General features: G+C 37.3%; 1 protein-coding gene across 1 annotated transcript; it reads left to right on the forward strand.

Annotated features, from left to right (window-relative positions):
• Window positions 1-7,497: 7,497 nt before the first annotated feature.
• NR2E1 (nuclear receptor subfamily 2 group E member 1) lies at window positions 7,498-54,130 on the forward strand. The gene is made up of 9 exons (XM_053712102.1): window positions 7,498-7,579; window positions 9,359-9,504; window positions 21,522-21,609; window positions 22,050-22,285; window positions 27,914-28,060; window positions 33,287-33,383; window positions 33,760-33,909; window positions 41,081-41,186; window positions 53,968-54,130. Exons 1-9 carry the CDS (start codon window positions 7,498-7,500, stop codon window positions 54,128-54,130), a joined length of 1,215 nt encoding a protein of 404 aa, XP_053568077.1.
• Window positions 54,131-72,089: the final 17,959 nt, after the last annotated feature.

Genomic DNA, 72,089 nt, shown 5'->3' on the forward strand with positions numbered 1-72,089 from the left:
ATCTAAGTTATCCAATAATTGTTTCAAATGTTTATATAAACCATTTTAATTTCTGATATAATCTAGATGGCACTTTGTGATCACATCCTCTAGTGACTTTATAAACAGAAATTTACAAAAAGAGAAACACTCAACCAGGAGCAAATAATGACTCAATGACTCTGTAGCTTGTTATTTGAGTCACCACTTGGATGCAGCCAATTTTTGCCCAATTGTGCTTTTTACAAAGAAGAACTTTCCTAAAGTATATCAGTCCTGAAATTATAGGCAATCCTCCTCTGAATGAGGGACACGGTAACCCAAGATAATTTTTGCAGCCTTCTGTGAGCCTCATCAGTGAGCTGCAGCCATATCCCTTTAATAGGACAGTATACAGCAATTTTCATATAACTGCATGTAATAGACACTACTATAAAGAATAAGATGCACAGATACTGAAATAAAAATCCAGTATAAAACCTTTAAAAACTTACTTAAATTTGAGTAGATGCCATAGTCGTTGCACTGTGAATAGTCATCTAAGTTATCCAATAATAGTTTCTAATGTTACTTAGAAGCTACCAGCTTAGCTCTGTTGAAAAGGTTACTGGAACACCCACTGCAAGTGGAAAATAACAGCCCCCCCCCTTCCTCTGCATATGAAAAGACACTTTACACAAACAGGAGCAAGCTGAAGTAGGTATACGTCAGTATTCTCCTAAAACTTTGGGGCTTGGTTAGGAGTCTGAAAATCAGAGCAATGTTATTTAAAAATAAGCAACACTATCCATTTAAAAAAAAAAAAAACTTTATGGGCTATATAAATAGATAATCTACAAACATGTATGCAAAGAAAAAACGAGTGTATAATGTCCCTTTAAGCACATTGGCAGGGAATCCATGCCTGCTTTCCCCCATAACACTTAGGGAGGTAAATAATTGTCTTGGGTTGTCATTTCCCTTTTTCAGTGGCAGATTGCCTTTTAAAGCAGAGCTGGAATGTCATTATTTAGGCAGGATCAGACTATTTGACTTAAGGAGAGCTCTCCTCTAGGAAAAGCACAACTGGGCTAAAAGAGGATGTTCCTAGATGGTGACTTGCCAAAGAACAAGCTACTGAGCAATTGTTAATTTCTGGTTAAATGCTTCTTCTGCTCTAATATTTATTTACAGAGACTCACTGGGTAATAATTCTTCTAAAGAAAACTCACTTTCTCTTTTTAAGTCAGGTAACTATTTTCTCTTTTTGACCTTTAATAGATTAGTTCTAGGAGAGCTCCGTCTTCCTCTGACATATCTAATTAAATCTGAGAAATATTTATTATTCACCATGAAACTGATTCATGGGTGTTTGTTTTTTTGTTTTTTTAAAGTAATTTTTATTTGGTTTTAACATAACAAATAACATTTGGGGACTCGCAGGACCCCTATGCATAGTGACACATATCCAATATTCAGACACAAAGGTCCGATTACAAATCTTATCAAAATATTAATATATACAACATTCCTTCCACTCTAGAGGAAGGAAACGTTAAGTAGACAGTTAAACCATTTGAAATCTAATTTGTGATCGATACAGTACAGTGTATTCTCAGGGAGAGAGAAGAAGGGGTGAGAATGGGGACCTCGTCGGACCTCTGGAATGTAAAAAGTCCCGGGATCGTGGGTAGTCAATCGTCAGGCTAAGTATTGTACGGGGTCTCTTAGGTCGTGACCAATGGCTGCCACAAAGTGTCATGTTTATCCTTCCAGTCAGCCCAAGCCATTTCCAATATATCAACTTTATCTATATTGTAGTATATGTCTTTTTCCATATATATAAATAAGTCATAGTGTTTAGAATCTCGGTCCACTTTGGAGGGGTCTCTCTCTTCCAAGTCCTAGCAATGTTAGTTTTGATGGAGGACAGAAGGTATATGCATATCACCCTCTGATGTTTGGGGAGGGTGTGTAAATCTAAGTGAAGAAGTGCCGTGGCTGGGTTTTTAGGTATCATGATCTGGAGTGTACATAGGGTGCGAAAGCACAGATTCCATAAGGGTTTAATTTTTGGGCACTCCCACCACGTATGGAGCATGTCACCTGGCACGCCACATTGCCTCCAACATAGGGGAGAGGTCCCTGGAAACATTTTAGATAGTCGCGTGGGGACCAAATACCACTGGAATAACATTTTGTAGTAGGTTTCAAACATTGTTATACAGTGTAGTGTTTTTTTTTAGTCAGCGTGAGAGCTCTTTGCCAGGAGTTTACAGAAATATGGATGTGTAGGAGAGTGTTCCATCTAAGTAAGTGTGGTGCTGGATCTGGTGGTACGGTACCGTCAAGCAAGCTATAATGTATTGACAGCGGCTTAAGGAGTCTGTGACCCCTGAGCCAGATGGACTCCCATGGGGTTAGTGGTCGGGTAGAATTGGGAAGAAATCCCCAACTAGAGAGGAGATTTTTTATTCTGGTAAGTTCAAAATGGAGCAAGGTTGGAATATTTGTGCGCAATTCGATCTAGTCTAATGTAATATATCCGTCTCAGCTGGTCTCAGACCAAAGGTCCGATATCTGCTTAACTCCTATTCAGGCCCAAGTATTAGGGTGAGTTTCTGCAAGGCCTGTAAGAAGACCCGCAACAGATGTGACTGGGGACGGCGGGGAGGGTTGGGGTGCAATCAACCGGCGGTGCCGGATCTTATCCCAGACAGATAAACATTCTACTATTACAGGATTAGATATACCGAGAGTTCTGCGACTATGAGCTGGGGTCCAGATTAGATCCCTAAGGAAGATGTTGGATGGTAACGAGGCTTGTTCGATTTCTCTCCATCAGTCCTGTGCCTAGAGTACTCCCCATTTCGATACATGCATGAGCATTGCCCCCTCATAGTATTTGACAATGAAAGGGTAGGCCAAACCTCTGAGATGGATGGGGAATTGAAGGGTTCTATGAGCAACTCTGGGGGTCTTGCCCTGCCAAATAAAATTTGTACATTCACTTTGGAATTGCAGTAACAGGTGCATAGGGACCCTAATCTGGAGGCATCTAAAGAGCTTTGGGAGGAAGGACATTTTGAGGGAGGCCATTCGGCCCATCCAGGAAATGGACTTATGATCCCATTGATTTTTTAGAGTGCGCAAGTTTGCCAATAAAGGGAGGTAGTTATCTTTAATCATCTGCACTATGCTGTTGGAGATCTTTACTCCGAGATGGGTGACCTGTTCATTTGACCATTTAAAGCTAAATTTATCTTTCAGGTTAAGAATATAGTTTTGGGAATATCCCCACCAATATATCTCTGTTTTGGGAACATTGAGCTTGTAGAAGGAGAGGTCGCCAAAGGCTTCCAGAATCTCTAGGAGTCTAGGAATGGTGCGGGCAGGGTCTGCAGAGAATATGGTAACGTAATCTGCAAATAGTGTGGTTTTATGTTTTGACCCAGATAGCGTAATTCCCTCCAGAACCTCATCAGAGCTTATCTTCTCTGCCAGAGGTTCAACTGCTAAGGCAAACAATAATGGGGACAGAGGGCATCCCTGCCGGGTGCCATTAGAAATCGAAAATGGGGCGGTTTGGAATCCTAAACCTCTAACCGCAGCCATCGGCCTGGAGTATAGGGCTTGAATGGCAAGACAGGTGGCAGGAGGAAATTTAAAGGCTCTAAGCGTTTCCCAGAGATAAACTCATCTAACTCGGTCAAAGGCCTTCTCGGCATCCAATGAGATAACCGAGAAAGGCTTATTCAGTCTTGTGGATTCGCATATAACATTAATAAGACATCTAGTATTAACCTGGGCCCTCCCGATTGTATATGAATCCCACCTGATCTGGGTTGATTAAGCTAGGAAGAAGTTTGCAGATGCGGTTGGCCAACAATTTGGAATCAATTTTAATATCCACATTGATCAGAGAGATTGGCCTGTACTTGGAGCACAATGAGGGGTCTTTGTTTGGTTTAGGGATCGTGACAATGATAGCTTCCAGGAACTTGGTTTCAGGTGTTTAATTACATGTTTCAGTTCCAGTGGAGTGAACGGACTAATAAGAGAGTCTTGTTGTTCTGGTGTAAGTGTTGAGAGGTTTAGGGAACTAAGGAATTGTCTTATATGTTGTGTTGAGGCAGGATGATTAATTTTGTTTGTTTCAATGTTATATAATTTAGTGTAATAGTCTGCAAAGCATTCCCCTATCAACAAGGGTAATCTAACCATGTTGTTGTTATGCTGGATTTGATGGATTCAGGATATATTATTCCGATGGCGCAATATGTCAGCTAACAATCACCTAGATGACGAGTTTTGTGTTAGAGGCTATGCGGTGCTAACGAGCAGTTTATGCTCACCGCTCACTTACAGACAGCGCTGGTATTACGGGTTTTTACAAACCCGGCGTTAAAAGACAAAAAGCGAGCGTTGAGCAAAATTTTGCTCCACATCTCACTCCAATACCAGCGCTGCTTACGTTAGCGGTGAGCTTGTTGTGCGTGCTCATGCACTATTTCCCCATAGGGATCAACGGGGAGAGCCGGCTGAAAAAAAGTCTAACACCTGCAAAAAAGCAGCGTTTAGCTCCTAACGCAGCCCCATTGATTCCTATGGGGAAATAAAATTTATGTTTACACCTAACACCCTAACATGAATCCCAAGTCTAAACACCCCTAATCTTACACTTATTAACTCCTAATCTGCCGCCCCGACATCGCCGACACCTACATTATAACTATTAACCCCTAATCTGCCGCTCTGGACACCACCGCCACCTACATTATACTTATTAACCCCTAATCTGCTGCCCCCAACAACGCCGACACCTACATTATATTTATTAACCCCTAATCTGCCGCCCCCAACGTCCCCGCCACTATTCTAAATGTATTAACCCCTAAACCTAAGTATAACCCTAACCCCCCCTAATTTAAATATAATTTAAATAAATCTAAATAAAATTCATATCATTAACTAAATTATTCCTATTTAAAACTAAATACTTACCTATAAAATAAACCCTAAGCTAGCTACTACAATATAACTAATAGTTACATTGTAGCTAGCTTAGGGTTTATTTTTATTTTACAGGCAAGCTTGTATTTATTTTAACTAGGTACAATAGTTACTAAATAGTTATTAACGATTTAATAACTTCCTAGTTAAAATAAAGACAAATTGACCTATAAAATAAAACCTAGCCGAAGTTACACTAACACCTAACACTACACTATAATTAAATTAATTCCCTAAATTAAATACAATTAAATAAAATTAGCTAAAGTACAAAAAACCCTCCCACTAAATTACAGAAAATAATAAACAAATTACAAGATTTTTAAACTAATTAAACCTAATCTAATCCCCCTTACAAAATAAAAAAGCCCCCCTAAAATAAAAAAAAGTCCTACCCTACACTAAATTACAAATAGCCCTTAAAAGGGCCTTTTGTGGGGCATTGCCCCAAAGTAATCAGCTCTTTTACCTGTAAAAAAAATTACAAATCCCCGCCAACATTAAAACCCACCACCCACACAACCAACCCTACTCTAAAACCCACCCAATATCCCCTTAAAAAAAACTAACACTAAACCCTTGAAGATCACCTTACCGGGCAGAAGTCTTCATCCAGACGGCATCTTCTTTCTTCATCCATCCGACGCGGAGTGGGTCCATCTTCAAGACATCCAACGCGGAGCATCCTCTTCATCCGACGGCTAACACTGAATGAAGGTTCCTTTAAATGACGTCATCCAAGATGGCGTCCCTTCAATTCCGATTGGCTGATAGAATTCTATCAGCCAATCGGAATTAAGGTAGAAAAAATCCTATTGGCTGATGCAATCAGCCAATAGGATTGAATTTCAATCCTGTTGGCTGATCCAATCAGCCAATAGGGTTAAGCTGATTGGAACAGCCAATAGAATGCCAGCTCAATCCTTCAGCCAATAGGATTGCATCAGCCAATAGGATTTTTTTCTACCTTAATTTCCGATTGGCTGATAGAATTCTATCAGCCAATCGGAATTGAAGGGACGCCATCTTGGATGACGTTATTTAAAGGAACCTTCATTCAGTGTTAGCCGTCGGATGAAGAGGATGCTCCGCGTCGAATATCTTGAAGATGTACCCGCTCCGTGCCGGATGGATGAAGATAGAAGATGCCGTCTGGATGAAGACTTCTGCCCGTCTGGAGGACCACTTCGCCCGACTTGGATGAATACTTCTCCCGGCTTCGTTGAGGACTTCGGCTCGGTTGGATGAAGACTTCTCTCGGTAAGGTGATATTCAAGGGGTTAGTGTTTTTTTAAGGGGATATTGGGTGGGTTTTAGAGTAGGGTTGGTTGTGTGGGTGGTGGGTTTTAATGTTGGGGGGGATCTGTCTTAGCGTTTCACCTGTGATAGCGGCCCGGTTAGCAGTCTCCAAAGATCTAAGTTTACTGTGTGCCTGAGCAAGGGTAAGTCCCGCTAACTTTTTAAGGCGGGCTTGCTTGCGGATGATGTATCCTCTAATCACCACTTTAATGGGACCCCAAAATATGTCATCTGTGGTTTGTCCATTATCATTTTGTTGGATAAGTTCAGTTAAGTCTCTAAGCAATTCTTCCCTAAAAGGAATATCTGACAGAATGTGTTGAGGTAGGACCATGTGCTTTTAGTAGGTTGGTGATCAGTAGGTCTCAAGTCAGCAAGGACTAAGTCATGATCTGACCACGAACAAAGAGAAATATTAGAATGGGATACTGAGTCTAGGGTATCTACCGAACAGAATATGTGGTCTATTCTGGAGTAAGTTTTGTGCAGGTGAAAGTAATGAGTATAGTCTCTGTCTGCCGTATGTAGCGACCTCCATATGTCAAAGTAACCCAATTCTGACATAATAGTCTTAAATCATGTAGAGAGAAGGCTCAATTGAGGGTTTATTTTACCTGAGGTCATGGTTTTACTTTACGGTCTATCTTGGTGTCCCAAATCATATTAAAATCCCCCGCCAGGAGAACTGTACCTTGTCTATACTGGTCTACTATCCGTAGAATTTTTCTAAGATATGCAGGTTGACGAGAATTGGGCAGATACATTGAAACTAGGGTGTGTAGAACATGATCCAGCTTACAAACTAAGATGGTGTACCTAGCTTGGGGGTCTTTAATCACCTGTATTTGCTCAAATGCTATCCTATTGTGTATCAGTACTGCTGTTCCTCTGGCTTTCTTTATGAAGGGGGAGTATTCTATGGTCATGTAAGTGCGTGAATGGAATCTATGGGGAGTGTCTAATTGCCAGTGGGTCTCTTGAAGGAATACGAGGTCTGGGTTGTGGTAGAGAACGGGTTAGTAGGCTACGTTTGAAGGGAGAGTTGAGGCCTCTAGTATTATGAGTGAGGATTCTAAGGCGATTCATTCTCTTATCACTTTCTAAGATTTTAAGTCTAGGGTGTGGGGGTGTTTTACTTTGCTACAAAAGTCCAGCGGGCAAATATTTAGGTTTCATTTTATGTTTATTAACGGCACAAAAAATATCAGCTTGATTGGCGTTATTACCATGGATATAATGAATGCTATGCCTATAAAATGCCCTAATTCTGACTTAAAGGTAAAATCAAAGCGTCAATTTTATGTTTGTGGTACTGCAACCAAAGTTCAACTTTCCATAGGAGCTATCATTATAAAATATTATTTTCAGGTGCTTATATTTCATGGACTGTATATCAAAATAGCATAAACGTTGTCAAGCTGTCCGTGACAATCACTTAAAGGGACACTGAACCAAATTTTTTCTTTCGTGATTCAGATAGAGCATGAAATTTTAAGCAACATTCTAATTTACTCCTATTATCAAAATTTCTTCATTCTCTTGGCATCTTTATTTGAAATGCAAGAATGTAAGTTTAGATGCCGGCCCATTTTTGGTGAACAACCTGAGTTGTTCTTGCTGATTGGTGGATAAATTGATCCACCAATAAAAAGGTGCTGTCCAGAGTACTGAACAAAAAAACTTAGATGCCTTCTTTTTCAAATAAAGGTAGCAAGAGAACGAAGAAAAATTGATAATAGGAGTAAATTAGAAAGGTGCTTAAAATTGCATGCTCTATATGAATCACGAAATAAAAAATTTGGGTTCAGTGTCCCTTTAAGAAGATTTTTAGCTGAATAGGGGTCTGATTTTAATATGTGTCATTATAAGATTTCATTAGACAAAGCTATAGCCCTAAAAACAGAGGGACAAAAAACAAGAATAAGCCCAAAAAAACAAATATACTGTACATGAGCTTACCAACCAGATAATTCAAATTTTAGTGCTCATGCACAGTTTAAAACAAACATGTCTCTATAACCTTGTGCTTGATATTTATATTTGCCCAGCCAGTAATTATTATATTTAAAAATCACTGCAAGGGAATGAGTTTTTAATTAAACATCATTGTACTGTTCAAGTCATCTCTTTTATATAATGTTATTTTTGTTGTGATTTCCATAACATATTGCAGTAAGTTTGAATAAAAATGTTTTTGCTTTATTTTTGTCAGAGATGCTCTGGCATATGTATGTATTTTATGGTAATAATATTATGTCTATTCATCATAAAAAATGTATATTTAGAGTTCTTGAGAACTGTATTTGGTACACCTTCAGCACTGATTTTTTGAACACATCGATCATGAGCAATTTATTTTTACATTTATTTAAAAAAATACATATTACAACCCTAAATATGTGTTTCTTTTCCTTATACATATCTAAGGGGCAAGCAATAATTGTTTGCTACTTAACATTACTGTGAACTTTTAAATAATCAAAAACATTAGACTTTCTTCTGCCAGTATTAAAGGGATACTAAACCCAATTTTTTTTCTTTAATGATTCAGATAGAACGTGCAATTTTAAGCAACTTTCTAATTTACTCCTATTATCACATTTTCTTCATTCTCTTGCTATCTTTATATGAAAAAGCAGGAATCTAAGATAAGGAGCCTGCCCATTTTTTGTTCAGCACCCTGGATAGCGCTTTCTGATTGGAGGATACATTTAGCCACTAATCAGCAAGAGCAACCCAGGTGCTGAAACAGAAAATGGGACACTCCTTAGGTTAGATTCCTGCTTTTTCAAATAAAGATAGCAAGAGAATGAAGAAAATTTGATTATAGGAGTAAATTGGAAAGTTGCTTAAAATTGCATGCTCTGTCTGTATCAAGAAAGAAAAAATGTAGGTTTAGCATCCTTTTAAATATACAGAGAAAGTAAAATAGAATTTTTAGTCTTTTTTGCCCGGTAGTCAGTAAATACTAGTAGTAGAACCATATCAGAAATCACTAGGGCGATAAGAAGGCTGAGAATGAATACAATAGATGAATTTATGTACCATCCTCTGCTGTGCTTGAGTTGTTACTTTACACTCTCCGTAGGTCGGATCTTGGACATACCCTGTAAAGTATGTGGTGACCGCAGTTCAGGTAAACATTATGGAGTCTACGCCTGTGATGGGTGCTCAGGATTCTTCAAGAGAAGCATCAGAAGAAATAGAACGTACGTCTGTAAATCTGGAAATCAGGTCAGTGTTTATTAATTCAATATATGTTGATGTTTAAAAGCGCACAGAATGTACAATTTCGAAAATAACTTTCAGTTTTGTTCTGTTATTAAGTTTAGCCCTTTCTCTAAGTATCCTTTGTTGAAATGTAGCTTCTTTCCATGAGAGCATATTGTAGTAAGCTCAAGAGCGTGCATGTGTCTTGAGAACTACATGTAAGATATTGTTAAACATGCATGCTACTAAGCCTTAAGCCTACCTCAGTATGCTCTCATGGAAAGTAGCAACATTTTAACCAAGATGATGACTAAGAGAAATAGGTCAATTTAAGAATAGATGTAAAATTAACTTTTGTGCATGCGTGCTCATGTCCCATTAATAGAATGAATATGGAATTAATGATTTGTATTGTCAACTGTATTGACGTACATTAAACCTGCCATATAAATGAGTGGGAAGCACGTGATATGATATTATTATTTGTGCTAGCTTTGTGTTTCTTCATTAAAAATGCAGAATTTATTCGTTCTTCTCACTACTCAAAAAATATCAAATGTTCATGTTTCCCAACTCATCTTTAGTTACAAGCACAAACAAATTCTCTGGTGGAAAAGATGTGTGCTGAGTTCAAAAGCTGTGGGATGAAAACAAGGCTTATCTGCTTAGAAGTTGCTCTCTGTTAATCTCTAATGAAGCAACTTAAAGGTAAGGACTGAGGGCCCCCAAAATATAGATCTGAATACAAGACACTGAACAAGATTAGAAGTTTAGCTACCAAAAGCTTTTGTGTATACACTCTACTTAGGCAGCACACATCTTTGTTACAAGATAGTTGTTTGCATGTGCAATTACAGATGAGTTGAGAATCATTTTCTTTTTCTTTCTTTTTTGTGTGTGTAGTTTTATACATTATTTACTTTAACTGAGAAACTGGTAATTTGTGTCTCCTTGTGATTCGCTGTGACGTTTTGCTGCAAAAAATCGAACTTACAAAATAGTTAAATAATTCTCTGGAAATCGTTTATGTTATGTCAAAGAATTATAATAATAATGTTTAGATCAGTTAATGATATTGTTGCTTCTCATTTAAATTTGTACAACTCAAATGATTTTAATAAATGTTAGACTCTTACAGATGATTATATTCAAGGTTATCTGATCAATATTTTATCATTCAAATAATTCATATTTTTGAATGTGCAAAAGAAGTCGAATAAAATATATTTATTTATATCTGTACAATGTACAAAATCTTGTGAGGGAGACTCATTATTTTGCATTCAATCGCTCTCTTTTTTTAAATATTTTGAATATTTTATTTTCTACAGAATAGAAATGTTAAATCAGCTTAGCTGTTTGTGTGCATGTACATATGATATGATTAACTCTCTTTAGGCTGTGTAATCCATAGTGCATTGAATTACCTGAATTGACGCTCATATTCCTGATTATATAGAAATTTGAAAAACATAGAAGCAACAACCATGTCAAATCGGATAAAACACTAAATAAAATAAACTTGGGTTATAGATTCATTAAAGAAAAATGTAAGGTTGTAAGCCTGGCAGCTCTCAAAGAGGCATGCAGTACATTTCTCAATGATAAGAAGAGAAAAATGAAATACAATATAGTACTGTTAGAATGTTAGTTTAACTCATTTACACTTTGGGTCAATTTGCAAAAGGTCTGATTTCCGACCAGCTGAACATCGACTTATTTAAAGTTGGGTAAACTATATTAGTCAGCTAATTGCTTAAGGAAAGTCAGTGATAAAGTCATTTTTTGCAGCTGACTTGCACTGCTCAAGTTGGTTAAGGTCAAGTTTACTAGAAACACAGCCAACTTTCCAGCACAAGAAGAGCAGCTTTAGCTTTCTAGAAAACACCAACTTAAGACCAGTTTGTGAACCTCCAACATTGTACCTTAAAGGGACAGTCTACTGCTAAATTGTTATTGTTTAAAAAGATGCATAACTCCTTTACTACCCATTCCCCAACTTTGCACAACCAACATTGTTATACTAATATACTTTGTAAGATATTATCTGTCTTTTTAAACAATCACAATTTTGGAGTAGACTTTCCCTTTAAGTTGTTTTTATTTAAGTTGCATGCTCTTTATATTCTACAAGTCTCTTACTACGGCAAGTCATGTTTGTTTTGACAGTGATCACATCACAAGTGTCGATTCCTATAAGGGCATTTTGCCAAGAGACAGACCATTAAATAACTACATTCAAATACATTCCCACTTTAGTTTTGGGAAGCGCATTCTGGCAATTTTATACATGTGGTGGTTTTTAATCAGACATTTCTGACAAGGAATAAAATAAAGGTTCTAAATTCTAATACACACTACATAGCCAAAAGTATGTGGACACCCCTTCCTAGTTATTGAGTTCAGGAGTTTCAGCCACCACTATTTCTAAGAAGTGCATAAAATCCATCACATAGCCATGAAATATCAGTAGACATACACTGACAGTATATGCTGAAGAGCTTGGTGACTTTAAACATGATACCGTCATCAGATATCAGTTTGTGAAATCTCTGCCATGCTAGATGCGCCCCAATCATCTGTATGCGCTGTTATTGTGAACTGAAAGTGTTTAGGAGCTATAACAGCCCTGTGGTATAGCAGGCTAACTCACAAAGAGGGACTAAGTGCTGAAGTGTGTAGAGTGTAAAAATCGTCTATCATCTGCTGCATCACTCACTACAGAATTCCAAACTGTCTCTGGAATCAACATCAGCAGAAGAACTGGTTTTCCATGCCGAACAGCTGCACAAAAGCCTTACCTCAGAATGCACAATGCCAAAAATATTGGCGTGGCAAATATTATTGGCAAATATTACAGACAAAGGCTCAGATTACAAGTGGAGCGTTATTCCCCCCCCCCCCCCCCCCCCGTTCAAGCCAAAAAATTAGAGCAGCCGGGTTAGCGTGGGTTGTAAAATTAAAAGTAAAAAGTTAGCGCAAGAAAGAAACACTCAGGCACGCTAACTTTAGGACTTTGGATATCACAACCACTATGGGGTGCGCTACAAAAAGTCTTTTCAATTATCGCTTGCTAGCCCGATACTGAGCTCGATCAACTGTGCTAAAACCAAAGCTGCGTAAGAAACACTTTCTTCTATTTTTTAATTTAGTTATTTATTTTTATTTATCTTTTTATTAGTAATCCAACAAAAGGAAATCCAATCATATAATAGTCATACAAGAAAAATCATATAATAATCATATAATAATGAGGAAAAGAAGAAAGAGAAAAAAACAAGAAAAAAAACACCTCATATATATGAGACAGTCATGGCACAATAAATAATCAACACCAAATGATTTTCAGAGGGTCAGTATACATTGTGACAGTCCTAGCCTTCTATATTAATATATCACTCCCTTTGTTGGAATATTTGTATCGAGAAGAAACGATACAACCCCTCTCTACCTTAATGACCCCGAGATTCTCCATAACCTCTATATAACATGTCTTAAGCTATTAATATACAAGGGGGGATTCTGCTCTTATTATGGCATTCATTAGATATTCTGTAGCACAAAATGGGTATATTATTTTTTCTGTGTTTCAATTGGATATGATTTAATAAATGTAAACTATTTCATAAAAAAAAAATTCTACCTCTTTGCTATGTACATAATCTGTAGCACATTGTTCCAAGATCATTTGATTAAAAAACTTTGTTTTAAATTCTACCAATGAGTTTTGGGGGTTTTTTAGATCTAGTTTTTCAGAATCAAGTATCTGGCAACTATGATTATCATTTCAATAAACATTCTCTCTTTATATCTTTCACTTTTTGGAAGTAAGAGAAAATACAGACTCTCGTCAAATTTTACATCTTTCTTTATAATTTTAGACGTCCACAAACCTATTTTATTCCAGAATTGGTTGATATATGTACATTCCCAGATATAATGGACAATATCTGCCCATGGATCAGAACATTTAATACATTTGTTAGCCACTTTATTACCCCATAACTGCTGGCATTAGCTAGATCTGATGCAGTATATTTAATAGCTAGAGCGTAAGGAATACTTTCAATTCCTATGTTCTTCACATAGGAGAAAATGTTCTTTTTATTTTTAAATATATATTTCTAGATATGGCTTAATATTTTGTAAAATATATATCTATACCTATATATCTATATGAAAATATACAGATATATATATATATATATATATATATATATTATATACAGATAAATCTATTTAAGTAAAGAACGTAGAAATTTAAAGTATTTCTATTAAAAACATATTAACATATAACATATTTACACATATAAACACATAAATACACATGTATACACATATATACACATACTGTATATAGACATCTATACATACACATATACACACAGATACAACCACACACACACACACACACACACACACACATATATATATATATATATATATATATATATATATATATATACAGGTGGCCCTCGGTTTACGACGGTTCAATTTGCGCCGTTTCAGAATAACGCCCTTTTTTCCCAGTCATGTGACTGCTATTGAAAAGCATTGACTGCTATTGAAAGCATTGAGAAACATTAAAATAGCCAGTAGGTGGAGCTGTCCGCTTGTATTGCAGCAAAGACATGCAAGCCAAGCAAGCCAGACGTGATCAATGGATCAGCTTTCAAAGAAACAAGATCTAGCAGCCACTTCCCATAGCTGCAGACTCAATGCAGAGAACTGTTTGTAGAAAAAAGCAAGTAAAAAAACGTTTTTGTTCATTAAACTTAGTTTGATGATGATACAGTCTGTTGTGTGATTAAACACAGGCAGGCTGAAATTAATCAGTGTATAACCAGACCTGAGCAATGGAGCCGTTTTTAAAGTAACAAGATCTAGCAGCCACTTCCCTTAGCTGCAGACTCAGAGAACTGTTTGCAGAAAAAGGCAAGTAAAAAAATGTTTTTGTTCATTAAACTTAGTTTGATGATGATACAGTCTGTTGTGTAATTATTTTGTTTTTGTTAATTAAACTTAGATTGATGATGATACAGTCTGTGTGATCATTTTATTAGGTGTGGTTTAGCAAATGTTTTTGTTCATTACACTTAGATTATGATACAATCTATATTATTAGGTTTATAATGCTGTTTAGCATTTAAAGTCTTCATTTCAAAGCTTTAAAAATAATGTATTTGGTGTTACTTATGACAATTTTGAGAGGGGCCTGGATCTAGGGTTGCCACCCGCCCCGGTTTCACCGGGACAGTCCCGGTCTGAGGCTCTTTGTCCCGTGTCCCGGAACTAGCCTCAAATGCCCCGGGCTAAGCGCTCCCCTGGTGCAGCAAGCAGCAGTGAGCACAGACTTTTAAAAAATTAAGCTGCCCAGAGGAGCGCTTAGCCCGGATTTACAAAAAAACGGTTAGGTGGAGCCGTGTTGGAGTCTGCAGGAGAAACAGAGGGAGGGGGGAAGAAGGTTGAGGAGGGGAGTCAACTCGTCACATCCTGCGGCAGAGAGAGGCAGGATATCGCGTGCACCCGCCCCACCACCAGTTTCTAGAGTCCGGCAGCAGACTGTGCAGAGCTCCATGTCTCCTGTCTGTGAGGCTGGCTGGATGGCCGCAGGAGGCAGGAAGGAATAGGATGGGCTGAAGAAAATGCACCTGCATAAGGTGAAGTGCAAAACCAGAATCTGCTATGTAAAATTAGTAAATGTGAATTTAAAGGACACAATTTAAATGTATAATGTAGTTTTATAAAAGAAGTGGAAGTATATATACATATATATATATTGATTTCATAATGAATTGGAGGCCGTGAGAAGCCACGCCCCAAGCCACGCCCTGAGACATACCCTCTCCACGCCCACTTCAAAAATGTCCAGGAATTTTCTGGGCAAAGGTGGCAACCCTACCTGGAACCTAACTCCCTCACTTCCCATTCACTTACATTATAAACAGGGTTTCAATTTACACCGGTTTTGATTTACAACCATTCCTTCTGGAACCTAACCCCGGCATAAACTGAGGGCTACCTGTATATATATATAACATTTAGCAGTCTTTCCAGTGAAACACCTTGCCATATCCCTTTTTAACCCTTTTAAAACTTTTTTGCTACCGTGAATTTCATAGAAAAACTATAATTCCATTTAAACAGAAATAGATCATTTAAAAAAAGTTAACTTTTTTTCAAACTTTGGGTTTCTCACTGAAATTATTTACACACAACTACTACAGTCAGACCTCTTCAATGTTTTTCAATGTACTTTTAAAAATGTAATTGAAAAGTTTGTAAATATACCCCATTGTGTTTTGTAAGCCACAGAACAAGGAATACAAACTAAAATATGTGTTTATTGATATTCACGTTCCTAAGTAGACTGATAAACCTAAAACAGTTCTAACAGTATACAACTTCCATTTAAAGGAGTAATTTATGTTACACAATGAAATGAGAGTTGCATTCAATGTTTACTATAGAATTCATACTTAAAGGGACAGTATACACTCATTTTCATATAACTGCATGTAATAGACACTACTATAAAGAATAAGATGCACAGATACTGATATAAAAATCCAGTATAAAACTGTTTAAAAACTTACTTAGAAGCTGTCAGTTTGGCTCTGTTGAAAAGGTAGCTGGAAAGCCCACTGCAAGTGGCAAATAAGACACTCCCCCCCTCCCCCTTCTTTTGCATATTAAAAAACCCTTTACACAAACAGGAGCAAGCTGGAGAAGGTAGCTGACGGTATTCACATAAAACTTTGGGGCTTGGTTAGGAGTCTGAAAATCAGAGCAATGTTATTTAAAAATAAGCAAAACTATACATTTATTTTTTAAAAAAAACTTTATGGGCTTTATAAATAGATCATCTACAAAACATTTATGCAAAGAAAAAATGAGTGTATAATGTCCCTTTAATATATTACATATAACAATGCGGTTAGTAATATACATTCTACTACATTTTAAATTCATACTTGCTGTGTAAAAGAAGCATTGTACAGGGTTATTGTTGGTAGTATATGCATTCTTGCATGTCTCTGTGTACATAGCCCTTAAATTGCTGATCTTTCTCACAATTTAAACATTTTTGAGATTGTTTTATGTAAATAAGTGACTATAAGCAAAACCTCACTAACAGTATTGCTGTTTGATTTAAACAGTCTTCAAGCTAAGAGCTTTAATGAGTACTGGGAACCTCCAAGGTAAACCTCACAGTCCAATTAGTAAAACAAAACCTTACAGGGCATTTGACATTTATCCATTTGGTTTTTTAATGCTGTGAAAGTTGCCTCTGGCTAAATGTAGCCACAAATAAGCAAACGCTATCCAGGGTGCTGAACCAAAAATGGGCCGGCTCGTAAGCTTACATTCCTGCTTTTTTTAAATAAAGATACCAAGAGAACGAAGAAAAATTGATAATAGGAGTAAATTAGAAAGTTGCTTAAAATTGCCTGCTCTGTCTGAATCATGAAATAAATATTTGAGTTCAGCATCCCTTTAAACTTGTACAACAAATATAATCAAATAAAATATAACAGTTATTGGGCCAAATTACAAATAATATATATTTTATTCGGATCTAGAAAATAAACAATATACCACACTAAATGTGCCTAAGTAATGGGAAATGCTTCATGCTATTTGCTGTTCATCAATTTATCAATATTTACTCCAACACCAATAAAAGCAATATATTATACAACCTTTTGAGAAGTTGTTCACCAACAAACTGAAAGGAATATTATCTATCTCTCACAAAATAGTGCAGGGATCCCTATATTTAACTACCTCCTCTTATGTTAAGAAATGGGGACAGGAATTAGGCCTAGAATTATAGACAAAAGTATGGGGGGGGGGGATTTTTAGGGCTACAGCCAAAACTTCCATATCTACTTTAACTATGGAAACTAACGTCAATGTGTAGATGAGATGGTACTTGACCCCCAAACGTCTCTACACTATTTGCCCAGCGGTATCAGACAGATGCTGGAGGGCTTGCAGGCATAGTGGATCAATCTTCCATATTTGGTGGGACTGTTCAATCATTCAACCTTATTGGGAAAGTGTTATCCAGGAGATGAAACTTGTAATAGGATTTTCCTTGACCTGTTCACTTAAAGTTTTCTTATTAAATGGCCCCACACTTCTCCCTTGTAAATACAGGTTAACTTTATTTAAAATAATTAATAACTGTGCACGACGACTAATACCACAATTTTGAAAACAGTGAATATCACCCATGTACAACCAATGGCTTAATCTGGTAGAACAAACATGTCATTAGAATGTCTAATTTACAGCCAAATTGGCAGAAGTAATTTCTTCTCCCAAGTCATGTACTTCTGGGAGAGTAGATCACAATCTATTTAATTTTAATATTATTTATGAACATGGAAATTCATACTTCTATCAACCCACATAAATTACTCTATATTACTTAAACTACTCACCTCCCTATACTTCTCTATGTGGTTATAAATAGCAACATCTCTATTTTTGCAGATGATACAAAGTTGTGTAGGGTCATTAGGTCAGAGCAGGATGAACTTGTGTTACAAGGGGATCTGCAAAAATTAGGTAAATGGAAAATTAGATTTAAAGGGACAGTCAACACCCAAAATACACTTACTTTATTGTAATAGTTGCCACCCGATTAGTCTATACATCGTTATTCACAGGAGTAGTCCACACGGAATAGCTACTTTTTTTGCAAAAGTTTAGTGCTGTTTTGAAAAAAACATGGATCCCAAACTCCTCCTACATCTATGTCACTTTGATCCTGATTTTCTTTGAAAATCTCATGAGTGTCGGCCACGACGACTCTTGCTTGTTCACGGTCAATTGTGCATGCGCAGTTTGTTCAAATTGTCGCTCTTAGTCTTTTTGTGTACAGAACTATGGAAAGGTTCCCATTGTATGACACAAAGCGAAGAGAATGCTCATGTGTTAAGCTAAAAGCTCGTCCTCCTGATGTCATCAACTTTGCCGGGCTCGAGAGCATTTAAAAAAACGAAAGAAGCTGTGGGGAAGAAGACGATGAGAGGAGGAGTTTGGGATCCATGATTTTTTAAAAAAAAGTAGCTATTCCGTGTGGACTATTCCTGTGAATAACGATGTGTAGACTAATCGGGTGGCAACTATTACAATAAAGTAAGTGTATTTTGGGTGTTGACTGCCCCTTTAATACGGGGAAATGCAAGGTTCTACATTTTGGAAGTAAAAATAAGCAGGCAAAGTATTATTTAAATGTGACTAGTCTTAGCCAAACAGAGGAGGAAAGGGATTTGGGAGTAGTAATAGATAACACGCTAAAGATGGGTGCACAAAGTAGGGCAGTGGCTACAAAGGCTAATAAGATACTAGCATGTATTAAAAGAGTCATTGATGCAAGGGAGGAAAGCATAATTCTGTCACTATATAAATCCTTGGTAAGATCTCACCTTGTGTATGGGGTGCAGTTCTTGGGACTGATGTCAATAAAAGACATTGCAGACCTAGAAAAAGTCTAGAAAAGGGCCACACAGCTAATAAGGGAAATGGAGAATTTAAGCTATGAGGAGAGGTTACCCAAACTGGGTCTGTTTTCTCTACAAAAAAAAAAGAGCTTGAGAGGTGAAATGATTACTTTATATAAATATTTTCAAGGCCCATATACAGAGATGGCAGAAGCTCTGTTTACTCAAAGAAAATTGTTTGTGACAAGAGGTCACAATTTAAGGCTGGAGGAAAGGAGTTTTAATCTCACTGTAAGATCAATACAATTGTGGAACTCATTACCAAAGGATGTAGTGAATGCCTATACCTTAGATATATTTAAAAATGGTTTCGATACATTTCTGGCTTGAAACAGAATTCAGGGATATGATTGCTTGTGTTGAATGGGTCACCTTTTAATGGGATTACATTATGCTCAACTGGAGCTTTTTTGTAAGTATATTAGATTTGTATAGGTTGAACTTGATGAACTTCGGTCTTTTTTTCAACCTCATCTACAATGTTAGTATGTTACTATGTTACTATGTTCTTATGTTCATAAGAGCGATCTCCCCACTATGATTGCCATATCACACTGATCACCTATTTTGTATTTTAATTATAGGCATGTGATATCAGTTTTAAACTAACTTATAGCTCTATTAAAGTGATGGTAAATCCTAGCGTTGGTGAAATGCTAGAATTTACCATAGGGGGACTTTCATTCATGTAGTATAAAATACTTTATGCTAAAAGCTCCTATATTTGTTCCAAGTGATCGCCGCACTGAGCTACTATGGGAGCCAACCGGCAGAACACTATTTTGACTATTTGACTGAGAGGTGACAGTTCTACCTCATAGCCAATAGCTGTGCGGGAAATCCGGATTGGCGCAGCAGTTTGCACTTTCTGTGCAGAGTCCTCCTACTCACATACTTGAATAGTTTATTAAAAGTTTTGACAATAGCACAAATAGAGAAATGTACATTTTGCATATCTTAGGTAATGTACTGTTAGCAGTTTTAGTCTTTATGTGGGTTCTTTTGTGTTTAATTTTGTTTTTCTTTTTTCTAAATGTATAATGCAACAAATCAAATAAGCAAAACACTAAATAAATTAAGAAATATATGCTCCTTTTTCATTTATAAGGAGTTTGGATAAGGACATCCATTTTATTTCACCCCAAGAATAGAAAGGTATAAATGTGTGTTAAAGTTTAGCAAATAGTGACTCCAAAATTTATAGTGTTCTACTAAACTAGTAAGTTTCTTTCCTGGGACTAGTAGTATTTTACGATAATTTTCAACCACTGATTTTTAATATATATAGTCTGGGCACATTTCCTTTTTTTGCCCCTTGGAAACATTCCTGCGGATGCTCATGGTTACAAGAATAAGAAATCCAACTTGAGATACTGTACAGCTTTTGTAAAAAAACAAAATAGGCTAAAATCACTCAGGAAAATATTTGCCATAAAAAGTAAAAAAGAGTGAAGTATTTGTGCAACTAGAAAAGTGAATAAATTACTCCAGAGCTTAGCTGTTTAAAGACACATGATATAAATACTTCACTTACATTACTGTAAATCTGATATGTGTTTCTCATGTGTCAGATACAATGCATGAGGGACACAATACAAAGCAAAAACACTATGATATAATTGTTAACCCTTCACAGTGTGTAATATGTGTCATCAGCCTCTTTATTGTGTCCCCAAAGTTCAGCTTCCCTGATAAGTACAGATCTCCCCTTTCTTTTTATGTTTAAATAATTTTTATTATTTTTGAGATAAGTCATGAAACAGAAATAACAATAATAACCTTCCCTCCACCGACCCCTGTAAAAAGGTGTCCTGGAGAACAGGTTAACACTCATATACAAAGGTAGGTTGTATGGTTCTGAAAAAAGGATTCATATTCTAACATATTTTTGATTATAAATGTTCAGTTATTTGATATCCCTTTTATTGAAGTAGTAGCCAAGTCCAGTAGTCTTCAAAGTCCGACGACATTAGTTCTCTCCTTATCATTCTCTGTTGAGTGTTAAACTCAAAAATGTTACGCCTTGTAATCGATTCCCCTTTCTTTTTAAAGGGACTTGAAACCCAACATTTAAATTTCATGATTCCGATAGAGCCCACAATTTAAAACAGTTTGCCAGTTTAGTTTTATTATCAAATGTGCTTAATTCACTTGTTATCATTTGTTGAAGCAGCAGCAATGCACTACTGGGAGCTAGCTGATCACATTGGGTGAGCAAATGACAAGAGGCATATAAGTGCAGCCATTAATCAGCAACTAGCTCCCAACAGTGCATGGTTTCTCTTGAGCCTACCTAGATATGCTTTTAACAGAGGATACCAAGAGAATGAAACAAATTAGATAATTGAAGTAAATTGGAAAGCTGTTTTAAATTGCATGTCTTTATCATTTATTGTACCCCGAGAGATCTATGGAGAACATGTTTGCAACTACTAGTATTTGTAAGAAATGATGTGATTCTTAAACAATTGCAATTGAATATAAATCACTTATAATCTTAAGCTCTTTTTATTTGTACGATTTCAGGGTGGTTGTCCAGTTGACAAGACACACAGGAATCAATGCAGAGCATGTCGTCTGAAGAAATGTTTAGAAGTCAACATGAATAAAGATGGTAATTATCACGAGATTTTACTAAACTGCTGATTCCCATTAATAAGAAAACATGTTATTCTTTGACCTAAATATACAATCATCTATTGTTGCGCACATTAGAGAATGGAAAAAAAAATCCAATTATAATATTTTCTTAGCAATCAGTGAGATAGTCACTGGGTCTTTTTTTACATGAGCAAAATCAAAAGCATTATGCTCAAGAATAGAAGACTACATTAAGAAAAAATGATTGACGGGTCTCTGATAAAATATAGATTAATGTAGTTATTTAAAAAGCTAAAATCATAAGGAAGAAATGTTCTCTCAAGGACACAGTATGAGGGAACATTTTCATGATTTTAACCTTTTAATGAACTGAAGTATCTAAGAGCCTGCTCTCAGAATCAATTTGCCAAATGAGTTTGATTAGTTTTGAGATGATTACTGGGTTGATTTCAGCTGTTCAACATGAAAGAGGACCAAGAACGTCTACCATAAGGAAGCAAGTGGCTTTGTACTTCAGAGGGCACAAAGAAGCAAATGGCAGTAATCCTCACTTTCCATCAGCTGCTTTGCCAACACCCACCTTTTTCACTGCTGTAAGTCAGCTGGAACCACACAACCTGGAGCTGGCTGCGGTATCTACTACTCCTGAAAGACAGGCATTGGTTGGGTTGGCACAGCCTACCCCAAAGGTAAGCTTAACTGTTGTGAGAATAATTATTTTTGTTAGCATTGGGATGATGATGATGATATTGGGAATGATACAATCTAAGTGCTATTAAGTAATTTACTATATCATTTTTTTAAATCCATGGTCACCACTAAAAACATTCAGATCCCAATGAAATGCACATGAAACCTTTGTGTTAAACTCAGTTATTTTAATTAAAAAATGCAAAATTAAAGGAGCAAGATGGTAATTTGCAATGTCATTGCAATTTCAAGTGTTTACAAAAGATGGTTAGGCTGTATTTAAACTAAGCCTCTGTCTTTTTAAAATGCCTAAGATTCGCATTGGCAATGTGTCATGTCGTCTACGCAACATACTAAAATGTATCCTATTGATTTGTAATTATCTTTCAAGTATAGTCCTGGAGGTTCACATAGAAAACATTTTTTTGACAAGTAGGGATCAAGGGCCCTTTGTTGTACCAATATTCCAGTCATAGTCCAAGACACACTGGTAAAAAAGTGCTGAATGGGTTAGACAATTATACTTTCAAATTATTTTATTACTAAGAAATGCTTCCTTCCCCCTTAGTTCCTGACTCTTCTTGTGAGTGTGAGAGTAGGTTTCATGCACGTGCATATTTGACTGATGCATGTGCAGAGTGCAGGTGGAGCACTAGCACTGAAAAGCAAAATAGGAGAAGCAATTTTTTATATATAATTTAAAAAAAAAAAATTCTCAGAGATAATTTTGATTTACTGGAGCTAACAATTCTAACCAGTTTTATTGAAAATTTGCAGTTATCATTATTTTTATTATAATGTATTTGTAAAAATATTCTGTAGCACTAGAGTTAACATTGTATAACTAAATGAACGTAAAGAACATAAAACCCTATGGCCTAGATTACGAGTTGGGCGTTAGCCTTAAAAAGCAGCGTTAAGAGGTCCTAACGCTGCTTTTTAACGCCCGCTGGTATTACGAGTCTTGCAGGTACAGGTATACCGCTCACTTTTTTGGCCAGACTCGGAAATACTGCAAATCCACTTACGTCAATTGCGTATCCTATATTTTCATTGGGACTTGCATAGTGCCGGTATTACGAGTCTGACCAAAAGTGAGGGGTAAACCCTCTCCTGTCAAGCCTGGTACCGCATTTAAAAGTCAGTAGTTAAGAGTTTTACACTACAATGCGTAGCATTAAACTCCTAACTAAAGTGCTAAAAAGTACACTAACACCCATAAACTACCTATTAACCCCTAAACCGAGGCCCCCCACATTGCAAACACTAAAATAAATATTTTAACCCCTAATCTGCCGAACCGGATATCGCCGCCACTATAATAAATATATTAACCCCTAAACCGCCGCACTCCTGCATCGCAAACACTATTTAAATATTATTAACCCCCTAATATGCCGGCCCTAACATCGCCGTCACCTACCTACATTTATTAACCCCTAATCTGCTGCCCCCAATGTCGCCGCCACTATAATAAAGTTATTAACCCCTAAACCTAAGTCTAATCCTAACCCTAATTTAAATATAATTTAAATAAATCTAAATAAAATTACTATAATTAACTAAATTATTCCTATTTAAAAACTAAATACTTACCTATAAAATAAACCCTAAGCTAGCTACAATATAACTAACTAGTACTAAAGCCTGTGTACACAGGCCATTTTTTGCAGTACAGTGGTCCCACCCCTTGCTCTCTCCCCCCTCTCTTTTGCTCTGTCTTCCCCCCTCTCTTTTGCTTTCTCTTCCCCCCTCTCTTTTGCTTTCTCTCCCCCCTCTCCTTTGCTCTCTCTCTCTCCCCTCTTTTGCTCTCTCTCCCCTCTCTCTCCCCTCTTTTGCTCTCTCTCTCCCCTCTTTGGCTCTCTCCCTCCTTTCTTTTGCTCTCTCTCCCCCCTCTTTTGTTCTCTCCCCCCTCTTTGGCTCTCTCCCCTCCTCTTTGGCTCTCCCCCCCTCTTTGGCTCTCCCCCCCCCTCTTTGGCTCTCTCTCCTCTTTGGCTCTCTCTCTCCCCCCTCTTTGGCTCTCCCCCCCTTTGGCTCTCTCCCCCCTTTTGGCTCTCTTCCCCCCTTTGGCTCTCTCCCCCCCTTTGGCTCCCCCCCCCCCTTTGGCTCTCTCCCCCCCTCTTTGGCTTTCCCCCTTCCCTCTTTGGCTCTCTCCCCCCCCTCTTTGGCTCTCTCTCCCCCTCTTTGGTTCTCTCTCCCCCTTTTTGCTCTCTCTCCTCTTTGGCTCTTTCCTCTTTGGCTCTCTCTCTCCCCCCCCCCTTTGGCTCCCTCCCCCCCTCTTTTGCTCTCTCCCCCCTCTTTTGTTCTCTCCCCCCCTCTTTGGCTCCCCCCCCCTCTTTGGCTCTCCCCCCCTTTGGCTCTCCCCCCCCCCTCTTTGGCTCTCTCCCCCCCCCCCTCTTTGGCTCTCTCCCCCCCTCTTTGGCTCTCTCTCCCCCCTCTTTGGCTCTATGCCCTCTTTTGCTCTCTCTCCTCTTTGGCTCTCTTTCCTCTTTGGTTCTCTCTCTCCCCCCTCTTTGGCTCTGCCCCCCCTTTGGCTCTCCCCCCTTTGGCTCTCTCCCCCCCTCTTTGGCTCTCTCCCCCCTCTTTGGCTCCCCCTCCTCTTTGGCTCTCCCCCCCTCTTTGGCTCTCTCTCCCCTCTCTTTGGCTCTCTCTCCCTCCTCTTTGGCTCTCTCTCCTCTTTGGCTCTCTCTCCTCTTTGGCTCTCTTTCCTCTTTGTCTCTCTCTCTCCCCTCTTTGGCTCTCTCTCTCCCCCCTCTTTGGCTCTCTCCCCCCCCTCTTTGGCTCTCCCCCCCTCTTTGGCTCTCTCTCCCCCCTCTTTGGCTCTCCCCCCTCTTTTGCTCTCCTCTCTGGCTCTCTTTCTTCTTTGGCTCTCTTTCCTCTTTGGCTCTCTCTCCTCTTTGGCTCTCTTTCCTCTTTGGCTCTCTTTCCTCTTTGGCCCTTCTCCCCCCCTCTTTGGCCCTTCTCCCCCCCTCTCCTGCTCCCTCTCTGGCTCTGTCTTCATTGAAAGCCTTTACCTCTCTGGCCACGCCCCCATTGCGGCACCCCACCGGCCACGCCCCTCACAACGCCCGGCCACGCCCCTCACAACGCCGGCCACGCCCCCATCGCAACGCTCCCATCGGCCACGCTCCCTGACACTCCGCTTCAGCCTTGCTCTGTGCTGAGTGCTGAGTGTCAGGATCCAAACGGTCAGGTATGTTTGTCACGTGCAGTCTCTACTGCGCATGACTGCATCTGACAAACATACTTGGCCATTTATTATATAGGATAGTTACATTGTAGCTATCTTAGGGTTTATTTTTATTTTACAGGCAACTTTGTATTTATTTTAACTAGGTACAATAGTTATTAAATAGTTATGAACTATTTAATAACTACCTAGTTAAAATAAAGACAAATTTACCTGTAAAATAAAACTTAACCTAAGTTACAATTACACCTAACAATACACTACAATTAAATTAATTACCTAAATTAAATACAATTAATTACAATTAAATAAAATTATCTAAAGTACACAAAAACCCCACTAAATTACAGAAAATAATAAAGACATTACAAGAAAAAAAAGCCCTGTTCTACACTAAATTACAAATAGCCCTTAAAAGGGCCTTTTGCGGGGCATTGCCTCAAAGTAATCAGCTCTTTTACAATCCCCCCCCCCAAAATTAAAACCCACCACCCACACAACCAACCCTACTCTAAAACCCACCTAATACCCCCTTAAAAAAACCTAACACTAACCCCCCTGAAGATCACCTTACCGGGAGACGTCTTCACCCAACTGGGACGAAGTCCTCAACAAAGCCGGGAGAAGTCTTCATCCAACTGGGCAGAAGTGGTCCTCCAGACGGGCAGAAGTCTTCATCCAGATGGCATCTTCTATCTTCATCCAGACGGCATCTTCTATATTCATCTATCCGGCGCGGAGCGGGTCCATCTTCAAGACATCCGACGCGGAGCATCCTCTTCTTTCCACGGCCGACGACTGAATAAAGGTTCCTTTAAATGATGTCATCCAAGATGGCGTCCCTTCAATTCCGATTGGCTGATAGAATTCTATCAGCCAATTGGAATTAAGGTAGAAAAAATCCTATTGGCTGATGCAATCAGCCAATAGGATTGAAGTTCAATCCTACTGGCTGATCCAATCAGCCAATAGGATTGAGCTGGCATTCTATTGGCGGTTCCAATCAGACAGCCAATAGAATGCCAGTTAAATCCTGTAATACCAGCGCTGTCTGTAAGTGAGCGGTGAGCATAAACTGCTCGTTAGCACCGCACAGCCTCTAACGCAAAACTCATAATCTAGGCATATATTTTTTTTTAGCAGAAATTAACTGAAGTCTACAAATATTCAAAAAAGCAAATGTTGTACCCTTTGAAAGTACTGGAGGCAAATGTGTCTTTGGTACTTTCAATAGGAACAACACATTTTGAGAAACAAGTAATCTTTTTAGATTTAAAAATACGTTTACTTTAAACTTCTGCTTAAACATACTAGGACTTCTATGTCACTTTAAACTAAGTCTACACTACTCAATTTATCAGTCACCAACCACTTTATACTTTCTAAAACATTCTATTAATTTTTAAAACTATAATTTAAATATCTGCACATACCCATATCTTAATCCATCACATTACATTGTCCTAACCTTATAATGGATTAAAGGACCTTCCATTTAAGCACAGATGACTACACTACCCCACTTGTCATTCACCAACATTTGTTTACTTTCTTAAAGGAAGATTCTAGCCAAAATTGGAATCCACATTGGTGCATTTCAATTTTGAAAAGAAGCATTTTTGTAATAAACATGTATTAGCAAAAATGCTTCTAATAAAAGCTATTGATGTTTGAAAAGTGTATTTAAGTATGCACCGTGCACCAGCATTTTAAACACTTGCTCAGAGAGCCTAAGGTGCTTTTACCATCTGGTAATGACTCAATTTGTTAATTGCTGGCATGCTACAAGCCCCACTGGCACTCTGAGTAGCTACATTAATTTAAATGAGAATATCTAGCTATGCTTCACATGCACGTGCAGAGAAAAATGTTACCACTAAAACAGTGACAGCTTTTTACTAGAATCATTTTTGCTAATACATGTATATTGTAAATATGTTTCTATTCAAAGATGTAATTCATCAATGGACATTTAAATTTTGACTGGAATGTCCCTTTAAACCTACTACTAATTTTAGACATATTATTGCTATATCTGCCCTTACCCATATATTAACCTGACATTTTATGTTGCCCTATAGTTTACAAATATACAACCATGCCATGATTAAGGTAACACTACCGAAACGTTGCTATGTCTTTTGGCACTTTTTTGCTGAAATAAATATTTTCTGATTTATGCTACCTTCTCTGAACTTGTTGTATATTTGTGAATCATCAGGATCTTTGCAGTGACCCTCCAGAGGTAATGCATTAACTGGGGATTTGAGTGCCGGATTCTATTCCTGATTTTGTCCTATAGTTTACCACAGATTGAATGATCCTAAAGTAACTTCTGTCTTTTAATTTCAAACATGATGCATTTTTCATATCTTTTCAGTAAATTTAAATAAATCTTATTTTAAAAATGTAAATGTTTCTTCTTGTTTGATTTTAGTACCCACATGAAGTCAGTGGAACACCACTATATCTGTACGAAGTGGCCACAGAATCAGTTTGTGAATCCGCTGCACGTCTGCTCTTCATGAGCATTAAATGGGCAAAAAATGTTCCAGCATTCTCTACTCTGTCACTACAAGACCAGGTATGTGGTACACTCAGCACAGGGGCGTATTAAGGCATAGGCCAACAAGGCCAGTGCCTAGGGCAGCAGATTTTTAAGGGGCAGCAGAATTTTGAGTCCCTAGGGCCACTCTACTGAACTCAGGGCCGGGTGGCTAAATCAACCAATTACTAATGACTTAAATGGCTGGCCCGGCTATTGCTATCCTATGGGATTGTATGTGGGTGCGCATGACGTGGTCAGAGTGGAGGCGGAGCTCGCAGCCTGGCCTGGACTGAGAGGGAATGTGGTATTCTTCCTGGCTCCACAGTGTGATTGAGACTCACACAGACTACACAGTGCAGTGTGCACTACACCGTGACCACTGTGAAACAGCATATGCCTTCCTCCCTTCAATACATCTTCATTAGGCATTAAAATACTTAAACAGATTAGTCACTAAATACTTTTACATTTACTGTTTGTCTATCTGTCATACATGCAAAGAATAAGTATTTATTGCTGAATCTATACAACTATGTGACTTAAAACACAACTGAAAATATGTTGTATGCATTTAATACATTCAGAAACAATACAAGTATATACTTTATTATGATTGTATCATGTGACTTTATCCCCTAGGATACAATTCCTAAACCTATCATAACTACTGTTGTATTTTTTAAGTACTTTTAAAGGCCAGTTTGTATATTCATTACATATTTATCCAAGCAGATATTTTGCTTAAATAACTGTCAATCACCAAAGAAGATGTTTAAGGTTAAACAACTACCTACTGACAAACTATCATACAGTGAAGGATATTTTTTTATGATATAAACACTTTAATCATCTGACTTGCAAAATAATGTCAATATATATATATATGTGTGTGTGTGTGACCAGAGTGAATGCAAGCCCTGGTGAACATCTACGTAAAAAGACATTTTTTTAATTTTTTACACCCTGCCCCCAAAATATTATGTCTAAAAAAAGGCCTTAAACCTGGGGTGGTGGGGGGGGCAGCAGAATATTGAGTGCCTAGGGCAGCACAAAACCTAAATACGCCCCTGACTCAGCATAAAGCCACACTGTATAGCTTCATGAAGCGTCTTGTCTTGAAAATATTTTCTGTTAAATTAGAATGGTGTTTACAGTTTCAGTATTTTTTGGAAACTTCTGGGTTTATAGTGAAAGATTAAAAGCAAGATGGCAACCCAGTGGCTTAAAGGGATTTGAAACGCAAACTTTTTCTTTCATGTAATTTTTAACAACTTTCTTATTTACTTCTATTGTCAGTTTTTCTTCGTTCTCTTGGTATCTTTTGTAGAAAATCAGGCAGCAGTTTTGCAAGAACGTTATCAATTTTCAAGAGCAGTAGATGGCAGCACTATTTCCTGTTATGTAGTGCTCCAGATGCCTACCTGGGTATTTCTTTAACACAGAATATCATGGGAACAAAACAAATTTGCTAATAGAAGTAAATTGGAACTTTTTAAAAATGGTCTGCTCTGTCTGAATAACTTTTTTTGGGGGTTTCCTAGTTAAGATGACTGAGAAGTAAATAAAAAATGGTCTATCCCTTATGTACTTTTATGTAGCTTTATACACACACGAGAAATGTCCAGTTCCAAGAAGATAAAATGTACTCTGTGCCACGGATATATATGGCTTTTATTTCACACCATTATTGTCTTAAAGAAATTGTTGGTTGCAGGTTATTAATGAGCATAGCAGAGAGGATGCTGGAAAAATATTAATTATCATCAAATTTTTCTATAACCATGATCCCAAAGTTTACCAATTACGTTATGTTAGCCTGAAGATGACCAAACCTCTGTATAGAGAAACTTTAGTGCTGCCAATCAGTCCTGCCATCCAATACAGTGAATCTTAATGGGTACAGCACTATATCAGTCAAAAAACTTTAGATAAAGTTGGGGTGCACGTGGTAGGGGATACTGCTACCCCTCAATACCATAGGAAATGCATGATTTTTACCATGTCTTAATAAAATAAGATTGTATATAGGGGTGCTGTGGCCATCCAATATAGCCAATAAAATTTATTTTTAAACTAGAGCTAACTTTATGTGTTTTTGTCTATAGCTTTATAAAATATGTAATAGTGAGAAGCTTGTTATTTAGGATATTAGATTTCTGTAATTCTTTAAACCTTATTAAATTTAAAAAAAAAATGGAACCTGGCACGGTTCCAAAGCCTGCATATTATATTTCCTTGAAAAATTAAATAGATTAACCAATCGGTGTTGGTTATTGAGGTTATTTAAGTATTTATTTGTGTTAAAATGACTAATTAGCAATGTATTTGTTTTTATTTACAATGTACTATATACTACTCTGTATAATTAATACATAAGAAAAAAAAAATATGTTATGTTATAATTCACATTTTTAAATTGTGCATGTTTGGTTTTGGCATAATTTTAATTCTAGGTTAATGGTCAGGGAATTTATAGTAAATGTGAGTACACTCCCAGCTGCCTGTCTATATGGAGAGCAACTGAACAGTTACTGCTCATTAACATTTAACTTCTATGATGAGTGAAATGTGGGGGGGGGGGGCATAGAACAACATGTAGTAGTACCATGAATATGTTTATAGCGCTGTGGAATCTGTTGGCACTCTACAAATAACTGATAATAACTCTGAATTACAATTCTAGAAACACTAAATATATACAGTAAAAAAAAAATGTAGCCACACTTAAAGCCTACATAGGAAACAAATTAACATATTTTTGTTACCATACATTAAGATGCATATTACATCCTTTCATGAAAATGGAAAACTGTGACATGTTAAAGGAACATTAAAGTTACTTGTAAGCAAAATTTGCATTGATTTATAGTCCTGGGATACAAATTTTGAAAAGTCTCTTGAGTATGTTTATGTCATCTACCTTGGTGTGGTCAATTAAGGACTAATATATATGAGGTCTTGAATATATTAAGCAGTCACTGTGTAGCATGTAATAGGGTCAGGGCTGTGAATTTATGGAATGCATGACAGCCTCTCTGGGGTCATGGAAAACCTAAAGGGACAATAAACATCTTGAATTTGTTTTATATACAATGTTTAGTTTTAAATAATAAAACAACCTTGCAATATACTTCGATTGTTTATTTTACCCCTTTTTTGTAATTTAGCTCTGAAAATTGATCAATTTATTTTTCTCAAAACATGAAAAGCACCCTGCTGACTAGACACGGCTAAATATGCTAAATATCTGTCCCTAATAGCCTTTAAAACTGCAAAACAGAGTACTTTATATTAACCTTATGACAATGACTAGCCTTGTTGTCTGCAGAATAAAGCCCAAATTGGCTTCTCCAAATAAGGCAAATGGTGGGTGGAGTTTGGCTGTTGAAAAATAAATACAGATTTTAATTTGTTTTAAAAATGACTTGGCTGATATGTTATTCTCTAGCAACACACCATAAATGTCTTGTAATTATAAGGTGTTTACTGTCCCTTTAAATTTCCAGAATTTAATTATAGGAGATAGCAACGTTCCCCCCCATGCACAACACACACACACACACACACACACACACACACATATATATATATATATATATATACACACACACAGAATTCTCTTGTGCATTGGTAACATTGTATATGAGGTATTTCTGGGAAAAAGCAAGCAGGGAATTTTGCTTAGATGTGCTAATTTCCTATGCAAATATTTACATTGATTTAATTTTGAGACATGGAGGATTTTAATTTCAGTTTTTTATCTCCCCCCCATAATTTTAATGAATTTTGGTTTAACCTTGAAAATAGCTTTACCAATGCAGCAACCAGAAATCTATCTCCTACTGATGAGTTCCAAAAAAGAACGAAACAGGCTGTCTAGTGAGTGATTTCTGGTTTGCTGCAATAATCCTGTTAAAAGGATAGTTGTGTTAAAACAGTATTTTGAAGCAAAAAAATGAGAATTTGCATATCTAATTTGCATATCTTACCCAGAATTCTCTTGTGCATTGGTAACATTGTATATGAGATATTTCTGGGAAAAAGCAAGCGTGGAATCTTGCCTAGATGTGCTAATTTCCTATGCAAATATTTACATTGATTTAATTTTGAGACATGGAGGATTTTAAGTTCAGTTTTTTATCTCCCCCCATAATCTTAATGAATTTTGGTTTAACCTTGAAAATAGCTTTACCAATGCAGCAACCAGAAATCTATCTCCTACTGATGAGTTCCAAAAAGAAAGAAATAGGCTGTCTAGTGAGTGATTTCTGGTTTGCTGCAATAATCCTGTTAAAAGGATAGCTGTGTTAAAACAGTATTTTGAACCCGAAAAAATTAGAATTTGCTTATCTAATTTGCATATCTTACCCAGAATTCTCTTGTGCATTGGTAACATTGTATATGAGGTATTTCTGGGAGAAAGCAAGCGGGGAATCTTGCCTAGATGTGCTAATTTCCTATGCAAAAATTTACATTGATTTAATTTTGAGACATAGAGGATTTTAATTTCAGTTTTTTATCTCCCCCCCCCCCATAATTTTAATGAATTTTGGTTTAACCTTGAAAATAGCTTTAGCAATGCAGCAATCAGAAATCTATCTCCTACTGATGAGTTCCAAAAGAACGACACAGGCTGTCTAGTGAGTGATTTCTGGTTTGCTGCAATAATCCTGTTAAAAGGATAGCTGTGTTAAAACAGTATTTGAAGCAAAAAAACTGAGAATTTGCATATCTAATTTGCATATCTTACCCAGAATTCTCTTGTGCATTGGTAACATTGTATATGAGGTATTTCTGGGAAAAAGTAAGCGGGGAATCTTGCCTAGATGTGCTAATTTCCTATGCAAATATTTACATTAATTTTTATATATACACACACACATATATATGGATGTGTGTACACCCATGCAGCAGTGGATATCTGTTAATAAACACCCAAACACCCGAGCGAATTGCATTTCATCATGAAAACCTATTGTATAATGCTTATTGCCTCATATCTATTGGTCTTTAAATTGGAGATGTTTTACTTTATAACTAATTTAGCTCTGAAGGGAGCACTTATAAAATAAGCTTGTCTGATCTAAACAGCACAATATGTTACCGAGCCCTTTATTCGTAAGTATCATTGACAAAGCATAATTGAGATAAAATATTCAGATACAATTAGGGGCTAAAGAGCCAGCATAGCAACTGTGAAATAATAGGGCGTTGCGTGGTTGATGTGCTTACAAAACCTATCATTCATATATTGTATTGCAGCTGATGCTCCTGGAAGATGCATGGAGAGAATTATTTGTTCTCGGAATTGCACAATGGGCCATCCCAGTCGATGCAAGCACGCTACTGGCTGTATCCGGTGAGGACTGCTCAATTTAATGACTTTATTGTAGAAATTAACATTAAAATACATTACTGAGCAACATGTGAAGAATAACAAATCCCATCTGAACAATAGACTATACCTGTCATTTATAAATCTATATTTAAATGCAAATAATGTTGTCTTGTTGTATTCATAACTGCTTGTATCTTTATTGAAATGCAAATTGATGTGTTTGTTATCATCCAAAGGAGTATTTTATAATAACTTTCATAAAACACTGAAATCATTTATCTCAGGCTGACAGTTTGATAGATGTTAAGTGGCAGGGATTTGTCAGGAATTAAAATGAAGTGGCGCAAAAAAAAACAAAAAAAACCTACATATTAAGGTGAATATATTTTGATTTCAGGAATGAACAACGATAACACGGATTCACAGAAGCTGAATAAGATGATCACAGAGATCCAAGCATTACAAGAGGTGGTAGCGAGATTTCGACAACTCAGGCTAGACGCTACTGAATTTGCTTGTCTCAAATGCATCGTCACTTTTAAGGCCGGTAAGTAGCAATTTATCAAATCATCAATTTATCCAAACTACTCATTATTAAAGATGAAAAGGCTAACTAGAAACATATGGATAATTTGCTGCACCAGACATTTAACAGCTACTTGGGTTTGTACAGTAAATGCAAAAGACAGGGCAATTGCAAACTACTACCCACTGGCAATATCTGGCAACTCAATGGTTTTTGTGTGGCCCTCATCAACAGTGGGTGAAAATAAACATCAGTATTATGTTGCTTAACATGCAGTAGCACATGACTTATTAGGTCATTAAAGGGATACTGAACCCCATTTTTTTATTTCATGATTCAGATAGAGCATGCAATTTTAAGCAACTTTCTATTTTACTCCTATTATCAATTTTTCTTCGTTCTCTTGTTATCTTTATTTGAAAAAGCAGGAATGTAAGCTTATGAGCCAGCCCATTTTTGGCTCAGCACCTGGGTAGAGCTTGCTGATTGGTGGGAACATTTAGCCACCAATCAGCAAGCTGTACCCAGATGCTGAACCAAAGAAGGGCCAGCTCGTAAGCTTAAATTCCTGATTTTTCAAATAAAGATATAAAGAAAATAAAAAAAATTGATAACAGGAGTAAAATAGAAAGTTGCTTAAAATTGCTGCTCTATCTGAATCATGAAAGAAAAAACTTGGGTTCAGTGTCCATTTAAGCATGTGTATTTGTACAAAGTTTTATACATATGAGTATTATATACAGTTAAATGAAATTCTTTAAGAGTAACTAATTTCCAAGGTCAATTGTTACCAAAAAATGCTATAATCTATTTTTACATTATCATATAAACTAAGTGTGAGTACATTATAACAGGGTGGAGCTACCATTGGGGCAGCAGATGCAGTGGCACCGAGGCCCAAGTGTTGGGGGCCCCATAGCTGCCAGTCTATACAAAGGCGTGTGCAAAATGTGTACACATCTAATGTAGGGGAGGCTTTTTTTAGTGCAGGTTGCAGGTCTATCTATCTATCTATCTATCTATCAATCTATATTATTGCTGTTGTTTACTATTATGTTACCTTTAGGAGGGCCCAAAAACATTTTGGACCAGGGCTAGGCTGACCATATTGCCGCTTTGAAAAAGGGACACATATGAAAAATACATATGTCAGGGATGTTTAAAGAAATGCTTTGTATAATGTTCTGTTATAAGAACCCTGACATATGTATTTTTCATATGTGTCCCTTTTTAAAGCGGCAATATATTCAGCCTAACCAGGGCCCTCTGTTGAGTAGGTCCGCTACTGCATTGTAATGTGGCCCCAGCCTATTTCACCATTAGTCACCATCTCTTTTGTATACAGAAAAAAGTTTGGGATCATCAGAAGTAAGAGATAAGATTTAAACTATTCAATGACTTAGAGGCAGATGTCACTACTAAGCCCAACACATATTAATTAGTGATGCAGCTAATTAATAGTAAATTATATGCATTAAAAATACATTATACATATTATATTATGTGCTTAAAGAAACATGGAACTCACATTTGTTCTTTTATAATTCACATAGAGCTTAACATTTTAAACAACTTTCCAGTGTACTTTGATTATATAATTTGCTTTGTTAGTTTTGTATCCTTTGTTGAAATGCATATCTAGGTACGCTCAGGAGCAGTAATGTATTTCTGGTAGCTGGTAGCTAGATTAGTGGCTGCACATGTATGCGTCTTGTAACTGGTTCACCTGATGTGTTTATTTAGCTTCCAGTAGTGTATTATTGCTCCTTCAACAAAGGATACCAGTAGAATAAAGCAAATTTGATAAAAGAAATAAATTGGAAAGTTGTTTAAAATTGTATGCTGCGCCTGAATAATGAAAGAACATTTGTGGGTTTCATGTCCCTTTAATGTAATATAAATATTTGGGAGTCCTGTCCTTTTGAGCTTTGTTACTCTTGCACCTGAATCCTTTAGGAGAAAACATCAATGTTAAAAACACAGTTAGATGAATAAGGCACTAAGGAATACTTTTATTAGGTAATTATATATAAACATATACACACATTTTGAGATGCACCTAGTTTGGCTGTTGCTGAACCATGCTATACTCTCTCTGATCAAAGTAAAACTTGGGATGTCATCATTTATTGAGTTCCTTTCTTTGTGTGATCAAACTATCCAGGATGGACTCATTAATCAATTTTTGAGCTAAAAAAAGTGATACTTTATATATTGCTTTGGTGACTTAGGCCTAGATTTAGAGTTCGGCGGTAGCCGTCAAAACCAGCGTTAGAGGCTCCTAACGCTGGTTTTGGCCACCCGCTGGTATTTGGAGTCAGTGATTAAAGGGTCTAACGCTCACTTTACAGCCGCGACTTTTCCATACCGCAGATCCCCCTACGCCATTTGCGTAGCCTATCTTTTCAATGGGATCTTTCTAACGCTGGTATTTAGAGTCGTTTCTGCAGTGAGCGTTAGAGCTCTAACGACAAGATTCCAGCCGCCTGAAAAAAGCAGGAGTTAAGAGCTTTCTGGCTAACGCCGGTTCATAAAGCTCTTAACTACTGTACCCTAAACTACACTAACACCCATAAACTACCTATGTACCCCTAAACCGAGGTCCCCCCACATCGCCGCCACTCGATTAAAATTTTTAACCCCTAATCTGCCGACCGCCACCTACGTTATACTTATGTACCCCTAATCTGCTGCCCCTAACCCCGCCGACCCCTATATTATATTTATTAACCCCTAACTTGCCCCACACAACGTCGCCGCAAGCTACTTAAAATAATTAACCCCTAATCTTCCGACCGCAAATCGCCGCCACCTACGTTATCCCTATGTACCCCTAATCTTCTGCCCCTAACATCGCCGACCCCTATGTTATATTTATTAACCCCTAATCTGCCCCCCACAACGTCGCCGACACCTACCTACACTTATTAACCCCTAATCTGCCGACCGGACCTGAGCGCTACTATAATAAAGTTATTAACCCCTAATCCGCCTCACTAACCCTATCATAAATAGTATTAACCCCTAATCTGCCCTCCCTAACATCGCCGACACCTACCTTCAATTATTAACCCCTAATCTGCCGACCGGAGCTCACCGCTATTCTAATAAATGTATTAACCCCTAAAGCTAAGTCTAACCCTAACACTAACACCCCCCTAAGTTAAATATAATTTTTATCTAACGAAATAAATTAACTCTTATTAAATAAATGATTCCTATTTAAAGCTAAATACTTACCTGTAAAATAAATCCTAATATAGCTACAATATAAATTACATTTATATTATAGCTATTTTAGGATTAATATTTATTTTACAGGTAACTTTGTATTTATTTTAACCAGGTACAATAGCTATTAAATAGTTAAGAACTATTTAATAGTTACCTAGTTAAAATAATTACAAATTTACCTGTAAAATAAATCCTAACCTAAGATATAATTAAACCTAACACTACCCTATCAATAAAATAATTAAATAAACTACCTACAATTACCTACAATTAACCTAACACTACACTATCAATAAATTAATTAAACACAATTGCTACAAATAAATACAATTAAATAAACTATCTAAAGTACAAAAAATAAAAAAGAACTAAGTTACAGAAAATAAAAAAATATTTACAAACATAAGAAAAATATTACAACAATTTTAAACTAATTACACCTACTCTAAGCCCCCTAATAAAATAACAAAGACCCCCAAAATAAAAAATTCCCTACCCTATTCTAAATTTAAAAAGTTACAAGCTCTTTTACCTTACCAGCCCTGAACAGGGCCCTTTGCGGGGCATGCCCCAAGAAGTTCAGCTCTTTTGCCTGTAAAAGAAAACATACAATACCCCCCCCCCAACATTACAACCCACCACCCACATACCCCTAATCTAACCCAAACCCCCCTTAAATAAACCTAACACTAAGCCCCTGATGATCTTCCTACCTTGTCTTCACCATGCCAGGTTCACCGATCCGTCCTGGCTCCAAGATCTTCATCCAACCCAAGCGGGGGCTAGACATCCACTGAAGAAGTCCAGAAGAGGGTCCAAAGTCTTCCTCCTATCCGGCAAGAAGAGGACATCCGGACCGGCAAACATCTTCTCCAAGCGGCATCTTCTATGTTCTTCCATCCGATGACGACCGGCTCCATCTTGAAGACCTCCAGTGCGGATCCATCCTCTTCTTCCGACGACTAGACGACGAATGACGGTTCCTTTAAGGGACGTCATCCAAGATGGCGTCCCTCGAATTCCGAATGGCTGATAGGATTCTATCAGCCAATCGGAATTAAGGTAGGAATTTTCTGATTGGCTGATGGAATCAGCCAATCAGAATCAAGTTCAATCCGATTGGCTGATCCAATCAGCCAATCAGACTGAGCTCGCATTCTATTGGCTGTTCCGATCAGCCAATAGAATGCGAGCTCAATCTGATTGGCTGATTTGATCAGCCAATCGGATTGATCTTGATTCTGATTGGCTGATTCCATCAGCCAATCAGAAAATTCCTACCTTAATTCCGATTGGCTGATAGAATCCTATCAGCCAATCGGAATTCGAGGGACGCCATCTTGGATGACGTCCCTTAAAGGAACCGTCATTCGTCGTCTAGTCGTCGGAAGAAGAGGATGGATCCGCGCTGGAGGTCTTCAAGATGGAGCCGGTCGTCATCGGATGGAAGAACATAGAAGATGCCGCTTGGAGAAGATGTTTGCCGGTCCGGATGTCCTCTTCTTGCCGGATAGGAGGAAGACTTTGGACCCTCTTCTGGACTTCTTCAGTGGATGTCTAGCCCCCGCTTGGGTTGGATGAAGATCTTGGAGCCAGGACGGATCGGTGAACCTGGCATGGTGAAGACAAGGTAGGAAGATCATCAGGGGCTTAGTGTTAGGTTTATTTAAGGGGGGTTTGGGTTAGATTAGGGGTATGTGGGTGGTGGGTTGTAATGTTGGGGGGGGGGGGGGGGTATTGTATGTTTTCTTTTACAGGCAAAAGAGCTGAACTTCTTGGGGCATGCCCCGCAAAGGGCCCTGTTCAGGGCTGGTAAGGTAAAAGAGCTTGTAACTTTTTAAATTTAGAATAGGGTAGGGAATTTTTTATTTTGGGGGTCTTTGTTATTTTATTAGGGGGCTTAGAGTAGGTGTAATTAGTTTAAAATTGTTGTAATATTTTTCTTATGTTTGTAAATATTTTTTTATTTTCTGTAACTTAGTTCTTTTTTATTTTTTGTACTTTAGCTAGTTTATTTAATTGTATTTATTTGTAGCAATTGTGTTTAATTAATTTATTGATAGTGTAGTGTTAGGTTAATTGTAGGTAATTGTAGGTAGTTTATTTAATTATTTTATTGATAGGGTAGTGTTAGGTTTAATTATATCTTAGGTTAGGATTTATTTTACAGGTAAATTTGTAATTATTTTAACTAGGTAACTATTAAATAGTTCTTAACTATTTAATAGCTATTGTACCTGGTTAAAATAAATACAAAGTTACCTGTAAAATAAATATTAATCCTAAAATAGCTATAATATAAATGTAATTTATATTGTAGCTATATTAGGATTTATTTTACAGGTAAGTATTTAGCTTTAAATAGGAATCATTTATTTAATAAGAGTTAATTTATTTCGTTAGATAAAAATTATATTTAACTTAGGGGGGTGTTAGTGTTAGGGTTAGACTTAGCTTTAGGGGTTAATACATTTATTAGAATAGCGGTGAGCTCCGGTCGGCAGATTAGGGGTTAATAATTGAAGGTAGGTGTCGGCGATGTTAGGGAGGGCAGATTAGGGGTTAATACTATTTATGATAGGGTTAGTGAGGCGGATTAGGGGTTAATAACTTTATTATAGTAGCGCTCAGGTCCGGTCGGCAGATTAGGGGTTAATAAGTGTAGGTAGGTGTCGGCGACGTTGTGGGGGGCAGATTAGGGGTTAATAAATATAACATAGGGGTCGGCGATGTTAGGGCAGCAGATTAGGGGTACATAGGGATAACGTAGGTGGCGGCGGTTTACGGAGCGGCAGATTAGGGGTTAAAAGTGTAATGCAGGGGTCAGTGATAGCGGGGGCGGCAGATTAGGGGTTAATAAGTGTAAGGCTAGGGGTGTTTAGACTCGGGGGACATGTTAGAGTGTTAGGTGCAGACGTAGGAAGTGTTTCCCCATAGGAAACAATGGGGCTGCGTTAGGAGCTGAACGCTGCTTTTTTGCAGGTGTTAGGTTTTTTTTCAGCTCAAACAGCCCCATTGTTTCCTATGGGAGAATCGTGCACGAGCACGTTTTTGAGGCCGGCCGCGTCCGTAAGCAACTCTGGTATCGAGAGTTGTATTTGCGGTAAAAATGCTCTACGCTCCTTTTTTGGAGCCTAACGCAGCATTTGTTTGAACTCTCGATACCAGAGTTAAATTTATGGTGCGGCCAGAAAAAAACCCGCGGAGCGTTAACAGCCCTTTTACCGCCAAACTCCAAATCTAGCCGATAGAGACCAATGTGTTTTCCTATCAGACAAACCAATCAGAAATGGAGCAATAGGCTCTGCCTACAAGTTCTGTAATAAATTTTAAAGGGACAGTCTACAATAGAATTGTTATTGTTTTAAGAGATAGAGAATCCCTTTATTACCCAGTCCCCAGTTTTGCACAACTAACACAGTTATATTAATATACTTTTTTACCTCTGTGATTACCTTGTATCTAAGCATCTTCTGACATCAACCTGATCACATGACTTTGTATTTATTTTCTATTGACTTGCAGTTAGTACTGTGTTGTGCTAACTCTTAAATAATTCCTGGGTGTGAACACATTGTTATCTATATGGCCCACATGAACTAGCAGTCTCCTGTTGTGAAAAACAAATAAAAAAGCATGTGATAAGAGGCTGTCTGTAGTGGCTTAGAAACAGGCAGAAATTTAGAGGTTTGAATGTTATAAAGTATATTAATATAACAATGTTGGTTGTGCAAAGCTGGGGAATGGGTAGTAAAGGCATTATCTATCTTTTTAAACAATAACAATGTTTGTGTAGACTGTCCCTTTAATTAAACCTTTTTTTTTTTTTTTTTTTTTACATTTGTAATTATTTTTCACATAACAGAAAAAAACTCTTATAATAGAGTGTTCATTTAAATAAATGAAAAAACAAAGACAAATCATTGAATCAGCTAATATCATGTTATGTTTGTTTTAGTTCCAACGCACAGTGGTTCAGAGATGAGGAGTTTTCGAAATGCTGCTGCTATAGCTGGCCTGCAAGACGAGGCCCAGCTTACGCTAAACAGTTACATTCACACAAGGTGAGTGTATATTCATTTATACTTATTGCAGAATGTAAACTGTTCAAATAAGATAATGTGGCCATTGCTGAATAGGAAAAACAGGCAGCTATTCTTTGGCATGTAAACAAGTTAACCCATTTTTAAAAAAATGTACTATTATCACATTTATTTTGTTATCGTATTCTTTGTTGAAGAGATGTCTAGGTAGATAGGTAGCGTGCAGTGCACATGTCTGAAGAACCATGTGGCAGCAATTGTACAAGAATGCTTTTGATCACTATATGGCAGCAGTGTTTGCACAATGTATAACATGTATATGTTAAAGGTTTACTTAGAAAACTGCTGCAATATAATGCCCCAGTCACATGCACACTGCTGAGACTGCAATTACTATTACTAGACTAACAAAGAGGGCACTATATAACTATATATATAACTATATAACTATATATATATTTACTGGACCACACGTTACTCCAAATGGGCTTCTCCTTTTATTCTTCTCTGGGAATAAATACAGCAGTTTTCTATTCTAAAAACTTTAGATAGGTTAGCCCCCCAGAAGGGCTACATAAAAATATGTTTTAGAATGGAAAACACCTGCTAAAAGGGAGATAATTGATGCATACAGCCCAGCACAAATATTTTTGGTTACTTGAGAGTGCTCTCGATCCAGAAGAATTTCTGTCTCTATGACGGTGTCATGTGGAGCAGTCTAACCGAGGGAGTCAATGGGCTGAGCCATCCTTATGATGTGTATTAAAGCACTCTGTGTACTTACTGAATGCACAAGGTGGCACCTTTTTAATTGTAGGAAACTCCTTAGCCTACCTACCTGCTGGGCTTCATGTCCCTTTAAGCACTGATTGTTCCCTGGTTCAGTATAGTGACACACCTTACAAGCATACATGAAAATCTCACTGCAAGAACACCCATTTTACAAAAAGCTATAAGACAAATTTAAAATAAAAATAGCCCTAACTCATGAACTGATCTGATTGTAAAGCTACCTACACTATTGCAGATATTTTACCAGGATATCATATAATGAACACATATATACAATAATGAGCAGATCTGAAAATGATGATAGCATATGCTATGTATTTATCTCTATCATATACTCACTACTTGTCTATAAGGGTGTTTGTCAGGGGAATAGTTTGGTTCATTCAAGGGCCAAAAGAGGTGCCAAGGAAATATTATTAGCTATATCTTGAAAAGGAAGCTGTTTTGTTAACAAATTGAAAAGGTAAATTAAAACGTCTTGCATGATCTTCCCGAACCATTAATGTTTCATTTTGACTTTCCCATCCCTTCAAGAAACCTCTCCACATATGAGAGCCTAAAAAGTAACCTGCTAGGGATGGTGGGGTTGCTAGTGTTAAATAGAAGGGGACAACTACACTTGCACAAGGCTAATCTTGCTGCATTTTATGAAAAACTATGAATATGAAATATAATCACCAAAGGATAATGTAAATGGCCCTTCAAAGGGTTAAATGTAACTTTATCTGCAAATAAAGCCTCTCAGTGTTTTCCAAACAACAGTTTAAATGTGAAAACAGCACATTCCTTGGTAATGTGATGCACATAGAAATGGGTCAGCTGCTGTAGCTCCTCCCTAGTATCAATAAACAAGCCACAGCACCACTTCTATTCTTGAGTGTTTATTAAAATTTGTTGCAAATACCAATCATTTTTTGGGGGCTTACATGCCCTTAATCATGATTAAATTTTACACCTGTGTATGGTCCTTTTAAACCTTTAATTTAACCCTTAATGTACAACACAGTGCTCATAGTAAAATAGCATTTTGAAACAAGTGAAACTGGCACTCAGTAGAAGGTCAAATGTGATTCTCTGAGGAAGTGGAGTGGAGTTTGTTTCCCTAAAATGTTTGGTTAAAGATTATCACATATTAATGTCCAGTAAATGATAGTTTCCGTTTTTTTTTATAGTGTTGATATATATACGTGTTAGTGTGTATATGTACTTTGTGTGTATGTAGATGGAACTATATACTATATATATATATATATATATATATATATATATATATATATATATATATATATATATATATAATGCAATCCTGAAAGTAAATCCGTCCTCCTGAGTCAACAGCCTGGGTGCAAACATGCAGATAATACAACAACAAGCGAAAGCACTCTCAGGACTTCTTTGTAGTGGGTCATACACTAGTGTTTATTTGATGTTACAGGGTTCACACAGACCACTTCATCAGAATGATGAAGGGGTCTGTGTGAACCCTGAAATGTCAAATAAGAAGTCATGAGAGTGCTTTCACTTGTTTTTGTGTGTGTATATATATATATATATATACTTACAACACACAGAAAAAGTCCAGCACTCGCTTACAAGCTCTCAGCTAAGAAAACGCAAAACTGGAAGAGTTAGTTACTGCATCTGGCTAAATGGGACAAGCCCAGGTACCACGTCAAGGTCTCTTCCAAAACCTGGGTCCCTAATACAGCCATACAAATGCAAGCTCTCAATCAAACAAACTGGGAACAAGTCAGGGTTCACAGACTTATGTAATCACCATAGACAGTCACAGGCAGTTAACCTCAGACATATGTGGGTGGAAGGCCCATAGGGAAAATTACAAAATAAATTAATACAACACACAGAGACAGTCCAGCACTCGCTTACAAACTCTCAACTAAGATTAAAAGCAAAACTGGAAGAGTTAGTTAACGCATCTGGCCTAATGGGACAAGCCCAGGGACCACGTCAAGGTCTCTTCCAAAACCTGGGTCCCTAATACAACCATACAAATGCAAGGTCTCAATCAAACCAACTGGGAACAAGTCAGAGTTCACAGACTTATGTAATCACCCTAGACGTATACAAAACACGGAGACTGCACTCAGACTGGACTGGGTACACATTCCATGACCCTGCAACATGCTCAGCCCTGGGTGCTATAGCACTCTCAGGAAGCTGTGCTGTTCCCAGAGTCACAGGCAGTTAACCTCAGACAAGTCTTATAACTATTCCTCCGGTGTGATACTTAAAGATGTTATATACCATATAAGTATCCCCTTTTTTTCCCCCCACATAACCATGAAGGTATTAGAGTAACAAAAAATCCTGATCCAAACTTAAAGTTCAAAAAGTACCTTAAGCTGCTGGGTGCAGCTGGACGCCTTGCCTGGTGCTTACTGAAGTTGATTTCGTCTGGTCCCTTCACACAGGGAATAACAGGCAGATGGTCTGACTTATCAGACTAAGGTGGTAAATCCAGGTTACCTCGGGCTTGTCCGGTGAAGTTGAAGCGCCTTGTCTGGCGTCTGTTATGAAATATTTTCGTCCGGTCCCTTCTTCACAGGGAAGTTACAGCTGGGAGTCTGACGTCACAGACTACGGAGGCCTAGATGGGCCAAAAAGAAGCAACGCATTTCGGTATACACCTTTCTCAAGCTTCTAGTTCGGCACTTGGCTGTAGAGTCCTTTAGTAGTGGAGCAGTGAATCTGACCACTTATGAGCTTGCGGATATCTTATATCATGCATAAATATTGCTCTGCAAAGATTGTATGCTATATTACAATGAGAAGCTGAAAAACAAAATTTATGTAAGAACTTACCTGATAAATTCATTTCTTTCATATTAGCAAGAGTCCATGAGCTAGTGACGTATGGGATATACATTCCTACCAGGAGGGGCAAAGTTTCCCAAACCTCAAAATGCCTATAAATACACCCCTCACCACACCCACAAATCAGTTTAACGAATAGCCAAGAAGTGGGGTGATAAGAAAAAAGTGCGAAAGCATAAAAAATAAGGAATTGGAATAATTGTGCTTTATACAAAAAAAATCATAACCACCTCAAAAAGGGTGGGCCTCATGGACTCTTGCTAATATGAAAGAAATGAATTTATCAGGTAAGTTCTTACATAAATTATGTTTTATTTAATGTAATTAGCAAGAGTCCATGAGCTAGTGACGTATGGGATAATGAATACCCAAGATGTGGATCTTCCACGCAAGAGTCAATAGAGAGGGAGGGATAAAATAAAGACAGCCAATTCCGCTGAAAAATAATCCACACCCCAAAACAAAGTTTAAATCTTATAATGAAAAAAACTGAAATTATAAGCAGAAGAATCACACTGAAACAGCTGCCTGAAGTACTTTTCTACCAAAAACTGCTTCAGAAGAAGAAAACACATCAAAATGGTAGAATTTAGTAAAAGTATGCAAAGAAGACCAAGTTGCTGCTTTGCAAATCTGATCAACCGAAGCTTCATTCCTAAAAGCCCAGGAAGTAGAGACTGACCTAGTCGAATGAGCTGTAATCCTTCAAGGCGGAGTTCTACCCGACTCAACATAAGCATGATGAATCAAAGACTTTAACCAAGATGCCAAAGAAATGGCAGAAGCCTTCTGACCTTTCCTAGAACCAGAAAAGATAACAAATAGACTAGAAGTCTTTCGGAAATCTTTAGTAGCTTCAACATAATATTTCAAAGCTCTAACTACATCCAAAGAATGCAACGATCTTTCCTTAGAGTTCTTAGGAATAGGACACAAAGAAGGAACCACAATTTCTCTACTAATGTTGTTAGAATTCACAACCTTAGGTAAAAATTTAAATGAAGTTCGCAACACCGCCTTACCCTGATGAAAAATCAGAAAAGGAGACTCACAAGAAAGAGCAGATAATTCAGAAACTCTTCTAGCAGAAGAGATGGCCAAAAGAAACAAAACTTTCCAAGAAAGTAATTTAATATCCAGCAAATGCATAGGTTCAAACGGAGGAGCTTGAAGAGCCCCCAGAACCAAATTCAAACTCCAAGGAGGAGAAATTGACTTAATGACAGGTTTTATATGAACCAAAGCCTGTACAAAACAATGAATATCAGGAAGATTAGCAATCTTTCTGTGAAAAAGAACAGAAAGAGCAGAGATTTGTCCTTTCAAGGAACTTGCAGACAAACCTTTATCCAAACTATCCTGAAGAAACTGTAAAATTCTAGGGATTCTAAAAGAATGCCAAGAAAAATGATGAGAAGAACACCAAGAAATGTAAGTCTTCCTGACTCGATAATATATCTTCCTAGAAACAGATTTACGAGCCTGTAACATAGTATTAATTACGGAGTCAGAGAAACCTCTATGACTGAGAATCAAGCGTTCAATCTCCATACCTTCAAATTTAAGGATTTGAGATCCTGATGGAAAAAAGGACCTTGCGATAGAAGGTCTGGTCTTAATGGAAGAGTCCACGGTTGGCAAGTAGCCATCCGGACAAGATCCGCATACCAAAACCTGTGAGGCCATGCTGGAGCTACCAGCAGAACAAACGAACGCTCCTTTAGAATCTTGGAAATCACTCTTGGAAGAAGAACTAGAGGAGGAAAGATATAGGCAGGATGATACTTCCAAGGAAGTGACAATGCATCCACTGCTTCCGCCTGAGGATCCCTGGATCTGGACAGATACCTGGGAAGCTTCTTGTTTAGATGAGAGGCCATCAGATCTATTTCTGGAAGTCCCCATATTTGAACAATCTGAAGAAATACCTCTGGGTGAAGAGACCATTCGCCCGGATGTAATGTTTGGCGACTGAGATAATCCGCTTCCCACTTGTCTATACCTGGGACATGAACCGCAGAAATTAGACAGGAGCTGGATTCCGCCCATACAAGTATTCAAGATACTTCTTTCATAGCCAGAGGACTGTGAGTCCCTCCTTGATGATTGACATATGCCACGGTTGTGACATTGTCTGTCTGAAAACAAATGAACGACTCTCTCTTTAGAAGAGGCCACGACTGAAGAGCTCTGAAAATTGCACAGAGTTCCAAAATGTTGATTGGTAATCTCGCCTCCTGAGATTCCCAAACCCCTTGTGCTGTCAGAGACCCCCATACAGCTCCCCAACCTGTCAGACTTGCATCTGTTGAGATCACAGTCCAGGTCGGAAGAACAAAAGAAGCCCCCTAAACTAAACGATGGTGGTCTGTCCACCACGTCAGAGAGTGTCGTACAATCGGTTTTAAAGATATTAATTGTGATATCTTTGTATAATCCCTGCACCACTGGTTCAGCATACAGAGCTGAAGAGGTTGCATGTGAAAACGAGCAAAGGGGATCGCGTCCGATGCAGCAGTCATAAGACCTAGAATTTCCATGCATAAGGCTACCGAAGGGAATGATTGAGACTGAAGGTTTCGACAAGCTGAAACCAATTTTAGACGTCGCTTGTCCGTCAGTGACAGAGTCATGGACACTGAATCTATCTGGAAACCTAAAAAGGTTACCCTTGTCTGAGGAATCAACGAACTCTTTGGTAAATTGATCCTCCAACCATGTTCTTGAAGAAACGATACAAGTCGATTCGTATGAGATTCTGCTAAATGTGAAGACTGAGCAAGTACCAAGATATCGTCCAAATAAGGAAATACCACAATACCCTGTCTTCTGATTACAGATAGAAGGGCACCGAGAACCTTTGTAAAAATCCTTGGAGCTGTTTCTAGGCCAAATGGCAGAGCCACAAACTGGTAATGCTTGTCTAGAAAAGAGAATCTCAGAAACTGATAGTGATCTGGGTGAATCGGAATAAGCAGATATGCATCTTGTAAATCTATTGTGGACATATAATGCCCTTGCTGAACAAAAGGCATAATAGTCCTTATAGTTACCATTTTGAATGTTGGTATCCTTACATAACAATTCAATATTTTTAAATCCAGAACTGGTCTGAAGGAATTCTCCTTCTTTGGTACAATGAAGAGATTTAAGTAAAACCCCAGCCCCTGTTCCAAAACTGGAACTCTAGATCTGAAACACATTTCAGAAATGCTTGAGCCTTCACTGGATTTATTGGGATACGGGAAAGAAAAAATCTTCTTGCAGGAGGCCTTATCTTGAAGCCTATTCTGTACCCTTGTGAAACAATATTCTGAATCCAAAGATTGTGAATCGAATTGATCCAAATTTCTTTGAAAAATCGTAATCTGCCCCCTACCAGCTGGGCTGAAATGAGGGCCGCACCTTCATGTGGACTTGGGAGCTGGCTTTGGCTTTCTAAAAGGCTTGGATTTATTCCAGACTAGAGATGGTTTCCAAACTGATACTGCTCCTGTAGGGGAAGGATCAGGTTTTTGTTCCTTATTGTGACGAAAGGAACGAAAACGATTAGCAGACCTAAATTTACCTTTAGATTTTTTATCCTGTGGTAAAAAAGTTCCTTTCCCCCCAGTAACAGTTGAAATAATAGAATCCAACTGTGAACCAAACAATTTATTACCTTGGAAAGAAAGGGAAAGCAAAGTTGACTTAGAAGACATATCAGCATTCCAAGTTTTAAGCCATAAAGCTCTTCTAGCTAAAATAGCTAAATACATATACCTGACATCAACCCTAATGATATCAAAGATGGCATCACAAATAAAGTTATTAGCATGTTGAAGAAGATTAACAATGCTATGAGTATTATGATCTGTTACTTGTTGTGCTAAAGCTTCCAACCAGAAAGTTGAAGCTGCAGCAACATCCGCCAAAGATATAGCAGGTCTAAGAAGATTACCTGAACAAAAGTAAGCTTTTCTTAGAAAGGATTCAATTTTCCTATCTAAAGGATCCTTAAAGGAAGTACTATCTGCCGTAGGAATAGTAGTACGTTTAGCAAGAGTGGAGATAGCCCCATCAACCTTAGGGATTTTGTCCCAAAACTCTAATCTGTCAGATGGCACAGGATAAAATTGCTTAAACCGTTTAGAAGGAGTAAATGAATTACCCAAATTATTCCATTCCCTAGAAATTACTTCAGAAATAGCATCAGGGATGGGAAAAACCTCTGGAATAACTACAGGAGGTTTAAAAACTGTATTCAAACGTTTAGATTTAGTATCAAGAGGACCAGATTCCTCTATTTCTAATACAATTAAGACTTCTTTAAGTAAAGAATGAATAAATTCCATTTTAAATAAATATGAAGATTTATCAGTATCAACCTCTGAAACAGAATCCTCTGAACCAGAAAAATCATTATCAGAATCAGAATGATGATGTTCATTTAAAAATTCATCTGAAAAATGAGAAGTTTTAAAAGACCTTTTACGTTTACTAGAAGGAGGAATAACAGACATAGCCTTCTTAATAGATTTAGAAACAAAATCTCTTATGTTAACAGGAACACCCTGAATATTAGATGTTGATGGAACAGCAACAGGTAATGGAACATTACTAAAGGAAATATTATCTGCATTAACAAGTTTGTCATGACATTCATTACAAACAACAGTCGGAGGAAAAGTTACCACAAGTTTACAACAAATACACTTAACTTTGGTAGATCCAGCATCAGGCAGCAATTTTCCAGAAGTATCTTCTGATTCAGGGTCAATCTGAGACATCTTGCAATATGTAATAGAAAAAACAACATATAAAGCAAAATTGATCAAATTCCTTAAATGACAGATTCGGGAATGGGAAAAAATGCCAATGAGCAAGCTTCTAGCAACCAGAAGCAAATAAACAATGAGACTTAAATAATGTGGAGACAAAAATGACGCCCATATTTTTTAGCGCCAAAAAAGACGCCCATATTATATGGCGCCTAAATGCTTAAAGCGCCAAAAATGACGCCACATTCAGTGACGCCGACATTTTTGGCGCAAAAACGTCAAAAAAATGACGCAACTTCCGGCGACAAGTATGACGCCGGAAATGACAAAGAAAATTTTTTGCGCCAAAAAAGTCCGTGCCAAGAATGGCGCAATAAAATGAAGCATTTTCAGCCCCCGCGAGCCTAACAGCCCACAGGAAAAAAGTCAAATTTTAAGGTAAGAAAAATTGATTATTCATATGCATTATCCCAAATAATGAAACTGACTGTCTGAAATAAGGAATGTTGAAGATCCTGAATCAAGGCAAATAAATGTTTAAACACATATATTTAGAACTTTATATAAAAGTGCCCAACCATAGCTTAGAGTGTCACAAAAATAAGACTTACTTACCCCAGGACACTCATCTACATGTAGTAGAAAGCCAAACCAGTACTGAAACGAGAATCAGTAGAGGTAATGGTATATATAAGAGTATATCGTCGATCTGAAAAGGGAGGTAAGAGATGAATCTCTACGACCGATAACAGAGAACCTATGAAATAGACCCCGTAGAAGGAGATCATTGAATTCAAATAGGCAATACTCTCTTCACATCCCTCTGACATTCACTGCACACTGAGAGGAAAACCGGGCTCCAGCCTGCTGCGAAGCGCATATCAACGAAGAATCTAGCACAAACTTACTTCACCACCTCCATGGGAGGCAAAGTTTGTAAAACTGATTTGTGGGTGTGGTGAGGGGTGTATTTATAGGCATTTTGAGGTTTGGGAAACTTTGCCCCTCCTGGTAGGAATGTATATCCCATACGTCACTAGCTCATGGACTCTTGCTAATTACATGAAAGAAATTTTTATAGGGTGATAAAACGGTCATATTATACACCAATTTAAAACGGCAAAAAAAAATTTTAATAAATTTTTTTTAAAAACATTTTTAAAAACAGTGCAAGTCTTATTTCATAGTAACAAACTATAAGAGATTAAAAAACAGATCAAACAGAGAGAAAACAGAGAGTAGTTACTCTTTGTATAGCAGATGCTAGATTTCTTTTCAACATGCTATATTAACATCTAAAAGGGTCATAAATTATATGTTTACATCTCCCATATACATACACAAGAGGAATAAATATCCTAAGTGCAAACAGTCTTTATCAACATATCAACCAATATAAATCAGTAAAAGACAGCACTAAAATTTCATCCATAGCATTTTTACTGTTATCATAATATTAAAAAGGCTAAACAGTATCCCTAAAAATGATACATAATATTATAAGAATCCATAGTACCATAATATCATTAAAATTGATCCACAAAACCAATTGGTAGATGCAACATGAGGCTAAATATCCTAAAATATAAATAATATGTATATAAAAAAATATATAAATAAATATATAAAAATATATATAAAAAATATAAAGAATATTATTTTTGAAAAAGAGGGTTATATGTATAAAAATGTATATAAAAACAGTAAATCTTATTGAAGTTCATTTTCTTTTATTTTTATTCTTGATACTATGTAACATCTAGTTAAAACCCTATGTGGAATTCTTTATGGAACCCTAGACGTCCATCAGAGGACCCATAAGCCTTCACATATGGCTTCTGGTGATTGTTATGGTGATTGTTACGAGGTTAATCCTGTAGGAAACTACCTAGATCAAATTCTAAATTCATACCTGTGGGGACTAGAGTATCTAAATCAAATATCCATTTCGCCTCAGTTCTTAAAAGGGCATTTGTAGGGTTACCTCCTCTCCAGTTTTTTTGTAGTTTATCAATAATGGTATAGCTAAAAAAATTTAGATTGCCATTGTTGCATTTCTTAAAATGTTTGGGTACTGGGAGCTCCCAATTTCTTTCTTCATCCATATGCTCAATAGATGAGATATGTTCCTGAATACGGTCACAGGCTGATCTATCTGATTCTCCAACATACTGTGCCCCACAGCTACATTCTAAAAGATATACTATGTTTATCAGTGCATCTATAGGTACCTTTTATATGATATTATTTTCCTGTTGTTGATGATCTAAAGGATTTTTTCTTGGTGGCATACTTACAGGCTTTACATGTAAGACAAGGAAAGAAACCTTGCACATCTTTGCCCCATAGATCTTTCTGGTTCTTAGTATTTACTTTATTTCTTAAGTCTGTAGGTACTAGCATATTTTTTAGATTCCTTGACTTTTTGTATACTATTTTCGGATGTTCAGGTAAAAAAGGACCCAAGATCACGTCTTTCTTTATAATCGGCCAATGCTTTTTCATAATTTTTTCTATAATTCCTTTGTTACAGTTATATTGGGTTACAAAAGGAAGAAACATTTTGCCACACAAGCTGTTATTTTGCGGCTGTTTGTGTTTACTAAGTATAATTTCCCTTGGTTTATTCTGACATAACAATCTGTCAGCTTCAAATTTTTTTAAAATATCTTTATATATATTTTTAAACCACCCCAACGGATTTAGCTTAGTATCAGAGTTTCTCTGCCCTTGGCGCAGGAGGATTAATTACTTATTCATTTACTCTTTATCAATATTTTTCTGGGGATTATTGTTATCATCCTGTTTTTTGTGGGTGTGGTATCTCCACCTCTGCCTTCAGCGCTCTCTCACTCTTCTCTTTAAATCAGTTCAGAGGTAAACCACAAAAAGGGTCAGGCAGGCAGGGTTTGGCAACGGTAAAGCAGTCCAAAGGTAAACCACTAGAATGGTCAGGCAAGCAGGGTTTGGCAACGGTAATGCAGTCCAAGGGTGAACCACTAGAATGGTCAGGCAGGCAGGGATCAGCAGCAGTATATCAATCCAGCAAATTAGGGGTTAACAGGCAGAGTGGTCAGACAAGCAGAGTTCATTAGCAGTATATCAATCCAGCATTTAGGGTGTAACAGGCAGAGTGGTCAGACAAGCAGAGTTCAGCAGCAGTATATCAATCCAGTAGTTAAGGGGTTAACAAGCAGAGTGGTCAGACAAGCAGAGTTCATTAGCAGTATATCAATCCAGCAATTTGGGGTGTAACAGGCAGAGTGGTCAGACAAGCAGAGTTCAGCAGCAGTATATCAATCCAGTAGTTAAGGGGTTAACAAGCAGAGTGGTCAGACAAGCAACGGTATAGCAATCCAGAAATCAGCAATCTATCACACCCAGGAGCACACAAAGTAACACTTATACTTGGGCAGTGATAGATTGCTAAATGGCAACTTACATAGGTGCAGGATTTGCGCCACAGGAAATCGCAACCGGCATCAGATCGGAGAGCGTGCGGCGGTCATGTGAGCATCGCACTCAACAGGAGCCGACACAGCCCTTGACAATGAGCAGGGAAGCAGGCGCTTCGTCCCTAGCAACGAATAGTGCGGCGCGGCGTGACAAGACTATCACATTTTAATGTCCAATAAATGCTAGTTTCCGTTTTTTTTAAGTGTTGATATATATGTGTTAGTGTGTATATGTACTCTGTGTGTATGTATGTATATATATATATTTATATTTATATATATATATTTATATAAAGCACAATAGATTGCACTATATATATATATATATATATATATATATATATATATATATATATATATATATATATATATATATATATACTGTATATATATATATATATAAAGCACAATAGATTGCACTATATATATATATATATATATATATATATATATATATATATATATATATAAAGCACAATAGATTGCACTATATATATATATTAATTTCCTTTAAAATCTATTTTTAAAAAGATCATTTGAGGTAAAATAAAAGTCCTGAAACTCCTAGCATGTGTCTGTTCTCTCTCCCAGCCTACCAGCCTACATTTGTGTGTGACACTGCCTGTCATTATATGACAGTGGTTTCAGAGAGAACAGCACCACAGGCTCAGCATAAGTCATTTAATGAGGTTTATGTTTGGGGGGCACAAATGGCCTATGACCTATGGCCAAGCACTGTTTATTGACACCAGTGCTTGGCCATAGGTCCCAACTTAAAGGATGGCAGATAGAAGGCCACAACTAAATTTACTTTTAGAAATAAGAAAAATACATACTTTGACTGTGTTGGTATAATGACCAATATAATCCAGCCATATATATATATAGAGAAATAGAAACATATTTATATGTGTAAAGAATATGTGTTTTATTTACGTTAAGATCTCCTTTCTTTCCTAGATACCCCACACAACCATGTCGCTTTGGAAAGCTATTATTGCTCCTGCCAGCACTCCGATCCATAAGTCCGTCTACAATAGAAGAAGTTTTTTTCAAGAAAACAATTGGGAACGTTCCAATCACAAGGCTTCTGTCAGATATGTACAAATCTAGTGACATCTAACCAAATGACATTGACCTGGAAAGACTGAAATTAATAGAGGACAAAGAGATGGCTCAAGTTTAATGAGACCAAGATTTGGCAGAATAAACCTTTGTTAAAAAAAAGCCATCATATTGATGAATACACTATCAAATTATATTCTACCATGCACAGAAACTTGGATTCGAGAGCCATTTTTTTTCTCGAAAGGATGATTTGTCTAATTTTCTTTTCAAGAATGCTGGGGACAAAACTGCCACTGTATATATTCATGAGACATTTGTTACTTTTAAGACTATTTTGCCACATCATTCATCATCATATGGAAGACAATGCTTCTTACCTTGGCTCCCAAAACTTTAACAATTCCTAATGGAAACAACAAATTTCACAATATACTATAAAGTAAATATCCAATCATTGTGTTTCTCTCATAACAAAAAGTTAATCTATTGTATTTTTTTTTATAGTGTTGATGTTGGAAAGTTAAAATCCTATCAGAATTAAAAATATTTCCACCTGTCAATACACAAATGAGGACATAATACCAAAAGTGGGAAAATATGTGATTGCAGAATGTTCAAGCCAAAGGCACTAGAGTCCACAGTTCTTGTCTAGAAAGGGTAATCTATATAAAAAAAAAATCACAGCAACAATAGATTTAATAAATTAATAATTAAATATAGCCTCAGTTTTACTTGTAAACAAAGTAATTATTTCTGTGAAACAATTGCAATATTTTGGTGACTACGACATTCATACAACATATAGGATGGAGACAAATTAGTGAACGTTTAAAATAGCTGCTGTACTTTCTAAGTTTTGATGTGTTGTTAGATACTAGCACTGAAAAAAATCAGCACTTCAATTATAATAGATAAATTCAATGTTTCTTGTACAAAGCTTCAACTAATTTGTGAAGGTAAAAGTTGTACTCAATTTCTTTACAAAGAATAAAATATATTGACTTTCAATCTTCCTTATTTATTACTCTGCACTTGTTTATAGCAAGAGTAGACAAGGTTTTACCACCTGGTTTCAGACCGTTGGGTATAAACCGTAAAATGATAGTATTAAGCTCATAATGTAATTCCCTATGAATTGTTTAATAACGTGTAATGTGTTAGCTGTGTCATCTTTTAGTTTGTCTACTTATCATGTAATTTCATTCTGATTTTATTCCACTACCCCTACAGTGGCTAGAGTGCGTCCTATAGGAACCAATACTCTGGCCTTGCAAATTTTATTTAATCAAAGATTTTCTTAAAAATAGTGATACATTATCATAAATACACTGTATTATTTATATACACCCACAGATATTCTATTAATATGTATTGTAATATTGTATGTTTCCCTATGCACTAGTGGGGTTTAACTGATGCCTTAATATTATAAACAAAATAAGAGTTATATCCAAAATACAGGAACATTAAGATATCTTATAAACACTTAAAGGAACATGAAACCAAAAAAATGTCTTTCATGATTCAGATAGAGAATACAATTTTAAACAACTTTCTAATTTACTTCTATTATCTAATTTGTATCATTCTTTTGGTATAATTTGTTGAAGGAGCAGCAATGCACTGCTGGTTTCTAAATGAACATATGGGTGAGCCAATGACAATCGGTATATATATATATATATGCAGACAACAATCAGCAGAGAGAACCTAGGTTCTTTTCTGCTCCTGAGCTTGCCTAGATAAACCTTTCAAAAAAGGATAACAAGAGAAGGAAGCTAATTAAATAATAGTAAATTGCAAAGTTGATTAAAATTGTCTTCTTTATCTGAATCGTGAAAGAAAAAATGTGGGTTTCATGTCCCTTTAAGGCCAAATTACAAGTAGAGCGGTATTCAACTCACCAGTTCACGCACTAACTCCGCTAGAAGTAAGATTTTTGCGGGTGTTGGGTAGCACTCGTATTACAAGTTGAAAGTTAAAAGTTTTCTCTCCCGTGCTAACCTGAAGCACGCAAAAAGCTGAACTTCAAATATCACGATAGAAGTCAAAGGAGCAAAAAAAGTGGAGAAAACAACGAACTTGTGTGCAAACCCGATCGCAGCGTCTCAAGTGCGCTAACCAGACATGAAAATATTAATATTTCACATTACAATGTTATTCACATAGAATAATATATTCTATTTATTCATAAATACATATTTCTAATATATCTGATGGTATTTTGGTACAATATATAGCTATACCTATATATAGATGATTATATATTGATATTAGATATATACAGTTATACATAGGAATATCTATTTAAAATACATAGAACATATTTCCCTATGTGAATAACATTGGAAAGTAAAACATTTACAATAAATATACAGTAAAACACTTTATTAAATATGAACATTTAAATATTATTAAATATAAATATTTCATAAACATGCTTTTACATGTTTTCATCTGCTTAAAGGGACACTGAACCCAAATTTTTTCTTTCGTGATTCAGATAGAGCATGACATTTTAAGCAACTTTCTAATTTACTCCAATGATCAAATTTTCTTCATTCTCTTGGTATCTTTATTTGAAATGCAAGAATGTAAGTTTAGATGCCTGCCCATTTTTGGTAAACAACCTGGGTTGTCCTTGCTGATTGGTGGATAAATTCATCCACCAATAAAAAAAGTGCTGTCCAGAGTTCTGAACCCCAAAAAAAAGCTTAGATGCCTTCTTTTTCAAATAAAGATAGCAAGAGAATGAAGAAAAATTGAAAATAGGAGTACATTAGAAAGTTGCTTAAAATTGCATGCTTTATCTGAATCACAAAAGAAAAAAATTGGGTTCAGTGTCCCTTTGACTGCAAAGGGCTTCAATGCACTTTTATGAATACATTTTATTAGATACTGGTTTTATATCTGTACGTTGTAATGTATTTTTTATGTGTTTTGTGACACTTTGTTGTTTTGCTTAACAGTTAAAGTGAAGAAAAACTTTGATGAATGAAAGCCCAGTTTTTAAAAATAATATTAAAATGGGCACTTTCATTCTTCAAAGTTTACAAAGAAGCCGTTTGGTTAAAAACTTACCTTTCTTCTCTTCACAGCTGGAGCAGCTTCCCCAGCACAGAGATCCTCTCTTCACACGTCAGCAATGACTAATCCGGGTTCCTCCAATCATGGCTTTCCTCCCAGGGGAATCATTCATTGCCTGAGGCCATGCCGTGATTGGAGGAAGCTGGATTAGTCAATGCTGACGTGTGAACAGAGAATCTCCGGGCAGGGGAAACTGCTCCAGCTGTGAAGAGAAGAAAGGTACGTTTCTTTCATGTAATTAGCAAGAGTCCATGAGCTAGTGACGTATGGGATATACATTCCTACCAGGAGGGGCAAAGTTTCCCAAACCTCAAAATGCCTATAAATACACCCCTCACCACACCCACAAATCAGTTTTACAAACTTTGCCTCCTATGGAGGTGGTGAAGTAAGTTTGTGCTAGATTCTACGTTGATATGCACTCCGCAGCAGGTTGGAGCCCGGTTTTCCTCTCAGCGTGCAGTGAATGTCAGAGGGATGTGAGGAGAGTATTGCCTATTTGAATGCAGTGATCTCCTTCTACGGCGTCTATTTCATAGGTTCTCTGTTATCGGTCGTAGAGATTCATCTCTTACCTCCCTTTTCAGATCGACGATATACTCTTATATATACCATTTCCTCTACTGATTCTCGTTTCAGTACTGGTTTGGCTTTCTACTACATGTAGATGAGTGTCCTGGGGTAAGTAAGTCTTATTTTCTGTGACACTCTAACCTATGGTTGGGCACTTTTATATAAAGTTCTAAATATATGTATTCAAACATTTATTTGCCTTGACTCAGGATGTTCAACGTTCCTTATTTCAGACAGTCAGTTTCATATTTGGGATAATGCATATGAATAAATCATTTTTTTCTTACCTTAAAAATTTGACTTTTCCCTGTGGGCTGTTAGGCTCGCGGGGGCTGAAAAGGCTTCATTTTATTGCGTCATTCTTGGCGCAGACTTTTTTGGCGCAAACATTTTTTTCTGTTTCCGGCGTCATACGTGTCGCCGGAAGTTGCGTCATGTTTGACGTTCTTTTGCGCCAAAAGTGTCGGCGTTCCGGATGTGGCGTCTTTTTTGGCGCTAAAAAAAATATGGGCGTCACTATTGTCTCCACATTATTTAAGTCTCATTATTTTGTGCTTCTGGCTGCTAGAAGCTTATTCACTGGCATTTTTTTCCCATTCCTGAAACTGTCATTTAAGGAATTTGATCAATTTTGCTTTATATGTTGTGTTTTCTATTACATATTGCAAGATGTCCCACATTGAAGCTGAGTCAGAAGATACTTCTGGAAAATCGCTGCCTGGTGCTGGAGCTACCAAAGCTAAGTGTATCTGCTGTAAACTTTTGGTATCTGTTCCTCCAGCTGTTGTTTGTACTGTTTGTCATGACAAACTTGCTAATGCAGATAATATTTCCTTTAGTACTGTTACATTACCTGTTGATGTTCCGTCAACATCTAATATTCAGAGTGTTCCTGATAACATAAGAGATTTTGTTTCTAAATCCATTAAGAAGGCTATGTCTGTTATTCCTCCTTCTAGTAAACGTAAAAAGTCTTTTAAAACTTCTCATTTTTCAGATTAATTTTTAAATGAACATCATCCTTCTGATACTGATATTGGTTCTTCTGATTCAGAGGATTCTGTCTCAGAGGTTGATGCTGATAAATCTTCATATTTATTTAAAATGGAATTTATTCGTTCTTTACTTAAAGAAGTCCTAATTGCATTAGAAATTGAGGATTCTAGTCCTCTTGATACTAAATCTAAACATTTAGATAAGGTTTTTAAATCTCCTGTAGTTATTCCAGAAGTATTTCCTGTCCCTGGTGCTATTTCTGAAGTAATTTCCAGGGAATGGAATAATTTGGGTAATTCTTTTACTCCTTCTAAATGTTTTAAGCAATTATATCCTGTGCCATCTGACAGATTAGAATTTTGGGACAAAATCCCTAAGGTTGATGGGGCTGTCTCTACTCTTGCTAAGCGTACTACTATTCCTACGGCAGATGGTACTTCCTTTAAGGATCCTTTAGATAGGAAAATTGAAGCCTTTCTAAGAAAAGCTTACTTGTGTTCAGGTAATCTTCTTAGACCTTCTATATCTTTAGCGGATGTTGCTGCAGCTTCAACTTTTTGGTTAGAAGCTTTAGCGCAACAAGTAACAGATCATAATTCTCATAGCATTATTATTCTTCTACAACATGCTAATAATTTTATTTGTGATGCCATCTTTGATATCATTAGAGTTGATGTCAGGTATATGTCTCTAGCTATCTTAGCTAGAAGAGCTTTATGGCTTAAAACTTGGAATGCTGATATGTCTTCTAAGTCTACTCTGCTTTCCCTTTCTTTCCAGGGTAATAAATTATTTGGTTCTCAGTTGGATTCTATTATCTCAACTGTTACTGGAGGGAAAGGAACTTTTTTACCACAGGATAAAAAATCTAAAGGTAAATTTAGGTCTAATAATCGTTTTTGTTCCTTTCGTCACAACAAGGAACAAAACCCTGATCCTTCATCCTCAGGAGCGGTATCAGTTTGGAAACCATCTCCAGTCTGGAATAAATCCAAGCCTTTTAGAAAACCAAAGCCAGCTCCCAAGTCCACATGAAGGTGCGGCCCTCATTCCAGCTCAGCTGGTAGGGGGCAGATTACGTTTTTTCAAAGAAATTTGGTTCAATTCCGTTCACAATCTCTGGATTCAGAACATTGTTTCAGAAGGGTACAGAATTGGCTTCAAGATAAGGCCTCCTGCAAAGAGATTTTTTCTTTCCCGTGTCCCAGTAAACCTAGCGAAGGCTCAAGCATTTCTGAAATGTGTTTCAGATCTAGAGTTGGCTGGAGTAATTATGCCAGTTCCAGTTCTGGAACAGGGGCTGGGGTTTTATTCAAATCTCTTCATTGTACCAAAGAAGGAGAATTCCTTCAGACCAGTTCTGGATCTAAAAATATTGAATCGTTATGTAAGGATACCAACATTCAAGATGGTAACTATAAGGACTATCCTGCCTTTTGTTCAGCAAGAGCATTATATGTCCACAATAGATTTACAGGATGCATATATGCATATTCCAATTCATCCAGATCACTTTCAGTTTCTGAGATTCTCTTTCCTAGACAAGCATTACCAGTTTGTGGCTCTACCGTTTGGCCTAGCTACAGCTCCAAGAATTTTTACAAAGGTTCTCGGTGCCCTTCTGTCTGTAATCAGAGAACAGGGTATTGTGGTATTTCCTTATTTGGACGATATCTTGGTACTTGCTCAGTCTTCACATTTAGCAGAATCTCATACGAATCGACCTGTGTTGTTTCTTCAAGATCATGGTTGGAGGATCAATTTACCAAAAAGTTCATTGATTCCTCAGACAAGGGTAACCTTTTTAGGTTTCCAGATAGATTCAGTGTCCATGACTCTGTCACTAACGGACAAGAGACGTCTAAAATTGATATCAGCTTGTCGAAACCTTCAGTCACAATCATTCCCTTCGGTAGCTTTATGCATGGAAATTCTAGGTCTTATAACTGCAGCATCGGACGCGATCCCCTTTGCTCGTTTTCACATGCGACCTCTTCAGCTCTGTATGCTGAACCAGTGGTGCAGGGATTGCACAAAGATATCTCAATTAATATCTTTAACACCGATTGTACAACACTCTCTGATGTGGTGGACAGATCACCATCGTTTAGTTCAGGGGGCTTCTTTTGTTCTTCCGACCTGGACTGTAATTTCAACAGATGCAAGTCTGACAGGTTGGGGAGCTGTTTGGGGGTCTCTGACAGCACAAGGGGTTTGGGAATCTCAGGAGGTGAGATTACCGATCAATATTTTGGAACTCCGTGCAATTTTCAGAGCTCTTCAGTCATGGCCTCTTCTAAAGAGAGAATCGTTCATTTGTTTTCAGACAGACAATGTCACAACTATGGCATACATCAATCATCAAGGAGGGACTCACAGTCCTCTGGCTATGAAGGAAGTATCTCGAATTCTGGTATGGGCGGAATCCAGCTCCTGTCTAGTTTCTGCGGTTCATATTCCAGGTATAGACAATTGGGAAGCGGATTATCTCAGCCGCCAAACGTTACATCCGGGCGAATGGTCTCTTCACCCAGAGGTATTTCTTCAGATTGTTCAAATGTGGGGACTTCCAGAAATAGATCTGATGGCCTCTCATCTAAACAAGAAACTTCCCAGGTATCTGTCCAGATCCAGGGATCCTCAAGCGGAAGCAGTGGATGCATTGTCACTTCCTTGGAAGTATCATCCTGCCTATATCTTTCCGCCTCTAGTTCTTCTTCCAATAGTAATTTCCAAGATTCTGAAGGAATGCTCGTTTGTTCTGCTGGTAGCTCCAGCATGTCCTCACAGGTTTTGGTATGCGGATCTTGTCCGGATGGCCTCTTGCCAACCGTGGACTCTTCCGTTAAGACCAGACCTTTTGTCGCAAGGTCCTTTTTTCCATCAGGATCTCAAATCCTTAAATTTAAAGGTATGGAGATTGAACGCTTGATTCTTAGTCAAAGAGGTTTCTCTGACTCTGTGATTAATACTATGTTACAGGCTCGTAAATCTGTATCTAGGGAGATATATTATAGAGTCTGGAAGACTTATATTTCTTGGTGTCTTTCTCATCATTTTTCCTGGCATTCTTTTAGAATTCCGAGAATTTTACAGTTTCTTCAGGATGGTTTGGATAAAGGTTTGTCTGCAAGTTCCTTGAAAGGACAAATCTCTGCTCTTTCTGTTCTTTTTCACAGAAAGATTGCTAATCTTCCTGATATTCATTGTTTTGTACAAGCTTTGGTTCGTAAAAAACCTCTCATTAAGTCAATTTCTCCTCCTTGGAGTTTGAATTTGGTTCTGGGGGCTCTTCAAGCTCCTCCGTTTGAACCTATGCATTCATTGGACATCAAATTACTTTCTTGGAAAGTTTTGTTCCTTTTGGCCATCTCTTCTGCCAGACGAGTTTCTGAATTATCTGCTCTTTCTTGTGAGTCTCCTTTTCTGATTTTTCATCAGGATAAGGCGGTGTTGCGAACTTCTTTTGAATTTTTACCTAAGGTTGTGAATTCTAACAACATTAGTAGAGAAATTGTGGTTCCTTCATTGTGTCCTAATCCTAAGAATTCTAAGGAGAGATCATTGCATGCTTTGGATGTAGTTAAAGCTTTGAAATATTATGTTGAAGCTACTAAGAATTTCCGAAAGACTTCTAGTCTATTTGTTATCTTTTCCGGTTCTAGGAAAGGTCAGAAGGCCTCTGCCATTTCTTTGGCATCTTGGTTGAAATCTTTAATTCATCATGCTTATGTCGAGTCGGGTAAAACTCCGCCTCAAAGGATTACAGCTCATTCTACTAGGTCAGTTTTTACTTCCTGGGCGTTTAGGAATGATGCTTCGGTTGATCAGATTTGCAAAGCAGCAACTTGGTCTTCTTTGCATACTTTTACTAAATTCTACCATTTTTGATGTGTTTTCTTCTTCTGGAGCTGTTTTTGGTAGAAAAGTACTTCAGGCAGCTGTTTCAGTTTGAATCTTCTGCTTATAATTTCAGTTTTTTTCATTTAATCTTTATTTTGGGTGTGGATTATTTTTCAGCGGAATTTGCTGTCTTTATTTTATCCCTCCCTCTCTAGTGACTCTTGCGTGGAAAGATCCACATCTTGGGTAGTCATTATCCCATACGTCACTAGCTCATGGACTCTTGCTAATTACATGAAAGAAAAGATAATTTATGTAAGAACTTACCTGATAAATTCATTTCTTTCATATTAGCAAGAGTCCATGAGGCCCACCCTTTTTTGTGGTGGTTATGATTTTTTTGTATAAAGCACAATTATTCCAATTCCTTATTTTTTATGCTTTCGCACTTTTTTCTTATCACCCCACTTCTTGGCTATTCGTTAAACTGATTTGTGGGTGTGGTGAGGGGTGTATTTATAGGCATTTTGAGGTTTGGGAAACTTTGCCCCACCTGATAGGAATGTATATCCCATACGTCACTAGCTCATGGACTCTTGCTAAAATGAAAGAAATGAATTTATCAGGTAAGTTCTTACATAAATTATGTTTTTTTAAACAAAACGGCCGCTTTCTAAACTTTGATGAATGAAAGTGCCACTGTTTTTAATAGTATTTTTAAAAACTGGGCTTTCAATCATCAAAGTTTACCTTCACTTTAACCAGAGCTCTGAGGACAGTGGACACAGTAATCATTCTAGCATAATTCACGATTGTGCTCACAAGCGTAAACACCCACGATAAACTCCTTTTCACTCGCAACACTTGTAATGTGGCTGAAGTTTGGCTGTATGTCAAAAACACATCAAAAGAAAATAAGTTGTACTATTACTCAGGATTGTAAAAAAGCTCTTAAAGAGAAAAATATAAAACATAACTCTTAAAGGGACATTATGCTCAAATGCTGACACACTTGTGATGCAGCATATCTATAAAAGGTGACTAGAAAATTTCACATGAACATTTCTATGTAAAAAATGAAGATATTTTAAATCAAAATTTCCTCAGTCGCCACATCCAACTCTAAAGGTACTTTAACCCCTTAATGACCACAGCACTTTTCCATTTTCTGTCCGTTTGGGACCAAGGCTATTTTTACATTTCTGCGGTGTTTGTGTTTAGCTGTAATTTTCCTCTTACTCATTTACTGTACCCACACATATTATATACCGTTTTTCTCGCCATTAAATGGACTTTCTAAAGATACCATTATTTTCATCATATCTTATAATTTACTATAAAAAAAAATATAAAATATGAGGAAAAAAATGAAAAAAACACACTTTTTCTAACTTTGACCCCCAAAATCTGTTACACATCTACAACCACCAAAAAACACCCGTGCTAAATAGTTTCTACATTTTGTCCTGAGTTTAGAAATACCCAATGTTTACATGTTCTTTGCTTTTTTTGTAAGTTATAGGGCAATAAGTACAAGTAGCACTTTGCTATTTCCAAACCATTATTTTTCAAAATTAGCGCTAGTTACATTAGAACACTAATATCTTTCAGGAATCTCTGAATATCCATTGACATGTATATATTTTTTTTTAGTAGACATCCCAAAGTATTCATCTAGGCCCATTTTGGTATATTTCATGCCACCATTTCACTGCCAAATGCGATTAAATACAAAAAATTGTTCACTTTTTTACTAATTTTTTCACAAACTTTTGGTTTCTCACTGAAATTATTTACAAACAGCTTCTGCAATTATGGCACAAATGGTTGTAAATTCTTCTCTGGGATCCCCTTTGTTCAGAAATAGCAGACATATATGGCTTTGGTGTTGCTTTTTAGTAATTAGAAGGCTGCTAAATGCCACTGCGCACTACACGTGTATTATGGCCAGCAGTGAAGGGGTTAATTATGGAGCATGTAGGGAACTTTTAGGGATAATTTTAGCTTTAGTGTAGTGTAGTAGACAACCCCAAGTATTGATCTAGGCCAATTTTGGTATATTTCATGCCACCATTTCACCGCCAAATGCGATCAAATTAAAAAAAAAATATTTTTTTTCACAATTTTAGGTTTCTCACTGAAATTATTTACAAACAGCTTGTGCAATTATGGCACAAATGGTTGTAAATGCTTCTCTGGGATCCCCTTTGTTCAGAAATAGCAGACATATATGGCTTTGGCGTTGCTTTTTGGTAATTAGAAGGCCGCTAAATGCCGCTGCGCATCACACAAGTATTATGGCTAGCAGTGAAGGGGTTAATTAGGTAGCTTGTAGGGAGTTTGCAGGGTTAATTTTAGCTTTAGTGTAGAGATCAGCCTCCCACCTGACACATCACACCCCCTGATCCCTCCCAAACAGCTCTCTTCCATCCCCAAACCCACAATTGTCCCCGCCATCTTAAGTACTGGCAGAAAGTCTGCCAGTACTAAAATCAAAGCTATCTTTTATTTTTTTTTTATTTTTTTTGAGCATATTTACATATGCTGCTATGTAGGATCCCCCCTTAGCCCCCAACCTCCCTGATCCCCCCCCCCAAACAGCTCTCTAACCCCCCCCCCCTGCCTTATTGAGCGCCATATTGGGTACTGGCAGCTGTCTGCCAGTACCCAGTTTCAAATTAAAAACGTTTTGGTTAATTTTTATTTTAAAAAAAAACTTTTCTGTAGTGTAGCTGCCCCCCCACAACCCCCAACCCCCAACCCTCTCCCAGATTACTAATTTTATTTATATATCCCACTGAGTCTCTCCCACTTATATCTCCTCCATGTTCCATAGTGTAGGGTTCCCACCCGCACACGCGCGCACCCACCCTCGTGCACGCGCGCGCGCTCCCGTGCACGCATTCTGGCACGCACCCCACACGCGATCCTGCCCCCCTCCTCCATTGATCGCCGCCCACCCGCCTCCCTTGGTAAGCTCCCACCCACCAACGAATACTGCGATCAATGGCCGATGCAGAGAGGGCCACAGAGTGGCTCTCTCTGCATCGGACTGCTCAAAACTGTTATTGCAGGATGCCTCAATATCGAGGCATCACTGCAATAACATGAAAGCGGCTGGAAGCGATCAGGATCGCTTCCAGGGCTTTCAAAGACCAACGACGTACGGGGTACGTCCTTGGTCATTAACTGCATTTTTTTGCAGGACGTACCCCATACGTCGTTGGTCGTTAAGGGGTTAAGCATCCAATCAGGATGTAAGCTGTGGTACACAAGGGAGTGTGCATCTGGAATGTGTGGGCACAGTTATGTTATTTACCTCCTCAGTTTATAGAAGTTTACTATGAAATCTTGTGAGATTTTAGTGAAATCCCATGAGATCACATACAAGCAAAGTTTGTCCTCAGTACTGCTGAAGCTAATTGGCTTTTTTCACCATGCAGCTGACAGTAAAAAAGAGTAACTCTGGATTACAGATTACTTACTCTGGTTAGTTTAGGAAATGTTCAGGTAAAATATCTTACTATTTACATAGAGATGTCCATGTAATATTTACTTGTCAGCTTTTTACCTTTATGTTACATCACTTTCAAGTAATTATCAGATAGGTATTATGCCCCTTTAATAATAACAACAATACCACTGAAAACAATAAAGATTAAAAAATGTTGTTTAAAATAACCTCCAACATGGACTATCATATCATAACACTTAGCAAATAATACTATTATTAACTATGTAGGCCTTAATTACAAGTGAAGTGCTAATTTACCGCGCACCCTCAAATGGGCAAATTCCCTTTGGAGCCTATGGAAGTGTGCCCTATTGAGCGCATAGCTTCCTAGCAATGCAAAAGCACTGGTATTATGAGTTGCGCTCCACTCCTAAACTGGCCGTTATTGTTTGTACAAGAGGGAGGCATTTCCTACAGGTGCTTAAAGTATGGTTTGGGGAACTCACAAAAAGCTGGGACACTGAAATAGGCTTAATACCATATCTCACAGATGTAACACACAATAGAACTAAATCAAATAAAAATAAAATCATCTCAGTTTAATCCATACGACTCTCTTATTCTACCAATCAAAATGTACTATTCTCACCTTCATTCACCAATCAGGAAAATATAACCAGATTAGATTGAGATGATTTTTATTTGATTTAGTTGATAGTGTGTTACATTTCTGAGATATTTCTGCAGGTATTCCCCATTGCACATGAGCGCAATTTTGCGCTCGCGTGCAATCTCGCCCCCTGCCTGCGCACAGCGAATCACGCGCGGGCAGGAGCTGTCAATCTCCTCGGTCTGACTAGACTGAGGAGATTGAATTTCGCCACATTAGAGGTGGCGAAGAGGTTAGGGAAGCGGCGGTCTGATGACCGCTGCTTGATAAATGATGGCGAGCAAGTTCTTGTGAGAACTTGCAACCGTAGGGCTTTAATAAATCTAGCCGACGTTTTTTCATGGGATTCCCATAGCGCTGTTATTACGAGTTTTGCGGTGAGGCTAAAAAGCGAGCGTTACAGCCTAAAATGACAAGATCTGTACCGCCATCTAAAGTCAGTAGTTATGATTTTTACGCTACAAAGCTGTAACATAAAACTCATAACTAAAGTGTTAAAAAGTACACTAACACCCATAAACTACCTATTAACCCCTAAACCGGTCCTCCCGCATTGCAAACACTATAATTAAATTATTAACCCCTAATTTGCCGCTCCTGATATCGCCGCCACTTTAAAAAAATATTAACCCCTATTCCACCGCTCCCTGACATCCTCACCACTATAATAAACTTATTAACCCCTAAACCGCTGCCCTCATGCATCGCAAACACTATTTAAATATTATAAACCCCTAATCTGCCATCCGCCCACATCGCCCCCACTATACTAAAGTTATTCAGCCCTACACCTCCGCCATTATACTAAACTAATCTATTAACCCCTAAACCGAAAGCCCCCACATAGAAATAAACTAAACTATTTGCCCCTAAACCTAACAACCCCCTAACTTTATATTAACATTACAATTTACCTATCTTAAATTACATTGAAACTTACCTGTCAAATAAAAAAACCTAAGTTTAAACTAACAATTAAGATAATATAATTATTAAACTAAAATTAAACGAACTACCAATTAAATTAGACTAAACTACACATTAAAAAAATCCTAACACTACTCTAAAAATTACAAAGTATCTAAATGCATAAAAAAAAATAATAAATTCCAAAAAATAACAAACACTAAATTACGGAAAATAACAAAAGAAATTATCCAAAATAAAAAAGAATTACACCTAATCTAATAGCCCTATCAAAATAAAAAAAGCCCACCCAAAATAAAAAAAACAACATAGCCTACAATAAACTACCAATGGCCCTTAAAAGGCCTTTTGTGGGGTATTGCCCCAAATATATAAGCTCTTTTACCTGTAAAAACGCCCCACAAAGACCCCCCAACAGTAAAACCCACCACCCAACCACCCAAAATAAAAAACCTAATTCTAAAAAAACCTAAGCTACCCATTGCCCTGAAAAGGGCATTTGTATTAGCATTGCTCTTAAAAGGGCATTTAGCTCTTTTACTGCCCAGACCCTAAACTAAAAAAAAATCCACCCAAAAAACCCTTAAAAAAGCCTAACACTAACCCCAAGACGGTCAATCTTCATCCAGGCGGCATCTTCTATCTTGATCCCGGAGGCGCAGAGCGGGTCCATCCTGAAGACATCTGGCGTGGAGCATCCTCTTCATACAGTCGGCGCCATACACTGAATCTTCAAAGCAAGAGACGCGATCCAATATGGCGTCCCTTGCATTCCTATTGGCTGAAAAAATTGAATCAGCCAATAGGAATTAGAGCTGCTAAAATCCTGTTCAAATCAGCCAATAGGATTTAAGCAGCTCTCATTCTATTGGCTGATGCATCATCCAATAGAATTAGAGCTGCTTAAATCTTATTGGTTGATTTAAATTTTTCAGCCAATAGGAATGCAAGGGACGCCATCTTGGATTGCGTCCCTTGCATTGAAGATTCAGTGTACGGCAGCGACCGTATGAAGAGGATGCTCCACGCCGGATGTCTTCAGGATGGACCGGCTCCGCGCCTCCGGGATCAAGATAGAAGATGCCGCCTGGATGAAGATTGAAGAGGCCGCCTGGATGAAGACTTCTTGCCGCTTGGATCAGGACTTTGCTGCTGGGATGAAGATTGAAGAGGCCGCCTGGATGAAGACTTCTTGCTGCCTAGATCAGGAATTCAACTCTGGGATGAAGATTGTTTAAGCGGGACTTCAAAAACTGTAAATGGATCGTCTTGGGGTTAGTGTTAGGCTTTTTTAAGGGGTTTTTGGGTGTATTTTTTTTAATTTAGGGTCTGGGCAGTAAAAAAACTAAATACCCTTTTAAGGGCAATTCCCATGTATTTTGTTTTTCACTAAAAGAGCTGATATCTTTAGGGCAATGCCCTACAAAAGGCCCTTTTAAGGGCCCCCCAAAAGTCCATTTTAGGAGCCCTTAGTAGTTTATTCTAGATTAGGAATAATCTTAATTTTTTTGGATAATTTCGTGGGTTTTTTTTGTAATGGTAGGTTTTTTTTTATTTTTTGTGATTTTAGTGTTTTGTTTTTTTTGTAATGTTAGGTTTTAGTGTAAGGCAGGTTAGGTTTAATTTCACAGGTAAGTTTGTATTTATTTTAGCTAGGTAGTTAGTAAATAGATAACAACTATTTACTAACTAGTCTACCTAGTTAAAATAAATACAAACTTACCTGTGAAATAAAAATAAAACCTAAGATAGCAACAATATAACTATTATTTAGTTAATAATTGTAATTTTAATTTAGCTATATTTTAATTAAGTTAAAGTTAGGTGGTGTTAGGGTTACGTTAGTATTACGTTATGGTTAGGGTTACGTTAGGGTTAGGTTTAGGGGTTAATATAGTTTAATTTAGGTTGTTGGGGGCTGATGGTTTAGGGATTAATAGGTTTATTTAGTGCTAGTAATGTGGGAGGTCAGAGGTTTAGGGGTTAATAACTTTATTTAGTTGCGGTGATTTTGGGGAGCTGCAGAATAGGGGTTAATAAATTTAATATAGTTGCAGCAATGTTGGGGTGCGGCTGAATAGGGGTTAATAACGTTAGTATAGTGGCGGCGACATCGGGAGTGGCAGATAAGGGGTTAATAGTTTTATTTAGGTAGCGGCAATATCGGGAGCAGCAGATTAGGGCTGTTTAGACTCGGGGTTCATGTTAAGGTGTTAGGTTTAAACTGTATTTTCTTTTTTTTTCTTTTTCCCCATAGACATCAATGGGGCTGCGTTATGGAGCTGTTTGTTTCCGCGATCGCAGGTGTTTTTTTTTGCCGGCTCTCCCCATTGGGAAAGCGTACACGAGCACATCAAAAACAGTGCTTGTTTTGTGTGTGGTATGGATCTTAAAATCTCCATATCGCACGCGCAAGCAGTGTTTTTAAAAACTTGTATTGGCAGCGCTATAGGGGGGTAAATAACGCAACTTTTGTTGCGTTCTTTACTTTCCCTATAGCGCTCAAAACTCGTATTCTAGGTGATAATTATCATTTTAATTGTTTTTATAAATGCATTTTGTATGCAGATCTTATTAAATTCCATACTTAATTACTGATATATACCCTGATTTTATATATATATATACAGTATATACAATAACAATTTAATGTTCCTTTAAAGTAGAGAAACTAAGGTTTATATTTTGAATTTAAATGACATTTCCATTATCAGGTCTTTGTTATGTTTGATTGCTGTTATACATTTGGAAAGTAAATTTGCTCAGTAAATGCACATATTTCAATATAAACTGCAATATCTTTCTTTTTCTAACGTGTACCATCACAACAAAACAGCAAACGCTTCAGCAAAAAGAAACAACAGATTTGCATAAACTTGGGGGAGGAGACAGACTAAAATGTTGTTTAAAAAAATCAAAGTATATTTATTCTGTACAGAACTATTATTCAAGCCCCTAAATTTTAAAGGGTTTGAAAGGTCAAACTTTAAATGTGGATAGATGCATTTTAATTTGAAATAGAAGCATTTTTGCAATATACGTCCATTAAAAAAAATGCTTCTAGTAAAAGTGATTACTGTTTTTCTGCGGCATACGCACATATCCTGTGAGAGCCTGTGCACCAGTATTCAGACACTTTGCTTGCTTAGAGAGGTGGCTGTGGTGTGTTTTGCTTCTGCAGATGTAATTTATGTCATACAAGCTACTGCTGAGACCCTCTGAGAAGCTGTGGTGTCTGAATACTGGTGCACGGCCCTCACAGGATATGTGCGTATGCCGCAGGAAAACAGTAAGAACTTTTACTAGAAGCATTTTTGCTAATAGAAATATATTGCAAAAATGCTTATATTTCAAATTAAAATTCACTCATGCACATTTCCATTTTGACCTTTCTATCCCTTTAAATACAGTATATTTCAAAATAATAGGTTCATATGTTAAATACAGTATATAGTTATATATATGAATATAGGAATGTAAATGTTACTATAGCTTGCAAATTAAAATGAGATATCCCCTATAATTCACCACTCTTGCTGAATAAATGTAAATGCCTAAACCCTCAACAACAAGAGTTTGCGACATACGGTTAAAGGGATGGCATGATCACGTTTAAATGTAAATAAACGTATTAATTTAGTTTAAGCAGAGCTTACCTAAAGAATACAGAGCAACTACTCTCTGATGTTATCCACTCCCACAAGCACTATAAATTTAGCAGTTATGGTTCATAAGGTTACTGGCACCAAGTGTATAGCATATAACTGAACTGAGCACTCAATATCTATGGAGAGCAGTAACTAAATAGCAAATTCCCTTGAATAAACAGGGAATCAACACTTAAACCTAAAATCAAATCAGGGCAGTCTGTGGTTTTTGTATCTATGTGTTAAAGGGAAGCACTACCCAGATGTTGAACCAAAAATGGGCCGGCTTCTAAGCTTACATTCCTGCCTTTTCAAATAAAGATACCAAGAGAACAAAGAAAAAATGATAATAGGAATAAATTAGCAAGTTGCTTAAAATTGCATTCTCTATCTTAATCATAAAAGAAAAATCTGGATTTCATATTCCTTTAAGGGAATTATCTCACATTGATCCTTGCTATTTTTGCAGGCTTTTTGCAGAGCTTCATTGAAGGAAGTAATAAATGGCCAATGGAAAACCATGGCACTATCCAAAAAAGTGAGAGAGGAATGAAGGAAAAAGGGAGAGTGTGAGAGTCCTAGAACATTTGAAAAACATAATTTATGTAAGAACTTACCTGATAAATTCATTTCTTTCATATTAACAAGAGTCCATGAGCTAGTGACGTATGGGATATACATTCCTACCAGGAGGGGCAAAGTTTCCCAAACCTTAAAATGCCTATAAATACACCCCTCACCACACCCACAAATCAGTTTAACGAATAGCCAAGAAGTGGGGTGATAAGAAAAAAAGTGCGAAGCATATAAAATAAGG

This window comes from Bombina bombina, chromosome 4, assembly GCF_027579735.1.
Source record: "Bombina bombina isolate aBomBom1 chromosome 4, aBomBom1.pri, whole genome shotgun sequence".
Taxonomy (NCBI): domain Eukaryota; kingdom Metazoa; phylum Chordata; class Amphibia; order Anura; family Bombinatoridae; genus Bombina; species Bombina bombina.

Bases quoted from the DNA above. Each gene is read 5' to 3' on its own strand.
- NR2E1 (XM_053712102.1), top strand. From the start codon at position 7,498: ATGGATATAATGAATGCTATGCCTATAAAATGCCCTAATTCTGACTTA. The intron at 28,061-33,286 runs GTATGTGGTACA...ATTGTATTGCAG, and splicing joins CTCTGTCACTACAAGACCAG to CTGATGCTCCTGGAAGATGC. The intron at 41,187-53,967 runs GTGAGTGTATAT...TTTCTTTCCTAG, and splicing joins AACAGTTACATTCACACAAG to ATACCCCACACAACCATGTC.